The 71,197-nt window shown below is 45.6% G+C and overlaps 2 protein-coding genes across 3 annotated transcripts; one reads left to right on the forward strand and one right to left on the reverse strand.

The window, feature by feature from the left end:
* Window positions 1-4,010: 4,010 nt before the first annotated feature.
* On the forward strand, window positions 4,011-32,245 carry PHGDH (phosphoglycerate dehydrogenase). 2 transcript variants are annotated; one of them, XM_017650053.3, is made up of 12 exons: window positions 4,011-4,295; window positions 11,491-11,642; window positions 13,296-13,361; window positions 15,755-15,809; window positions 15,896-15,994; window positions 24,186-24,318; window positions 24,844-24,992; window positions 26,519-26,671; window positions 28,563-28,695; window positions 29,831-29,961; window positions 30,844-31,081; window positions 31,451-31,660. In XM_017650053.3, exons 1-12 carry the CDS (start codon window positions 4,158-4,160, stop codon window positions 31,507-31,509), a joined length of 1,506 nt encoding a protein of 501 aa, XP_017505542.1. In that variant the 5' UTR covers window positions 4,011-4,157; the 3' UTR covers window positions 31,510-31,660. The 2 variants fall into 2 exon arrangements, with proteins under 2 accessions (XP_017505542.1, XP_017505541.1); XM_017650052.3 differs by lacking the exon at window positions 31,451-31,660 and adding an exon at window positions 31,928-32,245 and having other exon boundaries at window positions 4,012-4,295.
* A 4,128-nt stretch (window positions 32,246-36,373) lies between these two features.
* On the reverse strand, window positions 36,374-59,212 carry HMGCS2 (3-hydroxy-3-methylglutaryl-CoA synthase 2). Its single transcript, XM_037021323.2, has 10 exons — window positions 59,039-59,212; window positions 54,907-55,361; window positions 45,153-45,278; window positions 44,438-44,602; window positions 42,805-42,970; window positions 41,176-41,346; window positions 39,975-40,081; window positions 39,241-39,366; window positions 38,217-38,325; window positions 36,374-36,451 (listed from the first exon to the last, which is right to left on the reverse strand). Exons 1-9 carry the CDS (start codon window positions 59,140-59,142, stop codon window positions 38,219-38,221), a joined length of 1,527 nt encoding a protein of 508 aa, XP_036877218.2. The 5' UTR covers window positions 59,143-59,212; the 3' UTR covers window positions 36,374-36,451; window positions 38,217-38,218.
* Window positions 59,213-71,197: the final 11,985 nt, after the last annotated feature.

The raw sequence follows: 71,197 nt of genomic DNA on the forward strand, positions 1-71,197 counted from the left end.
CTTTTCTTGTCTATCCCATCATTTGGTTTTATAGTTATTACATCACCTCATACTCATACTTACCACACCCCCAGACTATTTTGTTCAATTTTTTCATTTATTTATTTACTTTTCTCCCCAAACAGAACATAGGCTCTGTGAGAGCATAGATTATGTTTGTTTTGTTCAAAGCTTCAGTCCCAGCCCTCTCAGCAATGCCTGGCACATCACAGGCTCTCAGTAAATACGTGCTGACTGACTGACTAACCGAATGAATGAATAAAGCCCAGTACTACAAACTGCGTGCATGTGACTGCTTTGCCTTATTTAATTCTCACAACAACCTTATGAAGGAAGCACCATCCTACTGTTAGCTCAACATTATAGAGATGAGAACTAAGTCTTAGAGAGGCAGTGTAACATGGCCAAGGTCACTGGTGGGGAGGATGAATTTTTCTCTACCCTTTAAGGTTCTTCTAGCTGGTGTAAGAACCAAATTCAGGTAAGACAGATGAACAGGACAAAGAATCAAAGTCTAATTAAGTATATATGGGGAACCCACAGACATGAGATTCCAGAGACAGTTAGGGAAAATGAGGTATATACTGTGGGGAACCCACAGACATGAGATTCCAAAGACAGTTAGGGAAAATGAGGTATATACTGTCATCCTGAACTAAGGAAGGGGGCAGGGGTTCAAGATTTCAAAGGGAAAGGGGAACAATTTACAGGAATATGGAAGAGTAAATGGTAAACACGTTTGCTGGGCTACACAGAACAATGGCACATAAAGAGATTTAACAGACTCTGCTACAAGGCTCCCTGTCTAGAGCCTGTAGGTTACATTATGATGTGGTAATCTGTGGTGAAGGCTCTCTTCCTCTCTTTAAATTCTTTTTATTCACTGGGGCTAGGAGGAGAGCAAAGTTTCTTTCCAAGTCTTTTGGGCATTGATTGTCTACAGCTCTGGAATAATCGGCATGCTGAAGTGGCCCATTTTAGGGCTGTCTGCCCTTGGCTCTTACATCACAGTTTTAGTCACTTGAGAAGCTAGACTTCAAATCCAGATGTGCCTTTTTTGCAGATGAGCGTTCATTATCTACCTCTCAAAATATGTTCTATTACTCACATTGTGAGTTTGGAGATGGTGAATGGGCTCCCAAGTAGAAAATGGGATTCCTACCTCTCCTGTTTCCTGCTCCCCCATTAACCATATCCTCTACAAGCTGAGCAGTCGGAGGGCTGTGGCCACTGCACCCCGAGGTGCCTGGGGTGGGGCCTGCCCTGGGAGCTCACTACACACAAGGAAGCAGGCAAGTGCACATTGTCTGGGGGGCTTCCAGCTCTGAAAGAGAGAGCCAAGAAGGGGCTGGCCTGCCCTCATGCTAGGACCTTTCCCCCAGACTCACTAATCAGAAGATTCTGTCTTACAAGGTCCTGGGCCAGGGCAGGGGAGGGAGTGAGGGGTCTGGAGAGAAGAGTAGACCTGTTTTCCTGTTTCTATGAGAGTCCAATTTCCTTTCTTATGGATGAAGGTGATAACACAGGGGAAAGGAGAACATTTCCCTTTGCTCCTACCCTGGATTATAAAAGAAAAAAACCCAATTTGTAACAGGATGGTGGGTGAGCCTGGGGTGGCAGACAGATGTGGTATCTTCATTAGCAGCAGCAGGCTTATCAGCTGACTTAATCATGCCACTTCTAAAAAATTACCCAGCACCTCGGTACAACCTTTGAACTCCTTCCAGGGCAAGGCCTTTCATGAGCAGCCCCTTTCCCCTCTGTAGTTCCATCTCCTGCTCTCCTGGAAACTCCCACAAATTCTTCCCATCTCTGGGACTTTGTAAAGGTCGTGGCTTTTCCACCTGGCTACTTGGGCAATTGACCAAGAGAAGTTTGGAGGCAGATTATATTTTACTCTTCTCCATATCCTGTGCCCCTCATCATCCTGCTTGCTTCCATTAGCATCAAAGTGTCAACCCGAAGGCAACCTTGCTGGAAGCCTTCCGGGTGCTCTTAGGCTGGGCTGGGTGGCTCTGCTTCTCCCTCCCAAAGCACTTCAGCATAGTTCTATTTTCAGTTCTGCTGTACTTTAAGTATTGTTTTGCTTTCGTTCTGAGGTAAGAGGCGGTGTCTGGTGCATCACCACATCCCCCAGTGTTAAGCCATGGTAACTGGCACACTATAGGTGCTCAATATATTAATTTTTAAATGAAATCTCTTCAGAACCTCTACAATGTGGAAAGCACTCTGCTAGGCACTGTTGGAGGGGTATATAAAGCTGTGTCTGATCTCAATGGGAGGCAGTGAGGGGATATGAAGTATTCACACATATGCATGGCATACTTGAAGACAATGCTAGAGAAATTTAAAAGAGGAACATTTCTGATTTGCTTATGGTAAAAATTATTACACACCCTTCTTTCCACGTGGAAATTGGCTCTTACCTATTAACTGTATTCTTAATAGGTCTAGAAATGTCTTTTGCTGTGTGGCTTGGATCTGTTTTAGAAGCAGGTGGGGCATAAATAATAAAGAAAGAAAATAATGCCCAGGTGATGGGGTGTGGAAGGGCCTCTGGGTTGTGAGTTCAGACAGTATCTGAAAAGGCTGATTTGGTGTGAAGGGGTAAGGTTATCTTTTAGAGACAGCAGGGTTTAGGGTCTACACTAGTTGAAAGCAAAGGGTGAGCTCTGGGAGGGGTTGAAGAAAGTGGTAATAAAACTGGATGCTTCCAAGTCCCTTCATTAGCCTCCAGGGCTATGTCTACTGTCAGTTCCCAGGTGCCCTGGGCTGCCAGGCATCTCCTGAGAGGAAGAGAAATGGAGCAAATACTTGTGAGTTCTGGAATGAAGAAACATGAAATTACCCAAACAAGTAAATGAGGCAGACAAAAATTATCTTCTTCCCCACTGGGAGCATTTGGTCTAAAATCTGATTTGTGCTTAGCAATTATCAACTCCACATTTCCACTACTTTATAATATTGATGTTGCATAGTTTTAGAGTAAGGATCAAGCACTTGAGCTTCGTGAATGCTGCAGGACAACTACACATGGTGCTGACTGGGCTGGGGGTGTCCATAAAACCAAAGTCTAATTAATCCACGTGCATCCCTGCTTCTGCTTCTGATACTATGTGGCCCTAAATAATCCCAAACAGAATTTTCCAATATTTCTGGAAAAGGGGTCATGAAAGAAGAGTATGTTTGTTTAAGCATGAACTGGTTAAGTGTTGGGAAGTGCCTCCTTGGTCAATACATAAATTAGGCCAGACTGACATCTCATTTTGCTTTTCCTCTTTTTCATAATCTGAGAGGAAGTGAAAGTAGAGGACCTTGAACAAAAATTTTGGCTGATCTAAATGAACCAGGTCCTTGCTCTCTTTCAAACTCATAATTCTCATTGCATCATTCTTTGGAATTAAGCACCACTTGGTGAGGTCTTAGAAAGATCTCTTTGCTTTCTGTTATTTAACTTTTCGTGTCCCTGTCTTTGGTACCCTCTAGGCAGCCCACCAGAGGATGTTCGATCCCCCTTTAGCATCCCACACAGTCTTGCACATAATAGGTGCGTTAAAAACTGTTGAGGAATTATTGAGTGATTCTCTAAGAGTGATTCTTTAAGAACTGCAACAGACGCACTCTTTCATGCCCCCTGTCCCCCCGCCCTTTACAGAAATACTGGAAAATTTCATTTTGGATTATTTAAGGCCACCTAGTTACAGAAGCAGAATCAGGGATGTGCATAAATAAATTATAATTTGGTTTTATAGACATACCAAGCCGTTACCACATCTTTAAGTGAAGATGAAATATTTCTCTCAGTGTGAGAATGAGTATTTCCCAGTTTGTTTCAGATATGAATCAGCCAGTCAGCGCAAATTGTGCTTCTATATGCTTACCAGGTGCAGGGAAGGGCTCTGGTTGGGATTGGGAAATTCATCGCTGGTATAAAGTGGGCGGGGAATTGAAGCTAAAGGCTCGGAACTGCGAGGAGGAGGCGGAGTCACCGAGAGTTTGAGCGTTTCTGTCCAATCAAAAGGAGACGGAGCAGAAGTCGGGAGATAAAGGGGAAGAAGGAGATCGAGAATCTGTCCATTTCCTTGCGCCCGCCAGCCGGAACTGTAGCTTGTCTGCTCAGCTCTGCCCAGGGCTAGCGGCCGAGGCCGACTCCAGCTATGGCCTTCGCAAATCTACGGAGAGTGCTCATCAGTGACAGCCTGGACCCTTGCTGCCGGAAGATCCTGCAAGATGGAGGGCTGCAGGTGGTAGAGAAGCAGAACCTGAGCAAAGAGGAGTTGATAGCCGAGCTGCAGGTAAGGCTAGCGAGAGAAAGACGAGGGCTCAGGGGCATCCTCTGCCGAAATAGGCGTGCACTACTCCCACTCCTCGCCCCTGTTAACAGTCCTGGGGCCTCCTGAGGTTGGGGGCTGGGGGAGGGAAGGGAAGGGAGTAACAAACGGCCGCGAGCTGCAGGATGCAAACTTTCCATTCAGTTTGCAGCCGCGTGTTTCATGGTGGTTTGCCTCCCGCGAGCACGCAAAGTGCAGGCTGCCCGAACTGGTCCTGCAGGCTGCCAGCGGGATGCCAGCGCGGTTCCCCAGCCGTCCCGCGCAGGGGCCCTGGCAGCCCGGCGCCGCCCCTTCCTCCCGCACGGGCGCACCGGGGGAAGGGGCGCCAAAGTGGCCTCCCTGCGGGGTGCCGAGGGACCGGCGATCCTTCCCGGACCAAGTCCTGGCTCGCCTGGCGGAGTCCCGCTTTGCCCGGGGGGCACTGGCGAAGTCCCAGCCTGTCTCGTGGCAGCTGAGACGCCGCAGGGAAGGCGGCCTTGCTGGGACAGCAAACGCAGTACCCGCCGTTTTTCTGATGCAAGACTGCCGGCGAGTTGTCACCGCCCCTCGGCGTCCTGGGAGCCCTCGGAGGAGAGGGGGCGGGCGGGGGGCGGCCGAGATTCCCTGCAGCACACGCGGCCGTCGCCGCTGCGGCCCAGGCTTAGCCTCCGCCCGCGGCCGCCGTGGAGGGCCTCACCTTTGGCCTCATCGCGGTCAGGAATGACCAGACTGGACTAGAATCCGATCCCAAAGGCCCCCAGAATTTTACATTTCTTAGCAAATCTTTCTCTAGAACCTATCAGTATGTCGTGATACCTAATTAGCTAAACTTAATGAAGATTTTCTTTGCTTTGTCTGTAAGGGTCTTGCGAGGTTTGGTGGCCTCATCCAGTCTCATGACATTTATTTTGTGAACTCTTCTCCCCAGTTCCTGCACTTCTGTCTGGCACCCAGCACCACGGTGTCTCTACCCCACCCATCAACTCCCACGCGTGGCTGTGCTTCCTCCTGCCAACCCCAACAAGTCAATCGTGGGTCCACGCCTTCCACCCGTTTCAACAACCAGAGCCCCTTAAATCAAACCTCAGAGGCGGCTGCAGCTGCTTTAACTGGGCGGCAACCACCTGGCCCCTCCTCCGCCCCTTTAGTATCTGTGGCAGCTTCTCCTGGGCTCCCCTCCCCCAACCCTCCATGGTGGTCCACCCAGGTATCCAGCCCCTGTACTGTACTCAGAGAAGTTTCTGATAGGTCCCTGCCTTTAAGAAGCTTATAGACGAGTTAGAGAGCCTGACCAACACACGCTAGACAGTTAACGAGATGACACAGTACTTGAGTGACAAACGGGACCATCTAGGGGCCTAACCTCTGCGTACCCTGCTGCTGCCAAAGTGGAGAGGAGAGGGGTCAGCGAGGATGGGCTTGGGGGCAAGCACTCAATACCTAATCCTTGGAGTATGGTAGGGCTGGGTGGGAGGCAGGTGCCCTGCACTTGGGTCTTCCACCTCTGTATGGGGACTATGTATGAATGGGCTTGGCTTTGGGCAATAGTTGGAAGGCAGTGAAGTAGCCTTTAGACCAGCTTCAGACACTCACCTCCGCCAAAGCACCAGGTTGGAAGTGGAGGCCTTGCAGCTTTCTTACGGAAATTAGAAATCCTATATACTGGGGTGGGGTGGGAGTGCAGGACGTCAGGGCCTCAGGCAGCAGGGCAGCAGAGAGGGGAAAGTGCAGAATGAAGGAGAGGCCTCTGGGGTAGTGGGTGGGCTTCATCAACTTGGGAGTTAGCCGGGTGGGGGCTGGGAGTCTCCCGCTGAAACTTGGAGGATTTTATAAAGGCACTGAAAACTCCAGGCAGGAGTCGGGGGAGGGGTGCCTGTGGGGAGTGTTCAGCTCCAAGACTGCTCGGCACTGTTGGGCTGTTTGGGAACGCGCAGCCTTCACGTCTGTTTTTGTAAAACATTCTGCTTCAGCATGCCAGTTAGTCAACCTGGGCAGCCCTCTGGAGGGCCCTCACATCCAAACTATGCCTTTTTATTCTGTGTGGCTGGGTGGCAGGGTAGTGTCCCCTGCCTCCTCTATTGAAACCTTTTTGATAATGAGAAGCATGGGCACATTGCCTAACCAGGCCTGGCCTCCCTTCCCTTCTTGGTATTCCGGACAGGCACAGTTTTCTCTCACTCCATGGTCGGGAAGCACAATCATCCCCCTGAATGGTGCTTTACAGACTCGAAGCTCATTAGTGGGTAATGAGGTAGCTTTATTGGGTCATCATTAGTTTTTAAAAAACAAAATAAATATCAGAGAGCAATGCAGATAGGAAGGCTAACACTAGAAAGGGTAGTATGTGTCATAAAATTTGTTTCAATTATATATGTAGTGTGTGTGTGTGTGTGTGTGTGTGTGTGGTGGATGGTGTGAGTATAAAATCATTAACGTGTTTCTTATAGGTCTTAGAAAAATTTGGAGAACACTGGCTTGGCATAAGAAAGCATCTTGTTTGTAGCTCACAAAACTGTTACTTAGACTGTGTACCCCTCTTCTATTAGCAGGTGTCACATCTTAAATGAAACTCATATACAGGAACATTAAAATCTTACCACCTATCAGTGGCTTTTAAACTTTGACCACGACCCACAGAAAGAAATTCATTTTATGTCATAATTTAGTTACACATACATATGTGTACACCCACTAAATTTCATGAAATAATACCCTTAATATATGTGATAGAGATTTTTTTCTCCTGTTTCATTTTCTTCCATATTATTTATCAATGCTGGTCAGAATGCACTAAACTGCGAGTTGGTAATGCATTTGACTTACTAAAGTACATTTAGATCTTTATCTCAGAATTTGAAGAAAGATAAAGAAAGGAATAAATTTCTGTGCAAGAGTCCATCTTTTGAAAGGCTCTTTTAAAATAGCAAATTCCTAGCCTTTCCACCAGTATTTAGTTTGTAAAAGTTAAATAGCCATCTACTTAGATCAGGATCATCTGTATTGTGCCAAACAGTGCCTACCTGCATTCCTTACCTGGGAAACATGACTTGGAGAAGTTTCTGGACTTCCCCTATGATTCAAGTGAGAGGTGGGAGCAGTGCCACAATCACCCCCAGGCTAAGCCTGTCCTACTTGCGAAAGGAAATGTGTGAACTTGAGGAATGTGAATGAATGTGTTTCCACTGCTGAGTTAGCATAGTTCTAACAGCTTTAAATCCAGCAGAATGTTGGCCTTTTATTTTCCAGCTCTAAGGCAGCTGAGGGACAGGGAGCGGGATAGTCCACGAAGTTTGGGTATTCAAGGAAGTGCTCCAGCTGCAGCGCTCCTGCACACACACCACAGCGCACAGACAGCAAGTAGATGGTGTAGTAGGTTGCAGTTTTGGGAGAGGGGCATTCTCCCTTAGAGTGCCAAAGAGGAGCTCATGATGCTGAGGAAAGTTATAATCACAGCAAACTGCACTGAGGATGTGGCCAGATTTGTAAAGCGCTGTAGTTTGCATAAGTAGAGGAGAGGAGCTGGCAGTTTAGAGCCAAATTTGGAGGGATGACACGTGGCCTGAGGAGGACAGTGCCTGAGAGTGTGAGGGTTTGAGGAATCAGTGCGAAGTAGGTTGATGCGTAGGCTCAGTATATGCTGATTAGAGGAGTCAATTAATGATGCAATTGAAAGAAGAATTGAGTGAGGAAGGGGTAGTTGAGGGTGTAAGAGACCTTGAAAACTAGTAAACTCTGGCCACATGGGGTATCTGGTTCACAGTGGGACCAGGGAGGATCTGCTGATTGGGAGTCTCCAAAGGCAGATTCCCCATTTGGGACAGGCAAGCTGTATGCACATCTATCTATATGCTCTGCCTGGAGACTCTTCAGACTCCCTAGATTCAAAGAAAGCTGATTTGAGGGACATCACCCTTGGGGAAAAGTGTAGAGACTACAGGGTAACTCTGCAAGGGAGATCCATCCATAGAGAGAAGCCTTGCTGATTAAAAACCATGTTGTTTCTGAGCATATTCTGAGGGTCTGCAGGCATCCTCCCTTACAGCCAGGCCATTCCGGGCGAAGCAGATTCCCCAGGTTTGGGGAAGATAGGGGCAGCTTTAGAGACCACATTCAAGGAAGCCAAACCCTAAAATCATGATGCTTTGGGCGGTCCCTGCTCCAGGCCTGTTTCTTGTCAATTGAACCCTTGGTCCTGGGCTGACCACTTCTGGTTTTATATGCTCAGTGGTTACCAGTTACCTGAAGGTGCCAGGTGCCATTGCTGGTGGTAAAGGAATGTACACAAGAAACGTGCTTACACACTGCCTGCCACATTACCCTCTAAAAATCTACACTCTCACCAAAACTGAATAGTATCAATTTTTGTTTTGCCAGTATGATGCCTGATAATACCACATGTAAAACTTTACATTTTTGCATTGCCAGTATGATTCCTGAAAATACCACATTTAAAAATAAACATGTCTCATGTTTAAGTTATCTAATGTTATAAGTCTTTTTATAAGACTGGCCATTTTATAGTTCTGTGAATTGCCTGCTTGTATCTGCCTACTTTTTTTTACTGGGTTCTTTATCATTAAAAAATGGATTTATGGGAAGTTTTCATCATTTTTAGTGATGGTTCTTTATCTGTTATATATTTTGCAAGGTGTTTCTTACTATATCAAGCCTATCACTTGCCTTTAACTTCATTTATGGGGTCTTTTCCATACAGAAATTTAACTTACAAAAGAAATCCAATTTGTTACTATTTTCTTCTGTAGTTTTTGGGATTTGTGTCTTGCTTATGAAACTTCCCCACCCTAAGATCATAAAAATATCCCCCCTTATATTTTCTTCTAATGCTTATATTTAAAAAGTTCTGTAATTCATCTGGATTTTAAAAATCTGTGGCAAGATAGGAATTAAGTCTTTTTTTCCTAATGCCATCTATTGCATGTATTTTCCTTTCCCCATCAGTTTGAATTTAACTTTTATTTTTATGAATTCCCACACATACCTGGGTCTGTTGGTCTAGTGCCTACTTGGTTCTGTTGATTAATTTGTCGCTTCTCAGCCTTTTTCTTCCAGCTCCCTCTCAACCTGCTCTCCCTTTGCAGAAAACTCTTGAGTGCTGGTATGTGGCTCCTGTGGCTCCTGTGCCTCCTTATCACACCGTCAACAGGAGGGATTTCTGATGGAGGATTTTTAGTCATGTGACATGTTTGAATTATTTGGGGAAGGAATGTGGGGGCAGGGAGAATGATTTCTAAGGGCCTCTCAAATCACTGGATTCATTGTATTCAGTGGAGTGTATTAGTCAGCATCAGCTATTACAATAATACTTGGTTTAGAAACATAAAATACAGATGAGGAGACCAAAGTGAAGGTAGGAGTGAGAACAGCTCGATGATGCAAAAACACGGCAGGAATGGTCACTGAGTCCAGGATTGTTGGCAAAGCTTTCCTGGAAGAGAACTTTATTGTGCTTTGAAGACTTAGTAGTGTGTAGCCAGACCGGGATGCTTTTTTTCAGAGCCAAGTGCAGTGGACTTGAGTGTGGAACAGACAGCAGAGTCGCCTTTCTGCCAAGGCATTAGCTGGTGGTCAACAAAGATGCTGTAAAGGGAGGAATTTAGAGCATCCTCAAGATTCCACCTGGTGCTGACAGTCAGCCCAGACAGGGCCGCTCCTGTTTGGTTCCTCCAGCTTTTCCACTGTGTGCTTTCTACACACTGAGGTCACAGCGCTCACGTGTGATGGCGAGTTTTGGTGTGTCTGTCACCTCAAGCTCCTTGAGGGGTGGGCCATGACTTACTCATCCTGTCTAAGCATAGTGCCAGATGCATACGTACCACGCACCCCTTAGATGGAAGAAGACGTGAGACGGGGGGAAGGAGGGGAAATGGTCATCCTTAATTCTGCTGGGCTTCAGTTTCTCATCTGTGAAATAGAATTGGACCAGATGTTTATAAGTGTTTCTTTAAATCTCACATTTTGAGGTTCTGTTTCAGAACCACAGACATAAAAGGGTTTGAAGTGCCTGTGAGGGGTCCTGCATCTAGTCCCTGAAGGCCTAGTCCCCAACCAGTGAAGCATAAACACGAGAGAATCAGTTCTACAACCTCTCTTAAACAATCATTCCAGTGTTTAGAAGCCCTCCAGATGGAAATACTGTATTCTGCAGCATAAGCTTCATTTTTCTCCTCCTCTCCAGAGAAAACCAGCTCTCTGCTCTTCCACATGTAACTTGTCTGAACCTGTTCATAGTCTCTGGGCATGTGTGCAACATGTTGTGGGCTCTCATCCAGGAGCCAGATGTCCACGGCCCATCTCTGTCTGTACAGCCGGTGCTGGGGAGGGGAGAGGGAAGGTCCTCCTGGGTCCAGCTGGGCACTCTAGTGGGAAAAATGCAGACTTACACTCATGTGTCAGATCAGATGTGGGAAGGGACCTGAGGTGCCATGGGTTCCAACCCCTTTCTTTTACAGAGGAAGACCAAGGTGCTGGTGACATGACTTAGCATCGTGGTCCAGCTTCTCATTGGCAGACCTAGGACTAGAACCCTAGCCTCCTGACCCCAGCTTCCTCACCAGCCTGGGACAGCCAGTTTGGGGCAGAGTGTGCACTTGTTCACCCGCCCCACTTCCTAGGGACTAATACTGAGTGTTTGAGCAACAATATCCCTATTCTGGCAAGATAGCCCAGGATACTGAATGAACCTAAGAAAGACTGTCTTGGGGTCTAGCTTAGCCCAAGTACAGTGACTGTGATGAATCCGGAAAGCCCTTTTTCACATATGGGTATTTTTAGTCTAAAGTTGCCTGGCTTCTGAGCAACTATAGGCAAGTTTGATTGTTCTTCCTTCCCCTTATTTTGGTCTCTATTTTAGGAAATGTTTTCCTTTCAACAGTTTTGTCTTTTCTTCACTTGGTCATTCAGCCAACCAACATTTATCGAGTGCCTTCGCTGTGCCAGTCATAGGGGCTTACAAAGCAGAATTTGATGCCCTCTCCCCTTCAGTAGCTCAGTGTCCAACGGAGAAGGTGACATCCATTGAGCAGGGCCAGATATTGTGCCAGGTGCTGTACCTGTCCTGTTGCATGGCCTCCTCACACATGTAGGAACTCCCACTTTGGGCAAAGAGGATCTGGCAGGTCTTGAAGACTGATTTGGGACCCAGATATTTCTTCTGCCTCAGGACTGTGAAGGCCTTATTGTCCGCTCAGCCACCAAGGTGACCGCCGATGTCATCAATGCAGCAGAGAAGCTCCAGGTGGTGGGCAGGGCTGGCACAGGCGTGGACAACGTGGATCTGGAGGCAGCAACAAGGAAAGGTGTCCTGGTCATGAAGTAAGTCATGGAGGCCAGGGATGGGTGTGGAGAACACAGGAGGGAGGAAAAATCTTGGGTTAGAGAAAGCCAGGTCAGAGTTGGAAGGGCCTCCAGGAGATTGCCTGCTCCCAGCCAGATGCAGACAGGTGGCCAGTGCTCATAGCCTAGTGGTTCCTGGGTTTTTGACATTGAGGCTCTCTTTGCAATCTCAAAATGCTTTATACACCTACCCCACATATGTTTGGGGTGTGGCCTTGTTTGGGGATCAAAAGAATGTTAGTGAATTTACCTGCATCCCCTGATCCTGCTGTATCCTCCCCTGCCGCCTTCATTGTGCTGTGTGGGGCCAGGTTTTTGTTAGCTCTGCTCTTCTCTGTCACCCTTGTGCAAATGCACAACCTTTGCTAGTAAAGTGACTACATTCTTTCTCTTCCTAATTTCCCTGCACCCTCTGGAGCCAGGACCCCAGTTTTTCTTTCACACTCCGGGGCCAAGAGGAAAAGGTCCCCATTAGAGCTGTTTTTACACATCCAGAAGAAAGGTCATGTCCGCATGCCAGCCCCAGAAGACACTCATTTCTGGCTCCTGTCCGGCACTTGGGTGGTACGACAGGGTCAGCCCCAGCCCACCCTCTGTTCTCGAGTCTCTTCTCTTCTCTCAGGAACCCCAGGGTCCTCAGTGCTTCCCTTTCCCCTCCCTCCCCTATAAGGTAGGGGTTAAATGACCAGTCATCTGACTGAGGTCAATATCCAATGGGAGAAATGTTAAACGGTAACCCATCTTACATTCTTGCCCTAGACCCAGAGGCAGTAGCCCCCCACCCCTGCAACCCCTTCTTGTGCTCCCCATTCAGCCTGTCCACAGGGGGTGACAGGAAGCCAGGTGGTCTTGTGAGAAGACAGACTCTGAGGAGCCTTTTATCTTGACTTTTTAAAAAATAGGATCTCTTGACGTTTTTTCTCTCTGTAATCTTCATTTCCAGAGATGAAAAAATCCAGTAGGAGGAGAGTGAACATGTGTGTTAATAAGTTATTCCAAAAAAAAAAAGCCTTTGGAAAAGGAAAAATTATTTCACAGGTGTCATCTTTATTCTCTTTTCTGAAAAATGGGCAGAGTTAGCATTAACCTGTGTATTTAGGTATGAGTAAGCTTTCTCAGTTCAGAATATGTTAAGAAGAAAAGTCAAACAAATGGAGAAAAAAATCAGCTTTGTCACTAATAAAAGTCAGGTTGGGTGACTTGATGGAGGCCTGTGGGCAGTGCACTGACTCTGAATTTGATAGGCTTGCTGAGCCACGAGGGGCACAACCTCAGTAAGATTGGTGGCATGGAGCTGCGTGGACTTGGCTGAGCCACCCACATACCTCCCAACTGAGAGAGACTCTTCTGTACGATGGGAGAAGTGAGTTCAGGCAGAGAGGCCGGTGTCTTTCTCCACCGGAGCTCCCTCCATGTGAAAACGTCAAGCCAGGGCAGCGGGTTTCCTTCCAGCCCTGGGATTAGGGTAGGAGTGCATCAGAGGCCCGGCATGGTGGCCCGGGGCTGGGGGCTGGTATCAAGCGCCGGTGAGCTCAGGGAGCAGGAGACTGGCACTCGAGGCTTTGTGTTGGGGCAGGAGTGGGAATATAGGGTCTGGGCCCACTGATGTCCCCTCTCCTTTTTGATCTTTAGCACCCCTAATGGGAACAGCCTCAGTGCTGCTGAACTCACCTGTGGGATGATCATGTGCCTGGCCAGGTAAGTCTCTGACTTCTCAGCAAAGCTGATCTCTGGTATGTCCATAATTAGGACCCTCCAAGCAAAGAGACCCAGAGAAACTTAGAAACCCTTAGGCTTGGCGACGTGCAGACTGAGAGAACCCTCAAGGCCCTCAGTCCTCTCCTGACGTCCCTCACCCTGGTGCCGGCACACAAAGGTCTGGTTGCCTCTTGGGGTCCGAGTGCTGGCAAATGGATGGATGTTACAGCGCTGCTCCTCCTCAGCTAGGGAGGCTCACTGAGAAAATAACCATGTGTGCGTCTTCCTCTTCTCCTTAGTCTCTTTGCACTCGCCACATGCATCCTTTGTGCCTGTCGTAGTGGTGGGCTTCCCTTCACGCAATGCCTTTTCTAACCTCTTAGCCTTGCAAATGTTGTTTCTGCTGCCTGGAACATTCTTCCCCATCATCTTTATCTGGGTTACTCTTCTTCAAGACGAAGCTTGAGTGTTAATTCATCCAAGAAGTTTTCTCTGGATCCCCCAGCTGGGATGTGCCCCTCCCTGCCCCCCTGTCCCCGGGGCCTTGTTTTGTCACTGTCCTTACAGATCTACGTTGTGATAGAATGAGATAACAAGCTGCTGTGGGATCTCTACCTTCCTGCGGATTCATGACACAGGGGGATTCAAATGGTTAAATCTCTTGCTCTTCCAGGAGGAATTCTGGGGGTGTGGACCTCTTCAGTAGAGGGGACAACCTAGGAAACAGTGGACCTGCCGCAGAATGTGCATGAGTCTTAGCATGTGGGGTGGTAAGGTGACTATTGAGGACTGCTGTTGAACAGGCAATTCAAGCATTTCTGTGGGCAGTGGGCAGGGCAAGGAGCCAGTGGGCAGGGTACGGAGCTGCTCTGGGTCCCTTTGCAGATCCGCCAATCCTTGGGTCAGGCAGCCAGGGCTCCTTGCTCAGGCCTACAGCCTCTGGGGCTGAGAAATTGCTCTTTTCCCCTCTCAAACACCTCCTGCCCCTCCTGCAGGGTGGATCTGGGGGAGTTATCCTTTGTTCTACCCTTCCCAAGACTTCTTCCTGAGCTTTAGGTATTCAATGATGCCCACTGGCCATGAGGAAGAGAGGAGGCTGGAGAAAGCGAGGAACAGCAGAGCCTGCACAGGGGAAGCGCCCCAGCCGGGAAGGGCCCCAAGCATGGCTGTCTGGGTATCCCAGAACATGGGGGCTGCATGTGCGCCCCTGGAGATGTGTAGAGGCCTGCTGCCCTGGGTTCACTTGCTCTATTCAATTCAGTGGTGATTTTTTGTTTTGTTTTTGTTTTGAGTTGAGGGAGGGATCTCAGTGTAGCTTTCTGTCCAATTAATTCCCTCACTCTTCATTCTGGAGGTGGAAGGAAAGGCCAGGGAGCCATGAATGATTTTTCTCTTGTTCCAGGCCATCTTTACTTAAAGGAGTAGGTAGAGTGGAATGATTCAAAGAAGGCGCCCCATTCCCAGCCTGTCCTCATTCATCAAAGACTCATCCAAACTAAAAAGGAATTCTGTATGGGGGATGTCTTCCTTGGCTTTGAATTGGTTTGGCCAGTTCCAACTGGGTGATGCTGGGTGAAGTGTTTACCTCCAGTGCCTCTGTGCAGCTCCATGCAGCTGTGAACATCGAATGAGCTAATGTATCTCTAAACACTTCTTATAAGGTGTCTAACATCAAGAAGGTGCTCCTTGAACATTTTAAGCATTGTTTCTTGTCTCTTCCCATGTGGCTTCCAGAGAAGCCTGGATGACAGCGTCTCACACGATGTGACCTTACGCTATGACCTCTGACCCCTCCAGAAAACACACAGAGACTCAGACATCCATGTTAACCAATAGGAGATAGGTTGTGGTGTGTGTGTGTGTGTGTGTGTGGTGTTGGGAGAGGAGGTGATGTGAATGTGAGACATGTCTGCACTGTGGCACCCACCCTTCAGCTTAAGAGAGCTTAAGAAATGCACAAGGGAGAATATGTAATGAGCTGTCCCCTGATACAGTAGAAGATGTCATAGGAGTGGCTCAGCCCTGGATGGAATAGGGAAATAATGATTCTTGAACTTCAGAAAGTTTCGTGTCATCAAAGTCCCTCAGGACCCATTTTGTTATCTCCGCAAACCCTGGAGGATTGGGTATTGCTTTTTATGCCCCAGAGTCATGCAGAGTGATACGTCAGCTGCTGGGGGTCAGTCAGGACTCATAGCTGGAGACAGAAGCCCCAGGACCCCCACGTCCTGCCGAGGGCCTCCGTCTGCTCCACTGCCTCCACCTTCCTTGGTGCCTCAGAACCAGACCCAGACTGAGCTTGGTTTCCCGGGGGAATGACCGTCACAGGTGCTGGCCCTGCAGGCCTTTCGCCGCCTCCTGCATGTCTGCTGAACCCATGTGTGTCCTTGCAGGCAGATTCCCCAGGCGACGGCTTCAATGAAGGACGGCAAGTGGGAGCGGAAGAAGGTGAGCGGCCGCCCCGCTTCACCCTGCCCGGAGCCCAGCCTTGGCGCTGACTTCAGCTCCCTTGTCTTTTGCATGTTTGGTTGCAGTTCATGGGAACAGAGCTAAAAGGAAAGGTCCTTGGAATTCTTGGCCTGGGCAGAATTGGGAGAGAGGTGGCCACGCGGATGCAGTCCTTTGGGATGAAGGTAAGACGCCGATGGACCCCTTTGACTCTGTAGCGGTTTTGGAAGAAGCACCTTTGCCTGAGAAAAGCTTTGTTCAAGGAGGGTCTGACCCGCCTTTACAGCTCCTGACTAAATAGGTGGTAAAGCCAGGGAGAGAGGGAACACTGGCCTGCTGATCTGGGCACTTGAACTCAAAATCTGGGAATGCAGGGTGGAGGTCCTGCAGCTCTGGGGTGAGTAGTTCCCTGAGGCCCAGTGGAGCAGAGGGGGTCTTATATCATGCCCAGCCTTTCCTCCCCTGCAACGAGGGCCTCCTTGTTTTGCTGTGTCTGTTGCCTGTAATAAATCAGAAAACAGGAGCATATTTATAGCCTACAAGCCAGCAATTATCCGTCCCTCTCGTAGCTCCCCTCCACAGTCCAGAAGAGATGGAAAGCTGCTTGCCTATATACCGTGATACGATGGTAAAACCCAGGGTGGCTGGGAGACCTCATGTATTTCTGAAATCATCCCAAACCCCTGCCTCCTCCGGGACCCTGCCTTATCCTCTCCTGGAGCTCAGAAGTTCGGGTTGAGAGAGGGTTGTCGTAAGAAGCAGGACATATTCCCTCTCGGGGGCCAGTCCTGGAGACTTTGCAAAGGGGAGGCCACTCGGCCAAGAGAGGGGACCTGCAGAGGAGCCTAGATAGGCCAGGGTGATGGAGCAGCCAGGAGTGCTAGTGGACTCTCTGTTTCTGTGGCTGTTGAGGGGACTATGAGTTCAAACTGCAGCCAGAGCCTTTGGTTAAACATTAAGGGAAATAGGTTTGAGAATCAGATCATTCTAGAAAAATTTACATAGAGCTGCTATGGGATTTTCCCATTCTCCCTTCTCCCTTTCTTTTTGCCCCTTCCACTTTCATAGAGATGGAAGGGACCTTACAGGTTAACTGTTAATTTTATATTGATGTCTAGAGTTTACAAATTTTTGCTAAGGCCTCCAGGAAGTGGATGGCAGACAAGAACCCGGGTGGGTATCCTGTTACACCACAGTGAACCTCCTCCCCTCCCTCCTGCCTGTTCCCCAATGCATTTGTTTGAAGTCAGCCAGACATCTTTCCTAGGCTATTTATCACTGACTGGGAAGGGCAGGCACATCTTTCTAGGTCCCTAAGGGAGATGGATGTGGCCCAGCAGGATTCATGGAAACAAACCAAAGCTGTGCCCTTCTGTGCAGGGGCAGTGAGGCACAAAGCCACCATCAGTGCCTTCTCCTCCATCTGGTGATGGTGAGGGATCAGGGTAAAGATTTAGCTCGTGGAGAACTCTGAAAGCAGGGGTCAGGGGTTAAGTAAAACTCAGAGTGCACGTAGCCAAACAGAAGTATTGCATTGATGGTACAGTGATCTTGGGACAGGTCACCAGTCCTAGTGGCTGTTCTGCTCTTTTCGCTTCTCTTCCCCACTGCGCCACAGCACATTGACTCTGCTAGCTCAGCAACATTCCAGGATTTGAGACTTGGACGGTGACCTAACGCAGACAATAGCCCCACCTCATTTCCTGGGTAACTGAAGCTGCTAAGCGGTCCTGTTCATCGGCACCCCTCAGCTTATCAGCTGGTGCCTGGCTGCTTCTCAGAGGCACAGACGGATGTTGGACCTTGAACATCAGCAGCAGGAGTGACTGACACCCTGCAGATGTGTGTTTGATTCAGAGATGGCTAGAGGCTGCTCATGAATATTCATCTGTATCTCCAGACAAAGCACGCACACCAAGCCCAAGCGTTTTATTCCCAGCCCGGCTTTGAGGGTATGGGTGCTTTTTGGCATTTAACAGATGTCTCTGAAGGGTCATGCTAAGGCTGGCTTTCTTCTGGACCATGTTCTTTGTAAACCCCTGAAACGTGCCTTGGAGTGTCCTGCCCTCCCCCAACCCCCCATCAGCCCAGGCGCTGCCTGGCCCTGCGCATTCCAGAGTGGCCCCAGAGCCTCTCATTCTCAGCCATTCACTTTGACTGAGCTTCCTATCAAATTTCTGGGCCCAGGTAAATGTTTCAGGGCAGAGAGACAACCTGCATCATCCAAACTTTGGTTGGTGCTTGAGCAGCTGATGAGAGAGCAAGGTTTTTTCCTAAAGGGCAAGGAAGGAAGGTTCCTGAACAAATTGTGAAAGAGATGGTTTATCAGCATCCAGGCAAGAAACCGATGATTGCTGTTTACCAACACAAGTTGTTTTGAACTGGCCTTGTTCTGTCTTTGGAAACTGATATTAAGCTAGTAGATCATGGAAATCCCTAGATGTCATATACCTGGACTATTTGAAATTTCATTTTAATCATATAATAAGTGCATTCTCATAAAAATTGAAATATAGGTGAGGGTGTCTTTGATTACTATCCCAATCCTAGCCTCCTCACAGGTAGTATCAATTTGGTGTGTATCATCTCAGACTTTTTTCTTTGCATTTACTTGGAATATATACAGTTCTTTTCCTATAGGGGGTTCTGTGTCTATAGAGAATAGAATATTGTACATTTCATTAAGATAAAAGTATGTCTTAGAATAAATAAAATTATGGTATTTTTAAACTGCTGCATGGGATTCTATTGTGTGGATAAACTGTTTTTTATTTGGCCATTCCCTCAATGATGGACATTTAGATTGTTTGCAAATGTGGACTTCAGCAAGACAGGAGTGAGGCCTTTTATGGTACCCTTGGGGTTAAGATGGAAACTGTGAGCTTGGTGCTAAGGGTTTAGTAACTGACTGAAGGACGTATCTGTCTCAGTCTGGAGGGTGGTTGTATAGGAAGGTGCAGGGCTCTGCCTTACCCACCCTTCTCAGCAGTCTGGCACAGACGTGCCATTTGTGGACCATGGAAGCAGGGGAGATGGTTAATATGTAAGTGCACAGACTCAGGTCTTAAAACATGTGGGAAGGCTCAAATGGTTAGGTATTCTACCAGGAAACTTAGCTAGAATACATATCAACATCCCACATATGGGCCCCCAAAGTAACTAGACAAGTATTGATGTAGAAGTGTTTATGAAAAACTTTCCTAGGGGAAGAGGCCTTTGGCTGACAAAAGTGCAGTGTGGTTAACAGTGGCATGGCTGTTAGAAAAGATACGGTGACTTCTGGCTGCATTGAAGGAAGTAGGGCTTCCAGAGCAAGGGGGGTGATGGTCCTCATGCTCTGCAGGCCCTGTGTGAGTACTGTGAGCCTCTAAGGCCCTGCACTCTGAGAGACTGAAAGCTCTGAAACAGAAGGTGACGGTGAGGGGTTCATGTCTCTGCTTCCCGAGGAAGGGACAAAGGCACTGGGCTCACTGAGCCCAGTCATGACTTAGAAATCATACTGGGGGACTTTGAACAGCTGAAGGGCTGTCCCATAAGAGAATCATGCTCTCATGGAGTGGATCCCAGAAGGGCCAAAAGGTGCAAGCCAGAGGGGACAGCTGGAGACAAGCTGGCCCTAAATGGAATGGGTGGTTACAAGAGTGAGTCTCCCATCACTGCAGATACACTGGGGGGACAGGTCAACCACTTTACCAGCATGCAAGGAGGCGGAATGAACACTGGCAGAAGGTAGAAGCAGGTGCCCTTTAAAGTCCCTACATCTTTGAGCTCCCATCATGCCATGCGCTCCCAGTTTGTTTATCTGGGAGATGACCCTTAGCAGTGAGTCCACTGTGCAGTCGTAGGAATTGGAGTAAAATTGTTAATTAAGGCCTGTGGTTTGTTACAGTAACTTGGGAGAACACTGGATTTCAAGCAGAGAGGCCCAGGAGGCCCAGGGAACACTGAGAGGGGCTCTGGTCGGGCTGGCTCAGCAGCAGTGCCAAGCCTGTGAAGGTTGTTTCTGCGGTCCCTTCCCTCCCTGATACCTCAGGTCTTCTCCTGTGCCCTGTTCTGTGAGCCAGGCTGTTAATCCCTAATTAGGCAGGTAATGGGTGACTAACATCTGACCCATTCTGGAGTATCACCGTCTAAGGGCGGACCCCTTCACATCACAGGAGTTGTAGGGAGAGACTATATCTTGTGCTCAGATGTTGGGGATAGACTGCCCCCTTTCCTGTCCTAACTTGTCACTATCTGGTTGCTCAGGGTAGGGGGGATATCTTTAGCTCTGCTAGGGAGCTTAGTTATCCAGGTGGTTCCCAGTACCACCTGGTATGTGTGTGTTTTGGGACTGGTTGGGGAGCCCACCTGTGCTATCTTTCCAACCAGCACAGGCCTGGAAGGAGCCTTGACGTGTGGCCTTAAAGCGGCTACTGACTTACTCTGAGCCAAATGACACTGATGTGAGTTTCAGGATAATTCTGGCATCTGAGACCCCCCAGTCTTAAGCTCTTTTATTCTTTCTGCTTGAAACTTTCTCTCAATAGTACTGCTGAATAACAGGTTGTAACTTTGGAAACACGAGTCATTCATGCCGGCATGTCCCCTAGAATGTGTTACAGGCCCAAGCCAGCCAGGAACTGGGACCTTGCACTTTCTTATCAAGGTTTTCTGAGGAGTGGACCAGCATCTCTTAACAGTTTCTTTGTGCCCAGTGTTGTGATGAATCTGACAGTAGCTCAGACGGATGGACATTGAACCCAAGGCACCAGGTGTCACCAGTTCTTTCAGGTCCAGCTGATGTTTGCTGAGCTCTGCTGTGTCAGATACTGTGCTCACAGTGACCCTCTGGGGTCAATATTATTATCCTAGTTTTACAGATAAGCAAACTGAGGCCCAGGAAGAGTATGATATGCTCAAGATAAGGGGACTAGGAAGCGGTGGAGTCCAGCCTAGACTCTGGGTCTCCTGACTTCCAGTCTGGTGCCCTTTGATCTGTACCACCACCAGCATCTTCATTCCTGACCTGTGTTATTTAAACAGTTGCTGTGCCTTGTCACTGTGCTCAGCCTCTCTCGGGACAAAACCTTCCCGGATCAGGAAGCTCCTGTCTCAGTTTGGTGACTGGAATACCTGGTGCCCTAGAGCATTGATTTTCAAGATCTTCCCAGAACCTCAAGTTCTAACAAGGTGCCGTAGGGCCACGGGAGCGGGGTGCAGGGAGACAGCAGGTGACTGGGGTCTGGGCTTGCCTCTCTGCAGCTTTGATCTGTCCTTTATACTGGGCTTCTGTTTAATGCTTCATTGCATGGAGAGGGAGGGTTCCAGTGCCAAGCTGAAATATTTGCCATGGGGTAGAGGAAGGATGTGACCATCAGGATCCTTTGCTGGACCTCCTCTACCTTGAAGGCTTCCTTGCTCTCCCAGCAGCTGACAAGCCAGAGGGCCTGGAGCAGGCACGATACGCCTCCCAAGGCCCTTCTATGAGACCAGCTAGGAGGTCACCTTGGAACACCTCTTGAAAAGCTAGGGTTCCCCTGCTGCCTCAGCATTGGGAGTCTGTCCTGGGGCTGGGATTAGAGGTGGGGAGCCCCTTTGTGAGTCTCCTTAAGGTTCCTCTCTAGGAACAGTCTTTGGGTGATGTGAACCTGGAATTGCTCTCACTTCTGCATGTTAGGACATCTGACACCTTCCAGGACACATCAGGACCCCATGCAGGCTTTGGTCTCTCAGTGGAAGAACCCCAGCTCCCAGCTGAGCTCAGCTCCTGTCTGCTCTGGGTCTCTTGAGGGAAAAATGGGGACAGGGGTTTCCCCATATTCTTTCCCTGCCGTTGTCTGCAGATGGGTGAGATACTGTGTCTGTGAAGGAAGCTGAGTCGGAGGGCGCTGACCTCTGGGGAAGACGCTCCCCTTTAGCTCCTGGCACTCACAGAAGGGGCGGGTCTCTGCCTGTGGATCCCTTCCTCCTGGCGGCCCCACACCGTTTCTTTGCCCCTGAGAGTGTACAGAGGTGACAGGTTGCTGTGAACTCACTCGGTCAGGCTCAGCTTTGTGACCGCCATGGGCGCTCCTGTCCTCCCCGTCTCCACACGGATTAGAGATGAATAGGTCCATTGTTCCGGCCAGCCTCTGAGCCAGCAGACAAAGACAGCTTGTGAAGGGGGCAGGGATCCTCTCTCCTCGCCTGGACACCGATTCTCCCCATGGGAAACAAGCAGGTTCTCTCTGAGGGGAAGGGCCGCGTGGGCCTGTGGTGGTCATGAGCTCATGATCCTGTAGGGCACAGGGGAGACGGCCTCTTTCCCCCAGACCCTCTGTTAATGGCTGGGGGTGGGGTGGAGCAGCCCTTGGCTTTCCTTGTTCCACGAGGCTGACAATGAAAAATGTGATCCAAAAGTTATACCTCATTCATAACTCTTCTCATTTTTTCTCTGGAAGGGCTGAATTTGATATAGAAACCCTCTTTGTCATTATTTTCTAAAATGACTTTTATATTTCCCCCTAAGAAATTCATGGTCAATGGGGAAAAATTAAAAAGCATAGGAAAACATAACGGAGAGGACAAAATTTCTGCCATCCAGAGAGAACCACTATTTAAGTGTTAGGTTTTATGCTGTTTCTGTTTTGGTTTCATCCTGGGTCAACTCTGAACATTCTCCTCTCAGGGAACTTTCTTCTCAAGGAATATTGACTTGCCGGATACTGGAGCAGAGGATGACTTTGAAATCATCCGCACGCATCCTTCACTCAGGGCTGAGAACCGAGGTCCAGAGGGCAGTGCCTCACTGTGAGTCACGGTTGACAGCAAGGAAGCAGGGCACAGGCCCAGGTCCCCTGGGTCAGCACCCATGCCTCAGGCCTGCAGGCCCTCCTGGGCCAGCCGGCCGCCCTGCCGTCATGAGGACGCTGATGGCTTTGAGTCCTCTCGGATCCGGTACCTCTCTCCCCACCGGTCAGTGCCGCTCCCATCTGAGCACATGGACACAGCTCCGGGAAGGCCTCCTGGGCAGAGCAGGCAGCAAGAGGCTGGGCCTGTGCTGTGCTGCCAGAGGCTGCAGATGCTTCCCCCATGCCTCTGCTGGTGTCATGACCTTTATAGCACTGCCTTTGCTAAGATGTGTGTGACTGGCCCCCAAGATGTGTCTCATGCCGGAACGATCTTTTTCCTTTACTCCATCCCTGTTTTCTCAGAGGGTCCTGTAGGCCTTCCCACTCCTCCTGATTAGAGAGTAGGCAGTAGGACTGCAGGCTCTGGAGTCAAAGTACTGATGTGTGTCCCGCTCTACCGTTTGTTAGCTGTGTGACCTTGGACAAGTCATTGAACCTTTGTCTCCTCATCTGTAAAATGGGGAAATAATGGTACCTAACCTAGCAGGTATGAGTAGGATGAAAGCACCTGACATGGTAAATGCTGAATACATGTGTCCCATTATTAACTATGACAACATCCTTTCTTCCTTCTGAGCACTGTCTTCTCCAACTTTCCTTCTTCCCATCACCAAAATCCATCTGATGACCCTTGGCCAACTTTATGCAGTTGCTGTAGTTCACACCCTCAGGGTTTCTGCCTGCCCCCACTCCCCAGGAGTCAGCCTTCCCTCTCAGCAGCCTCAGAGATCCCTGTGTTTTGGGGCTAGCCCAGACCAAGGTTCTTTCTGGGTTCATCCCATCCACGGGGCCTTCAGGTCTCACTTTCCTGCTCGTGATGTTGCCATCCCCTCACCTCGGCCCCAGTCAACCCCACCTTGTTGGAAGGATCTGCCGCGGGTGATTCATGCTGCTGTGTGATCAGTCACCCCCAAGTTATGCTTCCAGGATGAGCTGCATTTTAAGCCTTATGAACAGAAACTTCAAGAGGGGACCACACTGTCCCCAGTCGTGTGGCAGCACTGGCCTCTGTCCCTCTCCCTGGTGACCAGTCGTGGCCTCATTCCTAGTCCTGTGCTGAAAGAGTCGTGCATCTGTCTGCCCTCTTGCCCCGGGCCTGCCGGCTGCAGCCCGCCTCTCAGCGCCCTCTGCTGGGTGTGCCCTGGTACCACAGCCCTGCTTCCCACTGGCCTGTCCTTCCTCACACTGGCTCCCTGCTGCCTGAGGGTTTCAGAGCTCCACGGAGGCCAGCCTCACAAGCTGCTCTTGCATCTATTCGTGATTAAGAGCTAGAGGTTGACAAAGCTCCCTTTGAGCTCTGGCCCCGCCTCCTCCTGGTATTTAAGCCCTACTTCCTTTAGAGCTGAAGGTACCAACTCCACTGTATTGTGGTGAGAAGTAAACTGGTGCTTGGAAAGGCTTAGCAGCAGTGCTTGGTATATGGTAAATGCTCAGTTAATGGTGGCCATTTAATACTAACCATTCACAATGACCCCCACTCCCTCTCATTCTCACTCCTGACCAGACTATAGGGTATGACCCCATCATTTCGCCAGAAGTCTCCGCCTCCTTCGGTGTTCAGCAGCTGCCCCTGGAGGAGATCTGGCCTCTCTGTGACTTCATCACTGTGCACACCCCCCTCCTGCCCTCCACCACAGGTGGGTCTGTTTCTGCCTTGTGGGTGGGCCACAGAAGCCACAGGCTGCGTAACGGTGGGCTTTGCATCTGGGCCTTCCAGTGACTAGCTGTAGGGAGGGTCCCACTCAGGTTCCACGAGCATGGAGCCTGGTGCTGCTTTGTTAGGCGGCTCTGCATCGGACGGAGAAGGGGGAGCCAGCTGGAAGTGCACAGGTGTCTGCGTGGGCCGGTCCGCATGCAGGCGCAGTGACTCTGCGGCCAGTTCCTGGTGCCCCTGCCTGCCTTTCTGGTCTGGGACCACTCAAAGCACTAATGGCTCAGGGACTTCTAGGATGTTTCCAAACTGAGTCCGGTCCAAACCCAGAGCAGGCACTCCTGCCCCAGAGAATCAAGAGGGGACAGGGGAGATCAGAGACGCTGCTGTGCGTGGGTAGGAGGCCTGTCAGGAGAGCTGGTGTTGGGGAAGGGAGGGCCTCAGGCTCTGTTCCTGCCCAGCAAACGAGTACCGGGCACCATCACTGTAGGGAAGCCCTTCTCCCTTCTAGGCTTGCTGAACGACAGCACCTTCGCTCAGTGCAAGAAGGGGGTGCGGGTGGTGAACTGCGCTCGTGGAGGGATCGTGGACGAAGGCGCACTGCTACGGGCCCTGCAGTCCGGTCAGTGTGCCGGAGCTGCGCTGGATGTGTTCACAGAGGTAAGGCCTGGGCTGCGTGCTGGGGAGGAGGGGACAGGCGGGGCTGGGGCTGGGACTGGGGGGTCGAGGAAGCCCAGTGTGCACGGTGAATGGGAGAAATTGTGCTGCCAAAAATGACACTCTTGTGGCTTGAGGAGCCCCTGCAGAGATTGTGCAGAGGCAGCCATGTTATCTTCTGCAAATCTCAGATTCTAAGTAGGACCCAATTTCTCTGCTTGGGCTCCTGGACTGCTGCCATGTTGACAACCTAAGGGAAGCCCAGAGCAGCACATCAGTTCTGAGGACGAAGAGAGGTCTAACGTATTCACATAGGCCTCTGACAAAATGCATCTTACTGCCAAGACATCCCACCTCCAATGTCCACTGACTTTCCCTTCCTTTCCTTCCTGTCCTCCCAGGGAGGGCAGGAAGCCCAAGGATAAGGATCAGAAGCATTCCCCTGAACCGGGCCAGGCTGCTCTCCTGAGGTTTCTCTGCAGGAGCAAGAGACTGCATCTCTGCTCCCCTACGCCCTCCAACCTGCCCTCCCCACAGATGGAAGGATGAAGAGTGCATTACCACTTGGGCCCTGTAGGCGTCTCTTAGAAATCCTGCCCCCAGCACCAGAGTCCTGGGACCAGGAGCTTGGCTCTTGGGGTAGGCAGTATGGATGCTGTTTACCAGCTGTGCGGCCTTGGCCAACCCCAGCCTTCTCTGGGGCCCTGCAGCACCGTGTCTCCTCCCTGCCCAGGCACACGGTGCATAGGGTTTGTGCCCGTGGTCATCTTTCTTGGTTAGATTGTAAGCTCCTTGCAGGCAGGGGCATGCCCAGCCCTTTGTGTCAGTGTCTCCGTAACACAGCACTCCCCTTGCTCTCTTTGGCCTCCTCAAGCACCTACTACTGTGTGGCCAGCACTCAGAGGCCTAACAGCCAGACGCCAGTGGGAGCAACAGAGCCCTGGGGAGAACGGCTGGAAGAGAAGCGGCCTAAGTGACATTCCTGAGGGCGGCACACTGTGCTCAGTGAGCAGAAGGGGTGCAGAGGACCCTGGAGGGTGGGGTATAGACGCCAAGGTGTGGTCAGGGCCCAGATGGGACACCTGTGCTGAGTGCCTACAAACAGCCTGACACTGGGCTAAGAGGCAACAGTAGGTGCTGCAAGGTTTACAGGTGGTTTGGAAAAACCAGTAGCAGCAGTTTACACTGGTTGAGCACCTCCTTACTGATCTTACTGGTGCATAACCCCCACGATAGTGTTGGGAGGTAGCTGTATTCACCCATTTTATAGATAGGAAAACCAAGGCACAGAGAGATGGAGGTTTGCTCAAAGGCACATGGGTAGCAAGTGGTAGAGCTGAGGTTCAAATGCAGTCTATAGCTCTGTCCCCTTTGCTGCAGTGGAACATTCATGAAGAAGCCAGGCATTGAGTCCAGGGGCCATCTTGACAAAACAGACTTGGAAGGCAGTGTCCCTCCTGCCTTCTTCTCCTCCATCTGCCCCAGGGCAGCACACAGCAGCCGACCAAGAGCTGTCTTTTTCTGGGCAGGAGCCGCCACGGGACCGAGCCTTGGTGGCCCACGAGAATGTCATCAGCTGCCCCCACTTGGGCGCCAGCACCAAGGAGGCCCAGAGCCGCTGTGGGGAGGAGATCGCCGTCCAGTTCGTGGACATGGTGAAGGGGAAATCTCTAGCAGGGGTTGTAAGTATCGCTAAGTGGGGCTGGGGCCCAGGGATCAGAGGGCATGGGAGAAGGGCTTCTTGTTGGGAATGGTGGCAGCAGGGGTGAGCCGTGGTGTGGTGACCAGATTCTGCCCTGGGAGCAGAAGATACGTGGCTCCACTTGAGCCAGCCCCCTGGGTGGGGTGGCGGGGCTGCCATAGCCCCAGCCCTGGGAGCTGAGGCCTGGCAGCAGGGGCTAGCTAGCTTCACCCCACTCTCCTCTGCACTGCTTCGGAGACTGCAGCGCCTCCAGGGCCTGCACAGAGGCCGCATTGTTCTCTGCATGCCTTGGAAATGGAGGAGTGTGGCTTGGGTGACAGCCGGATGCCTTGGAGTGGGGAACCAGCCTGTGGAGAAAGCCCATTGGGGCGCTTTTCACCTCATAGTCCTGAGCCCTCCTTTCACTGTGTCCATGTGAGAGCCCTGGGCAGGCAAGCCCCCTCCCCTAACCGGAGCCTTCCATGCCAGCTGGCCCCTCCAAGTTACAGCCTAATGCCCTCACTGCTTATCTTTGCTCACACTGGGCCCTTCCTGGCATGGTCTCCTCCAAGCTTAACCTTACTTATACTTCAAGTCCTGTCTCATCCGTTCCATCTTTGGATGTTCCTTAAGCTCCAGTGGGCCCCAGATACTGTCAAAGCCCTTTGGGAACACAGAGATGAATACAGAAGGCATAGCTCTCCTTCGGGTCCCACCACCCCTTCTTGAAGATTTGCTTGCCTTCCCAGCTCAATCTCAATCCTTTTGCAACAAATTACATTCTCTCTCGTTACTAAGGTTTCATGAGTTTGTATCTTTCTCCTTAACTAAATTCCAAGTTCTTGGAGGACAAAAATCTAGGATGCAGGCGTCCCGCAGCTTGCCTGGCTCTGCCCAGAGCACTGAATCAGTACTCTGTGAGACTTGGTGAAGGACATGGGGGCACCTTCCTGGCTGACCCTCAGCGTAGGAATTTCACTCCTGAGAACAGAACTGTGGCAGGAGACACAGGCTGCTTTGTTCAGCCCTGCCAGGCCTGCTTTGGTAGCCCGTCTCTTAGAGCCACCCTGTCATCTGCGTCCTGCTGCTCCCCTGCAGAGGAGTCCTCAGGGCCAGCCTGGAGAGCATGGCAGTGGCCACAGGAGGTAGTCAGCATCAGACCCTTGGTCTGTCCATGCCACCTGCTGCTTCCTGTCTATGCTGTTGGCCTCTTGGGCCAGGGCACACTTTCTCGCTGCTCCGTTTGAGTGTCACAGGCTGCTGAGCAGGGTCATTCCCCCGGTTGATGCTGGTCAGGTCCGCTGGCTGAGGTTTGCGCCAGGACCGTTGCCAGCCAGTCTGGGCTTGGCTTTTCCCTGTCCAGCCCTTTAGCAAGACAGGTTTCTCCCACCACCCCTGCAGCCCTTGGGAGTCATTTATGTTGTCGTTAGGTAGTGGTGGCATTCCATGCCTCTTCCTGCAGGGAACTCCTTAACCCTAGCCCCATCAAATGTAGCCACCAAATGTCCCCATCTTACTCAAGAGGTAAGAGTCCTCATGATCTGTGCTCCCCACACAACTACATCAAAGACTCACCTCCCTGTTGTGCTGCCCAGACCCCCCCGAGCAGTCCAGATGGGCATGCGTTTCCCTGCTTCTGCGTGTTAGGGGTGCTTTTCTTAGCCTTCTGTGCCTTTTCCTGGCTCAACAGCTCTCCTGAGCTATGGGCACAAGTTGTCATCTCGTTGGTGGCTGCTGGAAGTTGTCACCACCCACCCCTTCCAGGCACTCAGGCAAAGCAAGATGGCCCTGCATCTCCTCCATGTGGAGCCGAGGCCCTGCCTGGGACCGGGTCTGACTGCTGTGCCCTGCTGCCGCTTGCTGACCCAGCTCTGCTCCCCGTGTGTCTGCAGGTGAACGCCCAGGCCCTTACCAGTGCTTTCTCTCCGCACACCAAGCCTTGGATTGGTCTGGCAGAAGCTCTGGGGACGCTGATGAGAGCCTGGGCTGGGTGCCCCAAAGGGACCATCCAGGTGGTAACACAGGGTGAGCTGGGGACTCCGCAGAGGGAGGAGGAAGAGGACGTGTGCTCGGCACCCACTGGTGTGTCTGCTGCCGGTCACAGGCAGTGAGGCACTCGGAGGCGACTTGCCCTGGTGCCAACTGACTATGGCTCATGTCCCGTGTTCTGTCTGAATGTGGCTCACTTGCTATGGAGCTGGGAGAGGGGAGGACTGTAAAAAGTCACTGGTTCATACAGCATTTTTAAGGTGTACATGTTTTGGGTGCCAGAGAGACCTCCACAAGGGATGGAGTTTCACATGAGAGGCATTAAGGTCGGTGGAGGGTCGCTAGATTAAGCAACGGGACCTTTGGTCCCAGTTTTGACCCTATCACTTAGCTGCTGCGTGACTCCCTTCTCTGAGCCGTGGGTTCTTCACATGTGAGCGGGTCAGGGGTCGGTGCACCAGACAACACAGTGGGAGCATTTTGTGCTCTGTAGGCCCTTGGATAAGCTGAAGGTCCTTGGGGAGTGGGAGTGAGGGTGGTATCCCGTCACCCCTTGGTGACTGCACAGACGCTGGCCACCTATGCAGCGGGCCCAGCTCAAGCAGATGCGGTTGAGAGACCAGGGAGGGCTGCAGCCCCCCTAAGTTGCAGTGGCTTGTCCTTCCCACTAACTGTTGGGCAGGTTCTCACCTGGGGAGAGAGTGAGGCTGGAGCCACGTAGACCCTGAGCACTGCCAGGACCGGGCAATGTCTCCATGGCCTGTGCACCATGTCAGGAAATGAGGCACTGCTTTGGCTGCCTGTTGCCTGAGGATGTAAGGGCATGCATGAATGCCAGGGCCAGAGTGCGAGTGGGAAAAGTTTCAAGTGTTCCCTTGGGGTACGACTGGCAGGCCAAGGCAGCCGGGCCAGGGGCAGGGGCAGTGGAGTGGGGCTGAGTTTTAAAGAGGAGTTCCTTAGGTTGGTGTAGAGTGTCCTGGGTCTCCTGGCCTGCACCCCCAGTGTCGCCCTGGCTGCTCCTCACCCTCCAGTGATCTGCCCGGCCCACTAGGGTCAGAGAACCCAGGAAAACGGGGAGCTTGTGATGCCAAGCTTGGTGCCGGTGGTCTCCTGCCCCTTCCTGTGTTGCTCAGCAAACAGCAACCTTATGGTGACTTTTTTTGGTCCCCAGGCACATCCCTGAAGAATGCGGGGAACTGCCTAAGCCCTGCAGTCATAGTCGGCCTCCTGAAGGACGCTTCCAATCTGGCGGACGTGAACTTGGTGAACGCCAAGTTGCTGGTGAAAGAGGCTGGCCTCAATGTGCGTCCCCCAAACTTTACCTTCCCAAGCCCTGTCAGCACCACCCTTCCCACCCCTTCCCTCTGGAGCTCCGGCCCTGCCCCCTGGCAGGGAGCCCTCATGCCCTGCTGCACTTGAACTACTCCCCAGAGAGGTAGCCATGATTTCTTCATCTGTAAAGCGAAGAGCCGCCTGCCTGTGAGCGTTGCTATGGGCGAACTAGTACTCGAGAGGGTGCTTTGTGCACAGCTGCTCTGTGAACAGGAGCTGGTGGCAGCATCCCGATGTTACACCCAGGAAAGAGGAGCAGGGCTGCATTGAACTGGAAGCTGAGAGAGAGCCCAGAGCACCTGGCCTCTGACTCTCTATCCAGTGCTCTTACCACAGCTCCTGGTTGCTTAATTAACTTGGAAATTCTGGCAGCTACTAACACAGTCTCAGACTCTATTGTCCTCCCGTCTTTCCTTTGGCATCCTCCCCTCTTGTTCCCTTTTTAGATCAAAGTCTGTCTCAGCAGTGGGAGCTGACAGGAGCAGCAGGCTGTCCAGCCTCATGTTCCCCCTCCTCTGCCCTCTGGGGGGAAAGCGGTGAGCAGGAGGGGCTGGCCTGCAGCAGCCTCGGGCCTGGCCTCCTTCCTCCCTCCCTCCCTCCTTAGCTCCCGCCTCCCCTCCAAGCTTTTCCTCTACTTGGTCGAGCTGCACTTGCCCTCCCTTTGGAGAGGCCATTGACTGTCCCAGGATGCTAATGCTCAGGGCATAAGGCTGAGCTCATTTGCTCTCTCTTCCGTGCCTGAGTTGCATATTGTCTGAGTTGAAGTCCTACAAATCTGTGATGAGGCCAAGGAAGAAGATCGACGCTCTGCAGCCAGGAGGCATAACTGTGCCTCCTACCTTCTCTTTGCAGGTAACCACCTCCCACAACCCTGCTGTGCCAGGGGAGCAGGCCTATGGGGAATGCCTCCTGACCGTGGCCCTGACAGGTGTCCCCTACCAGGCGGTGGGCTTGGTCCAGGGCACCACCCCTGTGCTGCAGGCACTCAACGGAGCTGTCTTCAGACCGGAAGTGCCCCTCCGCAGAGGCCTGCCCCTGCTCATTTTCCGGGCTCAGCCCTCCAACCCTGCAATGCTGCCCACCATGATTGGTGAGGAGGGGCTGTAGGGCTCGTGTACCCTGGAGGCAGGGGCAGGCATGTTGAGGGGAGAGAGTCTGTCCTGGGAGTGGGCTTCATGGCTCTTGGGCTTCTTCAGCCTCTTTCCGTGCTGCAAGGTGTCTCTGGATCATCAGCACACAGAGGGGTTCTCATGCCAGTTTCTAGAACATTTGGGGAGTGGATACGGACTTGAGAGGGATAGTGCCTATGTAAGGTGGCAGAGCAGTATGGCAGAGTGAGGACCCCAAAGTCCCTGTTAACTGGCTTGCTCACCATATGAAGCCCAGTGTGCACCTGCCCACAGGGCTGGATCCCAGGAGCTCAGAACCACGGTGTATAGCTATCCTTTCTTGACCACAGGCGCTCATGGTCAGCCTGACTGCAGCAAAGCATGTCAGGGCATCCCCTCAGCATCCTGAACCTGCTCCAGTCCCCTAGTGCCCAGTGCCCAGCTGCCAGGAATCTTGGAGGCACCTCCAAGTTTGACAGAGAGCATGTCCGCAGACTTCACCATCACTGCCAGCTGCCCAGAGGAACTTTCTCATGCTTTTCTCCCTTGCTGTTGGTCTGGATAAAACTGGCAACCAGCAAATCAGGAGACTGCTATGGTTCTTCATGGTTGGCTCATCCCTTCCCTGCCTTGTCTGAGGGTCAGGGTGTTCCCAAAGAGACTCCGGAATAGCAGGGGAGCTGGGCAGGGGCTCCATTGATTCTGAGACCATAACCTCTCCTCTCCCCAACACACATACTGCAACTTTGATGACAGGAATCCAAGACATCTGACCCTGCTCCTTCCCCCATGCTCCGTGCCAACCCAGGGTTTCTTCTACTCCCCAGGACTCCTGGCAGAGGCAGGCGTGCAGCTGCTGTCCTACCAGACCTCCGTGGTGTCAGATGGGGAGACCTGGCATGTCATGGGCCTCTCCTCCGTGCTGCCCAGCCTGGAGGCTTGGAAGCAACACGTGACCGAGGCTTTCCAATTCCACTTTTAACATTGGGGTTCACTGGTCCCAGCCTCAGGACCTTTTCTGAAGAAACCTTCCCACTGTGATCTACAGAGAGAGATCCACACTCCTGGGGCTGACACCTCTTAGCTGCAGCCGTCATTAGACCCCTGTACACAGCAATAACTCCCTACTAAAGAGCCTATCCCAAGTCTTGAATCTTTGTGTTGTCATTACCCTGAAGAGCCACCAGAGGGCATGTGCGGGCTGCCGTGGGGCTTGGTTTTTTCTGCGGGGAGGGTAAAGTGGAGGGAGTGTGAGGTGGGTGAACCGCATGCCTGGGGGTGGGTGCTCTGAAGAGCCCTCCCCTGTTTCTCAGGTCATTCAGGGGTATTTTTACAGGAGCAAAGTTTCTTATTTCAAATCTCTTTCATCTGGGAATATACACACACATTAGTAAGTGTAGTTCAGTAATGTTCAGCATTACATGCCAGGCACTGGGCTGATTTGCTGTGAATGAGGATTAAAACCCAGACTGCTTCCTGAGAAGCCCCCATCTGCTGGGGGGGCCAGAGCACACGGAGGTCACTGGAAGCGGTGTGGAAAGTGCTGCCACAGGCGGTTATGAATTCCGCTGAGTCTGAAGAAGGAAGAAATTTGAGCCGAAGATGGTGTCTCCGAGGAGATGTTTGGAAGGAGTTCATAAAGGGGAAACTGTGAGTAAAAGCATGGGGCATGAGGATATTTGGTGAGTTCACAAAGCCAGCTCCCTATGGGTTGGACAGTATAATACTTTGTTTTTTTAGATGATTTTCATGACACATGAGAGACTGGCGCTCCTTGACCGTAAGGGTTTCACCTTGTGAGGGATTTTTTCCCCCATTATTATGGGATGATCCAGTGTGTGTACCCATAGTGTTTGTTTTTGAGACTCCTACCCGGATTAAGAAGCCCCCCCCCCCCCCAGCACAGGGCAGCTGATTGGCACTGAGCGGGAGCGAGTCACCACTTTGGCCTCCTTAGCACTGTGGCTGCGCTGAAGGTCGGGGGGGATCTCTACCACTAATCGGTTGCTGTGCTCGCACCTGCAGTGAGCTCGGGAACATGTTAGGGCCTTGCTGGAACAGACCTGGGAGGCATGGGTGTGGGTATGAGCAGCAAAGTTGGATTTGGGCAGCTCCGCCCTTCAACAAATGTTGAATACCCTAAGTTGTGTTCCTTCATCAGTACGAGGGATAATGATACCTTTCAGAGTCTCAGTGAGGATGAAATGGATTGAAAAGTGGTTTATGAAAAGTGCTCCAGTCACTTCATCAGCACTTGCTTCTTCACCCTTGTGCCCTTCTTTGAGAGCAGGTCTCACTCAGTCTCTTGCAAAGACAAGAGGCCTCCCTTGACCTCACTGTGGTAGGATGTGGGGCATCTGACACTGGACAACCCACCCTCTCCTACTGGAAAGAGATCTGTGCATCTCATGGCATCTGATTAGAGTCATTTGAGCTCATGGGTAGCTAGAAAACCAGGCTGAGACTGATGGAATTAAAAATTCAGTGAAAATTTGAGCTCAGTTTTCAGCCCTTCTGCTTCTTTCCTCAAAACTTCCTCAACAAACCATATTCTGTTCTTTAAAGTGGTCAGAACGGTTCTAGAAACTCAACGTGACCATCTCAAAGCATATTTCTAGGCATGGGTGCCCAAGAAGGCACGGGACAATTTCATTGCATCACCCTGTCCCATGGCTTTCCACATAAAAACCCACATTTAAAATGGTAAGATTTCAAAATGCAGCTAGTGCTGCCCGGAGGGGGCTGTTCACTCCTTTTTGTCACTGGTTTGTGGCCTCCCTGCATACACCTTGCTTAAGAGTTGAATTTCATTCTTGTGTGTCTTGGCTGGGAAGCAGAAGGTTGCTATAAAGTCAGTGATGGAGGCAGAGCAAATGCTGGAAGCAGAGGTAACTGGCCTCAATGCTGACTCTTGGAACCCTGGGATTAAGAAACATGTGTCCATGTCTGTGCATGCATGGGTCCGTGTGCATGCACGTGTGTGCGTGTTTGGTGTGCACCCAAGAAGCCCGCAGCTGCCTATGGCCATGGGGCTGGACCGTTCTTCGCATCTGTTCTAATATAACCTGTTCAGCATTTTTTCTTGAGATAAGTATAACAGGGCCTGTGCCCTGCCTGGTAATCACTCCCTCTTTCCTGCTCTGGGTCACCCTGGGTGATTTCTTGCCCACACCGGAAAATTCTTTATCTGGATGAGAATAGCAAACCTGAGGTTGAATGTGGGGACAGAGCAATCGGAAATCATTCCTTCCTATGCTGACCTTAATCAGCATATGAGAAGGCTTTGCTCAGAGCCAGCAGTCTGTTCAATGAAATGGATCCTGGAGCTACCAGCGGAAGGCCGAGGCCTCAGCATCAAAGCCAGGAGCTGGAGGAGGCCAGGCGGCCCTGTGCAGTGGTGGCAAGGCCAAAGCCACATTGAGTGCCCTGAGCCGGCCCAGGGCTGACACTCGGCTGGCGTGCAGGGGTGTGGGCAGCAGCCATTCCTCTGGTCAGCACCCTGTATCCTTGTCATTATGTACTTTTAATATCACCCCCAGACTGTGTCCAAATGACGCCCAAGTGGAGGAAGGTCTGGCCCAGCCTTGCGTGATATGGAAGGTCCTAGTTGCTAAGGCCCCTGGCAGTTTCCACACCAAGAGCCCCGAGTGAGCTCCAGCATGGGTAGGAGGCAAGGCCAGAGTCTCGTATCGCAAAAACTCAGGTGCTACGGGTTCTTCTCCCATGACTGCAGACATTCCTCTGGAGATCTTGGGAAAGGCATATGTTGTCCTGCCAGGGAGGCCTGCAGGCCTGAGAGCCCCAGGCAGCTGGCTGAGGAGGAGCAGGCTGCAGGGGGCAGCAGAGAGGCCGCTATGGTGGTGGGATAAATGGGAGGTCAGCGAGCACCTGGAGAGAGGGCTGGGGGAGTCAGCCGACGCTGGATTGGCGGCTCCAAGTGGGGTTTATCTGGGGTTTTCTGCTGGCTGTTGAGACATGAACACCCTTGGACAAACAGTGAGACAAGTGGGCCCAGCATCTCATTCCCCTGTGCCCAGTGCCCCGTTATCCCTTGGGCGCCCCAGCCAACCATGCTCCCAGCCACAGAAGCAATCTTCTCTCCTGCAAAGTGCCCCTTTCTTGGCAGGGGGGCTGAAGAAGCTTTCTCAAAGGACATGAATGACATCTCAGTTTCTGCCTCCTGCTGGCTCTCATCAGTATGGACAGTAGGGGGTCTTCAGACCAGGGCGGGAAGCTGGTTTCATTGCCTTTGTTTCCCTGTACTTCTCAGAGAATGAAATTGGAAGGGGAGAGAGAGGCAGTGAAGTGAGTGCCCAGTAATTTTACTGCCTGGGGGTGGTGGGAGGACAAGGAGCAGGCCAGGAGGGCTCATAGTCTTCTCTGTGTGGCACCTGGTGCATTTCTTGTGTTCTCCTTTCCAAGAAAACCAAGAGTCAGTTCCTCCTCTGTCTTTTTAATTGTGCTTATAGCTTAGTACCAGGTATAGAACTTAGAAATTCACAGAAACCCTTACAAAACAAATATGCAGGTATTTTCTTTTATCTGTTTGCATTTTATTGGTCTTCACTTTATTGTGCTTCACAGATACTGTGTTTTTACAAACTGAAGGTTTGTGGAAACCCCAAGCCAAGCAAGTCCGTTTGGTTTGCTCCTTTTTCCAATAACATCTGCTCACTTTGTGTCTCTGTAACATTCTGGTAATTCTCATGATATTTCAACCTTTTTCATTATTATTATTATATTTGTTATGATGACCTGCGATCAGTGATTACAACTCATTCAAAGCTCAGATGATCGTTACCATTTTTTGGCAATAAAGTACTTTTAAATTAAGGTACATACTTTTTTTATTTTTTAAGACATAATGCTATGCCATACGCTTACTAGACTACAGTATAGTGTGAACATAACTTTCATATGCACTGGGAAACCAAAAATTCATTTGACTCACTTCATTGTGATATTTGCTCTATTGTAGTGGTTTGGAACCAAGCCTGTGGTGTTTCCAAAGTATGCCTGTACCAGCACAGAAATTTAATAAAAATAATAATAACAAGATATAAGAAATGATAGGCCTGTCATCTGGATCTTTTCACGTAGCTGGAGGTGACTGACAGCCAGGCCTCCCCTCCGCCGCCTGTTTCGCAATCCCATGGCGGGGACTGCAGCAGGGAAGGGCACCGAGGACCCACTTGAGAAGGTGCCTCGCTCTACAAGGCCATTGCCAGTGGGGTTGCTGTTTCCAATCCCATCTATTTACTTGCTAAGGGCACTTTTTTTTTCGTTTTGTTTTTAATATGATTGGTGGGCAGCTCTGCTAGAGTACTTTTCGCAGGAACCACTCTGCGGATCTGTAGAATTTAAAGAAACAAAAGAAGGACATTCAGTTGTGGGTCTCATCCTGAACATCTTCCATCCCTGGGACCGGCTTATTGCTTGAGGCAAAGCTGTGCTGAGGGGCTCTCTTAAGTGCATCCTGAAGTCCGGGGTGCTCCACTGCCTGCCCAGCTCCAAGCCTGGACACCTGTGCAGCCTGTGCCCAATGCCATGGGAGCCGCAGCCAGGAGGCGGGCAGGGTCCCCATGACGTGCTCTGCCTGATAGGAGAGCAGGCTGGCAGGCCGGACAGGCAGAGACAGAACCCCATAGAGTGAGATAAAAATCTGCATTTCAGCTAAAATCTCAATGTAAGTTCATTGCTCACAGGAGTCACCAGCAGGGAACAACCCAGCTGCCCTCCTCACAGGGTCAGTGTGAGAAGCACCATGCAAAGCGAGCCGTGGGAGCGAGGGAGCCAGGTTCTGTGACTCCTGTGAAAATCCCAAGTTCCTCCCTTTCTCTCTCTCTCCTCTTTCCCCCCAACTTTCTCCCTCCCCTGCCTCTCTTTCTCTCTGCTTCTGATGACTGAAATGGCTTGACATATTTAGTAGCCTTCTGACTTGTCCTTAAGACCATTTTTCCAACACACAAGCAAACAAGTGACTCCTGGCAGTGTCAGTCTGGTGAACCTGCTTACGGAGCTTACCACTCTCAGCCGCACCCTGCAGGGGCAGCTTGGCAAACCCCGTGCCTGCCTCGCTGGGCACCTAGTATCGCTGCGGCAGCTCTGGGCAGCCTGGCAAAGGAGGCGGGTGGCTGGGAGCAGGGGCCGTGGGCAGGAGTAAAGCGAAGGCACTGCTCATGCTGTCGTCTCCTGCTTTGTCTGGGTGTCTCCCTGATCGTGGACGTGCTACACCTGGTGCCCCGCTCCGCCAAGCCCTCGCCAAGCTTTTCTGTCCTCCCCTCTTCATCCACCAAAGGAAGGAAACCATCAACAAACAGAAAAATATGGAGGACTTATTTGGGTATGGGGACTGAATTTATTAAGATTTAAAGGTTGTAAAAAGAATTGCTTCTCACTCTTCCATTCTGCTTATATTACCAACTTGGAAGATAAACTGAAGGCAGATTATCTGTGTCCATGAAATACGAGACTCCATATATGAATACTTGATTATCCTTTTAAAGTACATAAATATTTCTCCCATTTCTCCTCTGGCCCCAATCCTCTTCCAGTAAACTCTTCTCTCCCTCCTTCCTCTTGTCCCTATTTATTTCCCAGAGCTCACTGCTTCTCCCCAGAATGAACTGGTGACATCAAGACCGCTATACGGCCCCTTAGCCCAAGGTTCCCTCCAGCCCAGGCTTCTGGCTCAACAGGACCTCCACACCCTGTTTCCTTAGGAGTCTGTCCCCACATCCCAGTGTGTGCCTTCTCTCAAGCTGTCACCTGTGTCACTGACACGATACCTCTGCAGGAATGAGTTCCGTAGGTTCAGGCTCACATCCTGCTTCCCTTGTGGGTGCTAACTGTTTTCATCAAGCTTCTAGGGGGGCTTCCTATCCTGAGCGGATCAGGTAAAGAAAGTGACTTTTATTCACACTCACGATTTGAGAACACACTCCCCCCAAGCCTTTGCCTTTCCAGGGAAAGAACCCCAAGAGTTTCTTCGGTCTTCAAGCTCAGGCTCCCCACATCTGATCTTTTCGGGAGCTGCAGGTGCTCTCTGGGCTGCTCACACTATGGGAACTGCATCTGTCACCCAAAGGAAAACTTCCTACCACCAGCCCTGCCCACCTTTAGATTGGATGCCGGGCATACTTGCGGCGATATAACTCATCCACTCGCTCCAGGTACCAAGTACCTGGAAAAAGGTTGTTTGTGTCTCCAGGTGGTGAGAAATTCACTGTGGAACAAGAAGAGGCAAGACTCACCAAAAGCTATGTGGGTCTGGGGAAGAGAAAATACTAATAGCGACGCTATAGCTTCCCAGTGAAGCTCTCCTGGCTGTGCTGCAAGGGGCTACAAGGTCATCTCCACGTCCCATGGAGCACTAGACCAGCAGAAAAACCAGATCCAGTACATATGGCTTAGGTATTAAAATTTTATTAGAGGAGTATGACATTTTCCTACACTAAGCATGCCTTTCCTCCACTGAAGTCTTTATCATGTCCTTTTGCCAATGATTCCTAGCTTGAACTTCCTGTTTCCTACCAGATATTCCTTCCTACGCCAAGTTCTCTGGCTCTGATTCATTGCAGTATTTCAGTGCTTTGTCCATTAATGTTCATCTTGGAGATCCTGTTTTTACTTCAATTGCTTTTCTTGCTTGCTCTAACATTTCCTGTTCCAGATAAGATCAATAACTACAAGGTCTAGGTTTTATGGAAATATGTTCTGTCTCCTTTTCACACCACACTGCAAACCAGGTACGCTACATTTTGCTTCATAGGTCAGTTTAGATTTGGATATCTACCTCCAAAGTCTAGGTTCTTTCAACAGTTGCATAGATAACTTTTCCAAAGACATCTGACTCCAGGGGACTCCATTTTCCAGTACCTCATTTGAGGTGGTTGGCTACAGTCTACACTGGGAAGCCACATGCTGCCTCCTGCCTCTTCTCAACTCTTCCTTCCGCTCCCCCCCACCCCCCGCCAGCTCTGGCCCATTTGGACCACACAGATCTCACAGTCATGTCCCGTAGACACCTTCCCTCTGGCCCGCTGGAGTCTGGACTTCTGATAGATTCCTGGCTCTCAGCTGCTGGCATGGAGTCTGAGGAAGGCTGCCCTCTTCTCCTCCCTTCTGCTCCTTTTCTTACCCTTGTGGTAGAATTCTTCTCTTTGGCCCATGATTTCTGTGAACTCCTCAGGAGAAACACACTTCCGGGAGGCCAGGCGTCTCGGCAGATCCGACATGCTGGACACCAGCCTCTCCAGGGGGGAGCCTGCGGAGCAAAAGAAAGGTTGTTAAGCCCGCCTCACTGTCATTATCACTGCTCCAAGTCAAGGGTGCAACAGAGAGCAGGTCCTGCAGGAGCCAGAGCCCTGGAGGAAAGCACTCTGTGTGTGGCTTAGGATGTCCAGAAATGATACTCTAAGGACAACAAACTAACGTTAGGAAAACATAGAGGCAGACACACTCCTTTGCCAAAGCATATCGCACAGTTCGTAGGTGCGCATCTGTGATGGCATCTGTCATAAAAGAATCAGTGTTTACCGGATATCTCCAGCCCATCCCTGTCTCTGTACTGGTGGCAACCAAACCACCGTTACCTCTTTCCTGGACTCTTTGCTGTAACAACCTGCCTGGTTTCCCCATATCCACCTTTGTTTCTCTTCCATCTTTTCTCTGCGTAGTAGTCAGGAAACTGCTTCAAATACATAAATTAGATAAACTTACTCCATTGGTTATACCCTTTCAGGAATTTCCTTTGCTCTTAATCACAATATAATTCTGTCAAAATGGGAGTCTCAGAGGAGTGGTGAGGCAGAATATGGTCTCTTTTATGAGATGAGTCTTGTCAGAAGTTCCTGACAGAAAGACAGGACTCACCTGGAGAAGCATCCTGGGACACTCGAAATGAAAAAAAACTTGCTGCCAAGCCCGAGCCGTAAGAGAATGCACCCACCCTGGAGCCAGCCAAGTCCTGGGCAGAGTGCCTGCAGGGCAAGAAATCAAAACCCAATAAACACATGGGCATTATACTCTGCTCTTCAAATAAACCGTTAACACATCAGCCCAATCAAGTCAACCTCTTGCAAGTAGAAATGGGTTTCGGGCACTCTACACAAAGAGGGACTTTTGGAAGATCCTAGGGATTGATTGGCCTAGGAGGACAAAAAATTGCCAACAGGAAAGAAGCTAAAAATCCAAGATACAGAAGGCACAGCAAACAAACAGAATTTGGGGGTATAAGAGGAACTTCTTCCCACCCATCAGGACAAGATTAATTCAGTGAACCCTGAAGGCATCTCCAGGTGAAGGTCAGACCACTTGACTCACCTTCACGGCTTCAGTGTTGACTGCTAATGCTTCAGCAGTTGTAATTTTTTATCATTCCCTTATCAGTAATAATTTGATCAAGTTTATATATGTGTGTGTGTGTATAATGTATATCTTATGTTATATGCATGTACTATAGTACAAGTATTTCCTCATAAAACCCACAAGGAATATCAATAGAAATAACAACTAACATTTGAGCACCTGCTGAACATTACTGTTTTAGTTGCTTCAGACATTAAAAACTCATCAAAACCCATTAGGCAGGAATTGTTGTGCATATTTTAGATGAGGAAAGTGAGGCACAAAGAAACTAAGTGTTTTTCCAAGGTCAAGGCTAATAAGTGGTAAAGAGATTTGAACCTAGGTTGTAGGCTGTGAAACTAGACTCTCTTAAACATCATACTTTCTAAGTATAGAGATGTTAAATCGATGAGATAAAATATGTATAAAAGTTCTGTTTTCTTGTGCATTCAAGTAGCTCTTGCAAATACCCTGATGTCATACATGCACTTCACTTTGGAGACCATTGTTTAATACTGATAATAAATCTGCCTATACATACAGCTTTGAAACAAGTTTCTTTCATTTTCTTCCCTCCTGCTCCCCCTTCCTTCCTTCCTTCCTTCCTTTCTTCCTTCCTTCCTTCCTTCCTTCCTTCCTTCCTTCCTTCCTTCCTTCTTTAAAAACTTGGTTGAGTCCTCAGACCATGGGGTCGGGGGTCTGGGGTGGGGACAGACACAGTACTCACTGGGACAGAAGTGAGGCCAAGCACCCGTACAGGGATGAGGTATACATATTCCCGTTGTGTGTGGAGAGGTAAAGGGAGGCCTTGGTTTTCTTGTTGAACGTGTCCAGAGAGACCTTTTGAAGTGCTTTATCCACGTCCTTGTTGGTGTAGGTGTCTTCCGGCCTTAGCCCCCTGGGAGGCAGCCAGAGAAACAGGCCAGGTGAGAGGCCACAGGAGGGGCAGAAGGCAGCAAGGGGACAAGCAACAGCTTCTGGACAGAGGACTTTGGGACACATGTTTTCTATTGTAGAATATTTGAAAATACAGAAAAGTGCAAAGAAAAAATGTCACTGATAGTCTTACCATTCATCCTCTATAATGTTATTTTTAAAGGCTGCAGTATGGGCCATGACAGGATATACCTTACTTTAACCAATCTCCCCATTCCCATCCTGACCAGTTAAAATGCTGCAGTGAACAGCTACATGATTTTTAAACATGCAGTATTGCTCAGCCAAAAGGTAGTCACATCTTTGAGACCTTTGCTTCATCTTTTCCTCTTACTCCCCCAAATCCTTGTATCAGTTTACACATCTACTATTGCCTGTTTCCATGGCCTCATCAATCTTGGGTACTTGAATTTTAAAAAGACTATGTAAAAAAAATGGTAACTTGTTTAAATTTGTTACTAATGGGCATACATATTTAAAAATATGATTATGTGCATTTCTTCTTTGAGGAAACTTCTTGTCCATATCCTTTGCTCAAGTTTCTACTATGGTGCTTATCTTATTATTGATGAGACTTTCACATATTAAACATATTAAGCCATTGTTCTTGGTATATGTTAGAATTTTTTCCTCATGGGGCAAGTCTTACATGCAATGTTTATGCTAATTTTGAAGTTTTAGTTAGCGGCTGAGTTACTATCATTAGGAATATGGGCAGATGTTGGCAGAAAACGTGAATAGGTACCAAGAAGAAAAGGAAGGATTCCCTTCCAAGTGTGAACTCTTTGTATTGAAGATTCTTCTTTTTTAAATGTCTTGGAGTAATGCAGCAATAAATGGCATTCTTCCTGCTTTTTTGACATGTGAAGAGGCTAGCTGGACTATCTCCATTTCATTGCTGGGGAGAACTGAAGCAACAAGCAAGGCAATAATTAAGCTAATGGCAAGTGAGAAGGATGACATTCCCTGTGCTGCCATCCTGTGCTGTGATTATCTGCCTCTGGCATTTCTTTCCATACAGACTGCAAGATCCTGTGGGCAAGATCACACAGCCATGTTCATTTCTGTATTGCTAGAGTTTAGTGTGATGCCTGTCACATGCTGCTGTTCATGAAATGTGTATTGGCTAAATAATTTCGCCACACCTCTTTCCCCTTTTTCTTACTCTCTTAATCATTTCTTAGTCACTTGATCTAGATATTCAGGCAAACTCTGTGCCTTCAAGATAAAAGGGGAGGGTCCTATGTGGTCTTATTATTATCCGATAATCCACGTAGGGACTTGGTATTGTTTCTGTTGTGTTGGAGGACTGTCCTTTTTTCCCCACAGGAATGGCTCGTGGTCCAGGCTCAAGGTGTGAAGAAACCTCCTCTTCTCACACCTTTCATGGGCCTAAAGGTTCCCCATGAAGAAGTCTGACCTGAAGGCCTCTAGTCCCTTATAGAGGCTGGTCTGTGTGTCACTGCTGACCGACAAGAAGTCATTGAACATCAGGCGAGCCAGGGATTTCTGGGCCATCTTGCAGAAGGGAGTGTGAAAGATCATAAACTGTAAATCATCCAGAGTGAAAGGCCGATGGATGCCAGCTGGAAGAGAAAGTGTGAAACCAAGGATGCGGCATGACAGATGAGCCTTTACAACCACTCTCCAAGGTCTAACTGCCGAGGGACCCTAAGCCTCCTGGAAAACTAGCTCCTACCCACAGCAGAGACACACAGGTTTGTTCATTCACTGTATAAGCATTTTAGTAAGCACCTTACTTATATAAGTATACCTATAAATAAACTTTCTGTGGGAATGCTTATAAAGACCATACTTACAGAAAGAAGGGAAAGAAACAAATATTTTCTTCCTGTCTACTGTTGCTAACCTGTATGACAGATAATTCCTCCAAATTAACCTTGTGTTGTATTATTTTCTCTATTTCCAGAGGAGGAAACAGAACTTTCAAAATATGAAGCTAAGTCGTATGTCTAAGGTCACCCAGTTTGAAAATGGCCGGCTTTGTATTTAGGTTCCAACATCTGTGACTCTACACTACGGAATGTCTCTCACATGCTGAAGAGGAGGGCCTTCCTCTCTCTGCCCTTAGGAAAGATTGCAATTTGGTACTGAGATTCAAAGCAGCAGTGACCAAATTCCCTATTAGAAAAAAGAGTAAAATTAGAATGCCATGAGAATTTAGAGGTGAGAGCAATTAGCCACTAGGAGTTTTGTAATGGATGGGCAGAGGTGAAGAATTCCAAGTTGCCTCCTTGTCCATGAGCATGGTGGCAGCTGTGGCAGCCAGCGTCCCACCCAACGCAGTGAAAAGGGACAAGAAATGCCCCCTGTGCCTCTCCTCAAGCATCCATGCTCTGACACTTGAACATTTCCACACTGATACCTGTCTTTTGCTGATACCCATGTAGGCATAGCTAATTACATAAGAACACTTTTTATTTTTCTAAAGTAGATTTCTATGTATTTTTAAACATAAGATTGTTTCTTTTCCAATTATGAAAGCAGTACATATTTTTTATCAGGAAAACTCAGAAACTAAAGGTGAAATTAAAATCAATTTATAGTACTACCATCCAGAGAGAAATTACTTTGGCATAATGGCAACACTTTATTATATCAAATATATACCTAAATGTACCTAAATATAGTTAAGATTTTCAGTATCAACCAGACGTTAAAAGGTGGCAAACTACACTAAGAGTCAAATCAACCCTGACTTTGAAGGAACAATCCTTGCCCGGGTAGCATGTGGTCACACTGACTCGCCACAGCACCTCCCCAGCTGGCTACACACACTGTTTTCATACTGGTAGCTTTGACCCTGGATTGTTTACTTTCTTTGACTTAGCTCAAGTTAGAGGCAATTTCATACTTGAATTTGGAGGAATTCCAAGTGGACTTTAGCATAGACCCAGGGAAGGGTGTCAGAAGAAGGGGGCATAAAACAATTCATTTGAAATCAGAGTAGAGAAGAGACCTTGACTCTTTTAAGACAAACTCTTGGCCGCATGTAAATGGAGACCCCACTTTCTGCTCTCTGAGCCTCATACCTTGTTTCCACTGTTTCTGGATTTTTTCACGGTATAACGTGTAACATCGGTCCAAGGCTCTTAAGTAGCACTGCATGGAGAGCTTCCCGTCCACTATTGGGTACTCTGAAGCCACATCTGGTTTGTAGAAGTCGTATACATTCTCCATGTGGGTTCCCCTGAGCCCTGGAAAGGCACACAGAGGGATTCAGGGACTGTGCACTGCAGTCCACAATGAGTAGAGAGGATGGGAGAACCATGTATAAGCAGACTCCTGGTCTTTACTTGTCTCATGCCCAAGCCTGAGCCCACTCAACATCCCTCATGTATTCAAGAAGAGTTAAATAGATTATTGCTTTTATATAAATAAGATCTATATTTCCCTTTCCACATCCATATGGGTTTAACAGAATCTGGAATCAAAGCCAAAAGTTTCAAAGCAAAGCCTTTCACTTTATACACAATTATCTTTCATCTTCAACTGCCAGCTTAGCTCCATAAGGGTCCTCACCAGCAGCAATCGCCGCATCATTATCCCAATGTATGATGGTGCCAAAGAGAATGCCTCACTGATCCCTCCCTTCCCTCTGCTCCCTAGGCCAGCCTTTGGATGGTAAGCAATATCCCCAAATCCATACTTCAGTCCTTGGGTTTGCCAACTTGGGATTAGGAGCCATGCATTTGGCTATGCCATTCACAGGTCTTTTGGTACCATGTATCCACAGTTACTACAAACCTCTCTCGAGGGCCAGAGGGGCCTTGGGCCCAACCAGCATGGCCACAGCTCCAGCCCCACCTGTGGGCCGAGCATTACCACTAGCATAGACTGCAATGTCTCCACAGACCACCATCGCATAGCGACCTGTAATGAGAGAAAGAAATAATTATTATCTCTACCAAATCTCTAGAAAACTAAGTGCATAGTTTTTGTTTTTGTTTTTTTTTTTTGCATTGCCAGGCATAGTTTTAGGTATTGGGCATAGACCAGTGAACAAACATGAAAATTCCTGTCCCATGAAGCTGATGCTCTAGTGAAACTCATCATGGCACATTTGAATGCAAAGTCAAATGCACTGTCCTGTTGCCCTTTCTGTAAAAGGCTCATTCATACAGAATTCTGTTTCTGAATTCAATAAAGAATTTTATTAATTGGCCCTTTTGGAGATAATGTAGATTTGTACCAATCACCTCATATATAGCATTCCATCATCCTGAAATTCCTTCCAAATCATAGAAAGTAAAGGGACAGGAAGAGAAACTAACATTTAAAATAATGGCTAAACACTAGTTATCCTCAATCTGTAAAACAATACAATGAGGTAGGTAATACCCACTTTTATAGAGGAAAGCACTCCCTTCCAGAGAGATTAAATAATTTGTCAAATAGTGAATATGGAATGTGATATTCAAACCCAGTCTGACTGGATCCTAAACCATGTGCTTTGAATGACTTGGTACTACTTTCATTGTGAAAAGAGCTTATGTTGAGAAACCACATTTAATGTAGATGATCCATAATAACTACCTCTAACAGTCAGACTAGTATTCAATAAATGATTGTTGTCTTCACTCCTATTTGTTCCACTTTAATCTGTTAGTACTGCCACCCATAAAACTTGAATCTGCGGGAGAGACATGGTAGTAATTTTAGTATTCTACCTAACCTGTGAGGAAGCTTCCAACATTTACCCCAGCACTATTTTAGGAGTACATCCTGCAATTCCATTCCTAGGAATCTATTCTTACAACACATTATCACAGCATGCAAAACTATTAAACAATGTTCTTAAAATATCTTTTATAATTTCAAAAAAAAAATACAACAATCTAACTATCAGTGTAGGACAATTAAATAAAGTTTGACATATCCATCAATAGATGTTTTTTAAAGACTTTTAAAAGATGTGGTGGAGGGGGGCTCTGAAAAGATAACAGAGTAGAGAGAGCCCGAATCCACCTTGCATACACTGAATCTACACTTACACACAGAGCTTTTCACCCTGAAGAATATTGGAGACCGAAGTGAGCACCTTTTATACAACTAAGGACAAAAGATCACCCAAAAAATCCCCCAAACAGCAGGGAAGGCAGAGACATAATAACTTTGGGAACCACATCTCTACCGGCAGGGGGTGGGGGGTGGTATTTCTGAGAGAGCCGGGTGCAGGGGCAGACTCACTGCCCCAAGGCACAGGAAAAGAGCCTGGCAGTGTAAAGTGCAACTAGACCATACATGAACGGACCAGAGTTTCAGAACTAAACATCCACTGCTTGGCAAGGAAACCCCTGGAAACAATCTGGGATCAAACAAGCCAGCCAGCACCATTGTTTGCCTCCTTCTGCACATATTAGTGTGGCAGAGAGCAGGATCTGTGCATACACACAAACCTCAGACTTGGTCTAGGCAGCCCTCTGGCACCCACCCATATCCAGACACACCTACAGGAGATCCAGTAGCCTCCTACTGCTGCCTGCTTTAACCACTGACCCAGCCCCCATCAGGCTGGATGCACAAATCTGTGGACTAGTGCTGTCAAGGCAGCTCCCCAGAGCACTGCAGAGGTATGCATGTGGGGGGCTAACCCCTGACCACCAGCAAGCTGGTGAGTGTGACACAGCATGGAGCATGCAGGGATGGACAGAGGAGGAGGGGAGAGACATGAACAGTGCCTGATTCTACGATGACAGCAGGACCCAGCAGGCACCCAATGCAGAAATTCTCCAGAGTGGTCCTGAATGGCCCAGATAATGCAAAGGTGTGCAGGTAAGGAAGCACAGGGAACTTAGCTGGTACCAGTCCAGGAATTAACTGCAGTGTACCCCCAACCCACTGCTGGCCCAGCACCCTCCCCCTGCCAGTGCAGAACCCACAGTGTCCACCCAGGATGTTCTCCAAAAGGCCCCTAAGGCCACACCCCTGGGACCATGCCCTGGGAGCTTCAGCACCAGGAAAAGCCAATCTCACACTTACTGTCCCTCCAGCTTGGCAAAACCATGAGGAACATGCAGTTTACACAGGGACTCTCCCACACAAGGCCAATCTTTCAGGACTTCAAGAGTGAGCCCTTTCAGCTAATTCATAGAACCAAGTACCGAAAGTCATACAAAATAAGGAGGCAGAGGAATACACTCCAAACAACAGAATAAGAAAAAAAAACTGAATAAAAACTAAATGAAACAAAGTTAACCAATGTACCTGATAAAGAGTTTAAAGCAATGGATGTAAAGATAAAGATACTCACTGGACTTGAGAAAACAAGATGGACCTCAAAAAAGAGATAGAAAGCCTATAAAAGAACCAATCAGAGGTGAAGAATTCAAAAATGAAATAAAAAATATACTGGAGGGAATGAACAGCAGACTAGAGGAGGCAGAAGAATGGGTCAGTGACTTGGAAGACTGAGTAATAGGAAGCACTCAAGCTGAACATCAGAAGGAAGAAAGAGTCAAAAGAAATAAGAATAGGGTAAGAGAGCTCTGGACAACATCAAACATCCTAACTTCCACATTATAAGAGTCCCAGAATGAGAAGAAAAAGAGGAAGGAATGGAAAATTTATGTGAAGAGGTAATAGCTGAAAAACTTCCCTAACCTAGGGAAGGGAACAGTCTGCCACATCTAGGAAGCACAGAGAGGTCAAACAAGATTAACCCAAAAAGGTCCACAGCAAGGCAAACCATAATTAAAATGTCAAATATCAAAGATAAAGAGAAAATCTTAAAAGCAGTAAGAGAAGAGCAATGAATTACATGAAGAGAAACCCCATAAGGTTATCTGCTGATTTTTCTGCAGAAATTCTACAGGCCAGAGGGAATGGCACAATATATTCTAAGCACTGAACAGAAAAAAAAAAACAAAAAACCTCCAACCAAGAATATTCCATCCAGCAAGGTTATCATTCAGAATGAGGGAGAGATAAAGAACTTCACAGATAAACATAAGTTAAAAGAGTTCACCAATACTAAACCAGCCTTTCAAGAAATGTTAAAGAGACTTCTTTAAGAAGAAAAGAAAAGACCCAAAATAGAAGCAAGAAATTTAAGAAAAGGAAAAATTTCTACTGGTAAAGCAAACATATAGCACAGGTAGTAGATCAGTTACTTAAAAGCTAGTTTGAAGGTGTAAAAGCTAGTATGAAAGTGAAAAAGACAAATGTAGCAAAAGCATTTGCATCTAAAAATTAGTTAAGAGAACCATTTAATGAAAAAATGTAAAAGAAGATATTAAATACTGTATTAAAAACATGTAGGTGGAGTAAGAAATATAGTGCTGTTTGAATGCATTCAAACTTAAGTGACCATCAGCTTATGACAGATTATAACAATTCATTGCATATCACATAAGAATCCCATAGTAACCACAAACCAAAACATATAATAGATACACAAAAAAGAAAGAGAAGTGAACCCAGCCATTACACTAAAGAAAGTCATAAAACACAAGAGAAGAGGGCAAGAAAGGATCAAAGAACAAAAAGAACAAGGAATCATTTAACAAAATGAAAATAAGTGTGTATATATATATACACACACACACATATATATATATGGATAAGCATACAATTATTTTAAATGTAAATGGCCTAAAGGCTCCAATCAAAAGACATAGGGTGACTGAATGGATAAAAAAACAAGACCTGTCTATTTGCTGCCTACAAGAGACTCACTTCAGAACAAAGGACACATAGAGACTGAAACTGAAGGGATGGAAAAAGATATACCATGCAAATAGGATGGAAAAAAAGCTGGAGTTGCAATACTTATATCAGATGAAATAGCCTTCAAAAGAAAGAACATAACAAGAGACAAAGAAGGATATTATATAATGATAAAGGGATCAGTCCAACAAGAGGATATAACAATAGTAAGTATCTATGCATGCAACATAGGAGCACCTAAATATATAAACCAAATTATAATAGATAAGCCACTTTGATAAGCCACTTACATTAATGGATAGATCATTTATTTCTAAACAGAAAATAAAAAAGGAAATAGAGGCATTAGACCAGATGGACTCAAGTTTACATGGAATGTTCTCCAAAATAGGTCACTTATTAGGACACAAAGCGAGTCTGAACAAATTTAAGACTGAAATTGTATCAAGTATCTTCTCAGACCACAATGGTATGAAACTAGATATCAGTTACAAAAAAAAACCCTGGAAGAACACAAACACATGGAGCCTAAACAATACACTTCTGAATACTCAATGGATCAAGGAACAGATCAAAGAGGAAATCAAATAATACATGGAAATGAAAACAAAAACACAGCAGTTCAAAATATGTGGGATTCAGCAAAAGTGGTTCTAAGAGGGAAATACATAACAACACAGGCCTGCCTCAATAAACGAGAACAAGCTCAGAAAAACAGTCTAACTTTACAACTAAAGGAACTACAAAAAGGAGAACAAACAAAGCCCCAAATTACTAGAAGGAGGGACAAATTAAAGATCTGACTGGAAATCAATACAATAGAGACTAAGAAAACAATAGAAATAAATCAATGAAACAAGAGCTAGTTATTTAAAAAAATAAACAAAATTGACAACCCTTAGCCAGACTTATCAAGAAAAAAAGAGAGGACACAAACAAAATCAGAAGTGAAAAAGGAAAAGTTACAACTGATTCAAAGAATTATTAGAGAATTCTATGAAAAATTATAATGAGTTGGACAACCTAGAAGAAATGGATAAATACCTAGAAATATACAATCTTCCAACAATGACCCAGGAAGAAACAGAACATCTGAACAGACTGATTACTAGTAATGAAATTGAACTGTTAACCAAAAAACTCCCAACGAACAAAATCCAGGACCAGATAGCTTCACAGCAGAATACTGCCCAATATTTAAGGATCAGTTAATACCTATCCTTAAAGCATTCCAAAAATTAGAAGGGGAGGGAATATTTTCAGACTAATTCGATGAGGCTAATTTACTCTAATATCAAAACCAGACAAAGACACTAGCAAAAAAGAAAACTACAGACCAATATCCCTGATGTAGGTAGACATAAAAATCCTCAACAAAATATTAGCAAACCAAATTTAAAGATGGATTAAAAGAATCATTCAGTATGAACAAGTGGGATTTATTCCAGGGATGCAAGGATGGTATAATATTTGCAAATCAATCAATGATACACCACATCAACAAAAGAAAGAATAAAAACCATATTATCATCTTAATAGATGCTAAAAAATACTTAACAAAATTCAATATCTATTCATGTTAAAAACTTTCAACAAAGTGGGTATAGAGGGAACATAACATGATAAAGGCTATATATGACAAATCCACAGTCAACATCATATTCAAAGGCGAAAAGCTGAAAGCTTTTCCTCTAAGATCAGAAGTAAGACAAGGATGCCCATTCTCACCAGTTTTACTCAACATAGTACTGGAAGCCCTAGCCATGACAATCAGACAAGAAAAGGAGATCAAAGGCATCCAAATTGGTGAGGAAGAAGTAAAACTGTTACTGTTTACAGATGACATGATAGCATATATAGAAAACCCTTAAGGTTCCATCAAAAATCTATTGGAAGTAATAACTTGATTCAGCAAAGTTGCAGGATACAAAATCAACATACAGAAATCTGTTGCATTCCTACATACTGAATGAACCAACAGAAAGAGAAATTAAGAAAAAATGCTCCTTACAATTGCATCAAAAAGAACAAAATACCTAGGAATAAACCTAACCAAGGAGGTGAAAGCCTTGTACTTGGAAAACTATAAGAAGACACTGATGAAAGAAATTGAACAAGACACAAATAAATGGAAAGCTATCCCCTTGTGGATAGGAAGAATTAATATTGTCAAAATGACCATCCTGCCCAAAGTAATTTACAGATTCAGTGCAACCCCCATCAAAATACCAATGTCTTTTTCTAAATGAGCAAGAGCAAATAACACTAAAATTTATATGGAACCACAAAAAAAACCCAAAGCAATCTTAAGTAGAAGAACAAAGCTGGAGATATCACACTCCCTAATTTCAAGCTCTACTACAAAGCTACAATGATTAAAGTGGTATGGTGCTGGCACAAGAATGGTCATATAGATCAATAGATCTGAATAGAGAGCCAAGAAATAAATCCATCCATATATAGTCAATTAATATATGCAAAAGAAAGCAAGAACATGCAATAAGGAAAAGACAATCTCTTCAATAAATAGTGTTGGTAAAACTGGGCAGCTACATGTAAGGGAATGAAACTAGATGGCTGTCTTACACCATACACAAAAGTAAACTCAAAATGGATTAAATACTTAAATGTAAGACATGAAAGCATAAAACTCTTAGAAGAAAACATAGGCAAGAATCTCATGAACATCAGCATGAGAAATTCCTTTCTGGATACATCTCTCCAGGCAAGGGAAATGAAAGCAAAAATAAACAAGTGGGACTGCATCAAGCTAAAAAATCTTCTGCACAGTAAAGGAAACCCTCAACAAAACAAAAAGGCAACCTACCATATGGGAGAATGTATTTGTAAATGCTATATCTGATAAAGGGGCTAATAGCTACAATATATAAAAAACTCACTCAACTCAACACCAAAAAACAAACAATCCAATTAAAAAATGGGCAGAGGACCTAAGCAGACATATTTCTAAAGAAATATACAGCTAGCTAACACACACTCGAAAAGATGTCCCACCTCACTAATCATCAGGGAGATACAAATAAAAACTACAGTGAGACATCACCTCACACCAGTCAGAAAGCCTAGTATCCAAAAGACAGGAAATAACAAGTTTTGGGGAGGATGTGGAGAAAAGGAAACCCTCCTACACTATTGGTGGGAATGCAAATTGGTGCAGCCACTCTGGAAAGCAGTATGGTGGCTCCTCAAAAAAATTAAAAATAGAAATACCATATGACCTAGCAATTCCACTGAGAATTTACCCAAAGAAAGCAAAACCACTGATTTGAAAGGATAAATGCCCTCCTATGTTTATTGCTGCATTATTTACTATAGCCAAGACATGGAAGCAACCAGTGTCCATTGATAGATGAACAGATAAAGAAGACATGGTACATATATACAATGGAATATTATTCAGACATAAAAAAGAAAGAAATCTTGCCATTTGCAACAACATGGATGGACCTAGAGGGTATTATGCTCACTGAAATAAGCCTGGAAGAGAAAGACAAATACCATATGATCTCACTGATATGTGGAATATAAAAAACAAAACAAACAAAAAAAGAAAGACATCCATAAATATGGACAACAATTTGTTGGTTTCCAAAACAGGGGTGGTGGAGAGATGGGTGAAATAGGTGAAGGGAATAAAAAGGTACAAATTGCAAATTGTACAATAAGTGAGTCATAAGACTAGAAGTATAACATATAAAATATAACCAATAATATTGTAATATCTTGGCATGGTAATTGGGGGAGCTAACTCACCATGGCAAGCATATAGTAATATATATATATTTATGAAGTCATTATATTGTACATCTGAAACCGATTAATTTTGTATGTTAACTTTATTCCAATTAAAAAAAAACATTTCCCACATCATTAAAACAGCTTTTGTAAAAAAAAGTAAAATACAAGATGAGGTGGGCCTTATCTATATTGATAGGGAATGGCCTGTAAGACATCACAGAAATGAAGAATAATATGTATAATGTTAAAACTAAAACAGAATAGTTATGTGTATGCTTGCAGATTATAGAAAAATCCTAGAAGAAAACATAGAAACTGTTAATGTTAAATTCTCAGAAGTGGTAATGTGGTACAAAAGGGAACTTTTTCTTCACATTAAACCCTTTTCTATTTGTTTTTTTTTTAAAACTATGAGTTTCAATTATTTCATTTTAAAAAGACAAGAAAAAATGAGTTCTCCCAGGCAATCTGAGCCAATATCTCTTTCCTTCCCTCACACCCTGCACCTGTCTTACACCATGCACAACTTCCTGGAGTAGTTCAGAACTTCCTGATGAGTTCCAGAACCACCTATCTGAGGGTCCCCAGGTAGATGGTTGGCCAGGAGTTTCATCTGCATTGGTCTTGTCTACTCTTGGTGGTTGCCATTAGGTTCAAGCTTACATATGTTCTTTGTTTTAATACAAACTAATAATTTACATATCAATAGTTTATTTTTAAATATTTTCCCCACCAAGACAGCATGCCAAAGATACATTTGCAGCCCTTTCCTGTGGAATACCTAGCCACTGAGCAGAATCTACTCATTTGAAATGACGTGCTTGAAGCTGGTGTTACTCCCAAATACAGGCTTTGATTTTTGGTTAAAGGCTGGTGAGTACCCTTACCCTTCATTTCTAATCTCCAACTAAATGCTTAGTTAGACATACTAATGGTGATGGTAGTAGGGGTTGCTGGAAAAGTAATATACATGCCAGGCAGGAGAAGCCCTGTAAGAACAGATTTGATCATGTGAAGACTAGAACATCCCAAATCAATGGAACCATTGATGGTGAACCTATGCAGAGCAGTTGAAAAAACACTGTGTATGGGTGTATGACATTGCACTTGCTTGCTGTGTGAACAGAGTTAACTGTTAAACAATTTTTGGCCCATTTTTAAAATAAAAAATATTGGATTAGATCATCTCTAAAGTCTCTGCCAACAGTAAGACTTAATAATTCATTTTATAATTAATGTTCATTATGGTTTCTAAGATTTTAAATTCTCATTTCCAACCTCATAAATACAGAGCCTTGACTACCTAGGTACTGTTTTTTCCCACCCCCTGAATATCTTATTCAATCCTTTTACCAGCCGTGCAAGGCAAATAAGAATTCTGAGGCTCAAAGAGGTTATGGGACTTGTCAACAATTATTGACGAAGCTAAGTTTCTAACTCTCAACTTGTACTCTTTCCCTTGGACATTTTCTTGCTATCACAATAGGGGTTCTTCCTCCAATATAGCATTGAAGGAAGGAAGATATAAGTAAGATACAGGGTAATGTTAATATGTTAAGCAAAAAGCAATTTCCCAGGAGCCAGACCAGGGAGAAAGAGTAAAAATATTCTGTATAATAGTGTATCCTGTGATTCTTTGGGTCTATTTCTACCAGGGTGTTTTTTCCTTAACACACACACTTGTTTAAACCTTTTATCATCACCAGACCCTCAGAGACTTAGGAATAGCTTAAGAGAAGCAGGAATGATGAAGTTGGAAATATTTTGGGTTTGGTTTGGTGTCTCACCCATACCACACATTATGTGTAAGATACCAGATACTCCATATTCTCATCTATAAATCAGGTGAAATACCCACTTCCTAGGCTGTTGTAAGGACTAAATGAATGGCTGTATGAATACACTACCTAATTAACTGCATAAAGCTGTACAAGTCTAAGTAGTTATTATCACTGTGGTTGTTGGAAGTTGGGCTTCCCTCTCCATAAAAACATCTGGTGAATAGAGATGCAAAACCGAGGATTCAGCCTCCAAGCCCAATCTCTTCTTCTATAAGGCTTCATGGAGCACATACCATCCCAGGAGCTGGACTCCACCCAGTTGGCAGCATTGAAGAGGGAGGCAGTGCCTCCATAGCAGGCATTGGTGGTATCTATGCCCTCAATGTCAGTGTTGCCTGAATCCTGGAAAAGCTCCATGAGCACTGTTTTGACAGCCTTGGACTTGTCAATGATGGTCTCAGTGCCCACCTCCAGCCGGCCCACAGAGTCCCACGGGAGCTGTGTGCGCTCCATCAGCTGCTGCACCACCGTCAGGCACAGGGAGTTGATGTCTTCCCGGACTGAGCAGAAGCCCATCTGTGTTTGGCCCAAGCCCACTGTGTACCTCCCTGCTTCCACATTGTCATACTTCTCCAGGTCTGATTGGTCCACATATTGGGCTGGGAAATAGACCTCCAGGGCAAGAATGCCCACATCCTTTGGCCAAGTATCTGTTTTGGCCAAAGGGACAGCAGGGACTGTAGAAAACCTGTAGTGAAGATAACAATAAAAATTCCACTAATTTTATTAGTTTCTACACAGTTTCCTCAAAAGACAATGCAGCAATCATTTCTTTCATTTATTATATATTTTGAAACTATGTTATCAGATGGATACAAATGTAAGATTGTTATATCTCTTTGTTGAATTAAACCTAGTATCCTTATAATGTCCCTATTTATGTTTGTGATGTTCTAGCCATAAACTCTACCTTTTCTGATGTTAATAAAGCTTTTATAGTTTTTTTATTATTTTTTACATGGTATATCTTTTTTTTCCTTATATACATACTTTTAACCTCTTTGAATCCTTATATTTAACATGCATCTCTTCTAAACTGCATAAAATTAGGTCATTAAAAAATTTGTAACAAGTCTTATTATATTGGTGTTTTAATTGGAGTAATTAGTTCAATTATAGTTATTATAATTACTGACATAGTTAGGATTACATATACCATCTCACTATTTCTATTTATTTCACGTCCTTTATTTCTTTATATCTCCTTTCCTGTACTTTTGTATTAAGCAAGCACTTATGACTTGATTTATCTCTTCTTTTTTGTTTAGTAATGACCTGAGATTACAATGTGCATAAGTGACTTACAGTAATTTAACTTAAATTAATATTTCTACTACTTTCTGAATAGCACAAAAAGCTTACTGTAGTTTGACTTCATTTATCTTCTCCATACCTTTAAGCTACTATTGTTATAGTTTACTACTACATATATTAAACCACATTGGACATAATTTTTAAATTTTCCACTCATTTTTAAGGTATCCTCATTATCCCTTCTTTCTTTTTTCTACACCTATAAATACCTACTGTTCTTCTATTTTTAAAGGAAGTTTTCTGCTTGATTCTGTCCTCTCCGTTTTCTCTGATTGGACCTCTCAATTTTTATTGAGCACAGCTACAGTGCTGGGTTCCTGATGCATAGTAATGAATAAGACATCCTTTGTGCCCACAAAGAGTGCCTAGTCTAATGGAGGAGACAGACATTTTTACTGCTAAATACATAGTGGAACAAGCAAAGGTGTGAGAACATAAAGGGCAGAGAGAGCAATTCTAAATTGAGCAGAGAGAAAATGGGGAAAGGTTCAGTAGAAGAGGGATGAGATAATTTGTTCCTTTCCTGTACCCACCCCATTCTCTTCAACCCTGACTCCTAATACCCCTAGTGAAAATACACAATTTCTCCTTCCAGCTACAATGCAGAGCTCACCAAGTTCACCTCCCATCTGCTCCCGTGTGAAAGTACCTGAAATCTGGTTACTTAAGTATATTTCAGTGGTGAAATCAAGGCACACACTGGTGAAGTGGTATGTTCAGAGCAACTCCATAGTTATCATGTGTTAGAAATATTCTGTCCTTTCATGATCTTGGGTACCAGTCCAATATGTGTGCTATACTCATGAGTACAACCAGGTTCCTTTGACTTGTATCTAGTTACAGAATTCTTGACCATGAAAGGGTGACAGGCTGGTTCCACAAGCTATAAATTTGGCTCTGTACCAGTAGAACTGTAGCTCAAACTGTCTGTCAATCATCCTGAAGATAACCACAGTTCTTCCATCAGGAAGCTCACTTTGAAGGACTACTGTGAGGCAAAAGCACATCATACAATCACAAGATAGTGAGGCAAAGTGATAAATGTCCACCCATGTCTGACAAGAGAAGCTTGGAGTCTGGTGATCGCCCTGTATTTGGTGTCCCCCAAGTAACTGGACTCTGTACTTAAATATTTGTAGAGGAGCTCCCTAGTACCTAGGAGCTAATGGTTAGCCAGGGCTTGGCTCTGGGCCTTGGCCAGCTTTTCCCTCAGCTTCATTCTCACTCTGTCTTCTCTGATCTCACTCACTCTCTCTCTTCTCAGTTAAAGTCTAAGGTTGCAAGAAGAAGTTCTGAGAATCAGTCACCTGGTAATTTTTTTAACTGTCTTGGTAGGGGGCTATTTCTGGAAATGGATTCCAAAACTTGAAGAGAAGTTAACATGTAGAGGCTTCCAGAAACATCAGACCACTGGTGTTAAGAGACATCAGACTCCTTGTAATCTTATACTCTCTCCCAAAATAATCACTTCTGTGAATTTAAAATAGGTTTTGTTATAGTGTCAGTTGGTTCAAGAACACACATCAAGCTTTTATTTGTTTACTTCATCTCACCTCCTTCACTTGTGTTTCAAAATTAGGTGTGGTTGATCAGGCACTGTGCTAGGAAGGGACTCCTGGGGAGATTTCCTGTGGATGGAGACTCAGGAAAGACTTCATGGAAGAGGCTACATTTGAGATTAACCTTGATGGATGAGTGTAGCTTCTTTCTACTGATGAAGAATTGGAGGGGAGTTTACGGAACTGTGGCCACAGTGGCAGGGTGGGGGGTGAGCAGAGAGTGTGATGGGAGTAGGGAGACAACACAAAGGAAAGCAGGTGGGGAGCACAAAGTAGAGGCATGATTCTTCCGAATTTTAAAGGCAGTGAAGCACATGCTAAGATGGGGGCAGTTCTTTGTTTAGACTTCGAGTTGATGCAAGTTGGATAAAAGGGGATAGACAGAGAAAAAGAGATCCACAATGAAGATTCTTAGTACTTGTTCAGGCCATGGAATATGGGATTAGCTGTGAATACACTAAAAAGGGAAATATGAATGATAATTCCAAATGTTTGAACCAAGGATGTCAGAAGGAGGGCAGATTGGTGAGGACAGGTTTGTCTCTTGGTGGGCAGCCAACTGTTGTTTATTGAAACAGGCAAGCCCATGTCAATTCTTTCCTCAGAAATACAAAACCAGGTTAAATTTTGATCTGAGTAATTTGACCTGTATGCAGAGGATGGGGCAGAGTGTGGACAATGGTGGAGAGTCATGAGGAAAGGGGGAAGCCTCACCTCCTACCCCGGGCATGCACTCCACCAGGTTCCTGGGATACCAGGCAAGGGAAGCCAAAGTCATTTCTCTAAGTATTGATGAAATGTGGTGTAGAAATGGGAGGAAAGGAAGAGCTAGTCCCTAAAGCAAAGTGGATGATATAAGGATCCAAGGTGCTAACTGTAGCTGTGTCACCATCAACCCCAAGAGACCACAGGTACTTAAGCCCCACTGGGGGATTGTCCACAAAGAAAAGAAGTGCATGTGTGCCTCTCTCCACAAGCATCTTGCATATCCATGCACTGCCTCCCACACACATACACACTTATCTTTACATCTCATCTCCCTCACTCATGAAATCAGAAGGCAGACAGACATGCTTCTTATCCTCAGTCCATTTCAAATATTACTGCAGTGATTTGAAGCAACTGGTTTTACTAAGACTACAGTTGGCACAGGATCCTGAGGGTCTTGGCAGGGGCCGTGGGTAAAGGTGGAGAGGACATCGCCTGGCCCTGGGAATGCTATTTCCACTGCTTCATGCAGCTGGTGGAATGAAAGATGTTGTCATTTACAAACAGCAGGTGTCAAAGGTTTGGGATTCTGGAACTCTGTAGCTAAGAGGGGCTGTCTGTTTAGAGATGAGGTAACTTGTTTATCTAAGGTTGTGCACAAGTCTTGTCAACTTTCAACTAGAATTCTAGTGAGCTTTCTTTATGGCAGGCCCTCTGCCTTTCTTGTACCAGTTCCATGGTTCTTCTCAGAGTGACCTGTACAGCCATAAACAATGTGACTTACCTTTGGTGGGCTGCTGGGAGAAGGCAAGCAGTTGAGAAGGAAGCTTCTTGTATCACTCTCTTCACTTGCAAGACCCGCTTCACTGGAGTCAACAGCCGCTGCATTTCCGGGGGATCAAGCAGAAAAGCAACAGTTCACAGCCCTTGGGAGAATGCCCAACAGTGTCCAGTTGGGCTTTATAGAGGCCTGAGATTCCTGCCTCCCAAAGCCCCACCCCTGCTTATTGAGGCTCAGTCAGCTTCTCAAACTGGGCTAAAGGTCTCACTCAGAGCATGGGCAAGTCAAAGAAAAGCATTCTCTCTCCAACATGTACATAGCTGCCCTGCATCTGGGCATGTGTGGAAGTGGATGGCTCTGATTCCTCCTTTCTTGGGCTCTTACGGCAACGTTATTTAGGCCCAGCCACATAAGAAGGCTATTATATTTGTTGTAACACATCCTGAGCTAGCCCCACTCCCCACAGGTATCTGCTGGAAACTGGATCCTCAGTTGAGCTACTCTCCCTTGGCGGTCTGGAATGCTCTCTGTGGAGTTAGCTGTTACTGTTTTAACATATTATGTGTAATGAGAAAATTTTTCACAATTGAAAGGAATGATACATAAGTCATGGGGCTGTAATGTATAGCATAAGAAATATAGTCAGTAATATTGTAATAAATTTGTATGGTGACAGATGGTAACTAGAGTTACTGTGGGGATTACTTCATAATGTATAAAAATACTGAACCACTATGATATACACCTGAAACTAACAGGATATTGTATGTCAATTTTACTTAAAAAAAAACCCAAAGGAAATAAATCTTATAATAGTAATAGCCTTCTTATGTGGCTGGGCCTTTAAGTAGTTGAGAGTGGGCACTGGCACATAGACAAAGGACTGGTAATAGAGAGGATATAGAGCCTGCTCTAGTTCTCTTATATTTATTCTTATGTTTATATAGCTCTACACAGCTTCCAGGAATGCAGTAGAAGTACAGGAGCCCTAAAGAGGTGACTGTCATTTGAAGCTTAAGCTGTCCTAGGATGAAAGGTCTACTTTACAGATGGGCCCAGTGATAGGTGGAAAGGGGTGGTGACTTCTCCCAATACCTGTAAGTGTCAGGCTGGGGACTAAACCATGTCTTTCGATTTCAGATTCTGCTCTCTCTACTTTGCTCTTCTACTTCTCAATAAAAAGGTTCCTGTTATTTGATCTTCCAAGAAATCTCTCCCTCTATCTCTCTCTCATGGCACTGATCTTCCTCTATCTTTTACAAGGGTGATGCATTTATTTATTAGTTTATTCAGTTAACCTCCCTGTCTAACATGACTCTGTGGAAGGCATGGAGAAGAGCCAGAGTGGTTCCTACTTTAGAGAAGACAGAGGTGACTTCATTTTCCTGAAGACAGAGAATGTCTAGGTATCCCAGAAGTCCAAATCTTCCAGATCTTCCACCATCTTTGATTCTTGCCACCATACATCTTGGTGCATTGTCACTCAAACCCAGTCTTCCATGTCACCCTTGCCCTTCCACTGAGCCTTTTGCAGTGTTCTGTCATGAATCTAAAATTCTTCATTTACCATCTCTTCTCCGAAAATGCGCTTTGCTTCTTGCTCTATCTCAAAATGCAGCTCTCAAATAATGGTTTGCTCTTTACCTACCCTGAAATATCCACACCCTCGCCACCAGAACTCAATGTACCACAGTGCTCAGAATAAAGCATATGTCCTCTTTGCACTTCATTGATACTTCCAGAGTATTTTTCCTCTCTCTCCTCTCAAAAGCCTTGCTCTTTTCAAGTGCATGCCTTCCATCTGGACCACACAGTTGCCCTTTGTTCTTGGAGTCAACTAACAATCTTGCTCCACCCCTCTCATTCATGAAGACTGAAGCTGATGGATCACTGCCTTCCTCTCCACCATCAATCCTCTCAATATTCTTGGAGATGTCAATCTCCACATAGGTAATTGATCTGCTCAGGCCTCTCACTTAAGTTCTCACTTCCAAGATCTTGTCCTCCACATGACTTCAGCCTCCCATTTCACATTCACACTCCTGACCTTGTCAATACCATATCTATACACCTCCAAAATTTAAATTTCATGCAACTTAATTGCTAATAATCTCTATCTTCACAGCTCACTTTTAAAGTACCTCCAACTTTTTCTTCCACTGGGACCACTTTTTTTTTTTTCTCTTCAAGATAATGATTTTATTTCCTTTGGATACAAACCCAGAAGTGGGGTTGCTGGGTCATGTAATAGTTCTATTTTTAACATTTTGAGGAAGCTTCATGCTGTTTTCCATAGTGGCTGGACAAATTTACATTCTACCCGTGTATTCGTGTATTCTTCTCCACATCCTCACCAACACTTACCTCTTGTTTTTTTTTTTTCTTTTTGAGAGGGCATCTCTCATATTTATTGATCAAATGGTTGTTAACAACAATAAAATTCTGTATAGGGGACTCAATGCACAATCATTAATCAACCCCACACCTAATTTTCAACAGTCTCCAATCTTCTGAAGCATAACGAACAAGTTCTTACATGATGTACAAGTTCTTACATAGTGAATAAGTTCTTACATGGTGAAAAGTGCAAGGGCAGTCATATCACAGAAACTTTTGGTTTTGATCACGCATCATGAACTATAAACAATCAAGTCAGATATGATTATTCATTTGGTTTTTATACTTGATTTATATGTGAATCCCACATTTCTCCCTTATTTATTTATTTATTTATTTAATAAAATGCTGAAGTGGTAGGTAGATGACTCCTCCACTTTTTCTCCATGTATCATATCCTCATGACCTCTTTTCACTCGCTACTTAGCTCATATGACCCAGAATCCTTGCACACACCTTGCCATGTACTCTCTCTGTCATACTGGCCAGGAAATCTTTGGTTAAAGTTACTCTTAGTCTGTACTGTGCCTGCATTTGAGCAGCTAACCATGGTTGAAGAAAAACACAGCATTGTACTCACTGGTTACCTTTACATTTACAACACATCTCAGGTGGACCCTCAGCATGGCCTGGCAGTTCTAAACTTCCCAGTCCATTCACTCTCCTAGCTCCAAGAGAGTTAGAAGTCATATTTTTTTTGTCTGTCTTCAGCCTTCCTCCTCTGCTCATTCTCAACTGGTTGTTTTGATTCATTTCACTGAGAAAATAGAAACAATCAGAAGAGGACTACTCCATCTTCAATTAACAAATTCTGCCTTTATATCCTACATTGTCTTCCCACTATTCCTATCTAGAGGAATGGTCCCAACTCTGGGTTAAGCCCAAATGTCACTACTTGCACACTGATTGTACCATCTCTGCTGTACATGAAGGCTGTGGTCCTGCAGTTTCTCCCTCTCTGCCTACTGATAAATTTCCCTTCCTACTAGGTTTCTTTTATCAGTGTACAATCCCATCTTTAAAAACCCCCTTTTGACATTATGTGTCTTAATATGTGTGCCACCAAATCTATGCTCCCCTCTCTAGCAAAAGCCATTAAAAATATTGTCTGTTCTTGGATTTCACATCCTTACCTCTTATTCTGTCTTTAACATTTAGGCTTTTGTCCTCAGCATTCCATTGAAATTCCTTTTGTTAAGATCATCAGTGACTTCCTTATTGACAAAACCAATGGTTGATCCTGACCCTTTAGCATACTAGACTTCTCAGAGCACACGGCAAGGGTTTTTACTCCCTCCTTGAAATCCCTTTTTTCATTTGGTTTATAGACCTGACAGTTCCAATTTCCTCCAAATCACCTACCACTCCTCACAGCTGCTTCTCCTCTTTATGACCTCTAAATTTTGCATTTCTCCCAGAAGGAAGCATCTTCCTTCTGGGCTTTTCAGAAGGAACTGAATAGGAACATTAGGCTCCTAGATCAAAATACACAATTATTCACACAGAATTATAGACACATAATAGCTCATTTTGATAAAATTGAAGACCAAAATTAGTCAATCTCATATCAACTTTCTTTAGTATATAACAAATTAGGCACTGTGCTAAGCACTGGGTATGTAGATTGATAGATCAACTTTTTTCCTTTCTCTCTTTAAACCAGCATATACTGAGAAATATTACTGTGTATCAGGTACTGTGCTAAGCACTTTCTGTGCATTATCTCATTTAATTTTCACAACTATCTAAGGTTGGTATTATCATTATATCTATTTTATAGATGAGAAAACTAAGGTTTAGATTAATTATATAACCATTTATTGTGTCAGACCTTGTGAGTGGCTGACATGGGCTTTGAAATGAAAATTAGTAAAGAGAAACCTCACTGACATGCATCAGGAGGCTTTCAGGGGGAGCTTTCACACCTACCACTCCATAAATCTCAGACCCACTGAAAGAGACCAACACCATAGTGTTTTGGCTGCTTTACTACCCAACAAAGAAGAAGGTTTCACCTTCCACCTCCCTGTAACAGGCCCATTCAGTGAGGCTGTCATAAATCAGCCACTGAGAAGCCACCATATGTGGGACTCCCAGTTTTCTTCAATGGACTTTTTGCTTAGAATAGCCCTCCTAACTTGGCCTTTTCCTCTATAAAAGAGAGTTTCTCTAATTTGTTCTGAAGATATGCCTATGGTTTTGCTATAGCTTGCTTATCCTGGATTGCAATTCTTTGCTATTCCCAAATAAACCTGATTTTGCTAATAAACTGACTGCTTTATTATTATTATTATTATTTTTAAATTTGTTATCATTAATCTACAATTACATGAAGAACATTATGTTTACTAGGCTCTCCCCTTCACCAAGCCCCTCCCACAAACCCCATTACAGTCACTGTCCATCAGCGTAGTAAGATGTTGTAGAATCACTACTTGTCTTCTCTGTGTTGCACAGCCCTTCCCTTTCCCCTACCCCCCACATTATACATGCTAATATGACTGCTTTATTTTTAAGATGAACAGAATTTAGGCTGTCTGGCTCTACACATAATCTGAGCCAATTTTCAACCACTTTTGACCTGAAGAAATGGTAAACCTTATATTAAGTTGTTCCCTTGGAATAAGGGAAACTTGTAGGATGAGGATGTACCAGAGATGTACTATGTAAAGTATAAGTTGGGTAAATAATAGCAAAACACCATCAGGTGGTAGCTTTTCATAGTGAATGAAACTGTACTCAAGTACAATCAGGTAGTTTTTCTATTAATTGCTCAAAGTGTTGAAGGAAATAAGATTCTAACACCTGGCTGTTGTGTTCAAAGAAGACACTTTCCAAATACTTAAATGAACTCACATTTTGATACTTTTTAAAATGAAAACAAACATTTTTCTTTTGAGGTTTTGGAGTCCTTCAACTCCTGAGCTGCAGCTTTTTAGCAGCACTGATCAGTCAAAATTAGATAAACATTAGGTGCTGGATAAACATTCAAAATCAGAAAAATTGATTTTTAGGGATTAAAAAGTTTAGACATCTAGGGTGAAGTCTTGCAAAAACAATGTTTGTTTTTTAAGCAATTCTACAAAGAGAGCTGGTTTATGAACAAGGTTCCCAGGCATCTAGATTTACCCTTTTGAGCCACATCTGCCTCTCTTCTGTCTCAGAAATTCTCAGTCTTTGTTTCAATGAATTATTCTGGAAATGCATTTGCCCAATATTCCCATGATTGATACATTGAAATGGAACCCCTCCCATGCAGATTTATGCTTTATATTTCAACCTAAAAGGAAAGAAGCTCTCAGAACTTGTGGTATAAGACAGTGGGTAGGGAAGTTATTTCTTTGAAGGGTCTACACCTAGGGACAAGTCTTAATGTTTGGGAAATTAATCCTATTTATTTCATAATAATACTAATACAATGCAAGCATATCTGGTGCTTTATGAGTTTCAAAGTGCTTTCACAAATAACCTGTACTCAAAACAGCTCTGATTTGGACATTGAGGCTTCCAGAGATTAAGTGACCTGGCTTGTGGGTATGTGATTAGTTTGTAGCAATGGCTGGGAGTAGAGATCACAGTGGCATTTCCAAATCTAGGGCTCTTAACATTGCATCTACACATGGAATCTGCTGTGGAAGGGGAACAGACAAAGTTGCTCAAGATTTTGATAATAGGCAGCTAATCCCTTATTTGCCATTTCTTGCCTTTTATGATTCCTTACGAAGGGAAGAAAGATTTCATGCAGTAAGCCACTAATAAGAAACTGTAATAGAAGAAATATCATTTTCCCTTTATTCCTTTATCTTGACTGAGACTCCTCCCACCCCATAATGATAGACAGATTAACAAACGAAAAACAAGTTTAATGACATATATACCTCCTGTATGCAGGGGAGATACCAGGAAAACTGGATAAAACTCCCCCAAATGGCCCACACTACCACCTTAAACATCTTTAGCTAAAGACAAATGAAAGGTCTTTTTGTAGGAAAAACATCTGACAAAATTCACCTCCTATCTTTGATGAAAAGTCAGCAAAGTCAGACAACTAGAAAAGAACTTTTGAAAACTTTAAAAATGCTATATTCTAAAAAACCTATGTATACTTAAGGGAAAAACATTTATTTAAGATCACAAATAAACAAGGATGGCCACTACTGTGTATTACACTGTACATAGATTCTGGCTAATGCTATTAAAAAAGAAAAGGAAATAATAGTTGAAAGGATCAAAGAAAAGATATAAAACTATTATTTGCAGACAATACACTTAGTTTCTTAAAAATAGTTAAAATTAATGAAATATTTGAACTAAAGAAAGGATTCAACCAAATAGTCAGAGATAACATCAGTTTGAAAAATTAGTAGGGTTTTGCTACATTAGCATTAACCAACCAGGAACTGTGATGAAAAAAATTGTAACAGGAAAACTGAATTAAATCTCTGGGTTTGAAATTTAACACTAACATTAACTTGAAGATGAACTCAAGTAGCCCCCAAAACTTTGTAAACACTAACAGGTGGCAGTTTCTCTTTGTTCTCCCTATTTTCTAAGACTCAGGGTCAGAGATAAAGCAGAAAACCAATTTTGCAGAACCCAAGATATCCTGTCCCAGAGTACTGAGGAGGACCAGCTAAGAAAAGGAACAAGCAATTGAATCAGTGCAAGACTGTCTGCTTAGATCCTTGCAAGTTGCTACGTTAAGTATCTGTGAAGACCACAACTTCTCTCCCACAATTTCCTTTTAAAAACCCTACTGCTTATGCTTTAGGAGGACAGTGATTCTTTAAGGTAGGAGCCTACCATTCCCTCATTTACTGGCAAATTAATAAACTATTCTTTTCCTTTCCTTGAAACCCTGTCATTGTGTTTTGTGATTTGACCTAGGTGACAAGGACCAGTCTTTGGTAACAAAATGTATCCAACTAACAACAGCCAACAAAACGCATATAGTGTCTAGACATTAATTTAACCAAGTTTATACAAGACCTCTATGGAAAAAACTTTGAACTCTACAAAGTAACATAGAAGATGATTTGAAAAAATAGAGAAACATTCTGCTCTTGGATGGCACCATTTACTATTAAAAAGGTATTTATTCTTCACAAATCCCTAAATTTAGTGCAACCCAATAAAAATTCCAGTTGGATTTTTTGAGGAACTTGATGTATTTTTTTGAAATATGAAAAGAAAAATAAAGATCCAGAAATAAATTAAACTTGAGAAATAGGAATAATGAGGGAGGTTTTTACCAGTTATGTAAATTCCTAGTAATAAAAACAGTGTGGTTTTGGTGCAAGAATAGGCTACCCATGTAAAGCAGAATGCTCAGCAGCAGACTCATGCATACATGGTCATCTTCATGATACATATCACATTGCAAATCAATCGGAAGAGAATAGGTTATTTAATCGATGAAGTACTTACAGAAAAACACTGAACTCAGATGGGGAGTTAGAGATAATTTTGGTGTCCATACTTTGAGAGAGAATGGATAAAATGTGTTTGGAAGAACCACATAGAGCCCTGTGAAATGGTTAGCAAATTAGATGTACACGCACAGCAACATGGATGCATCTTAAAGGCAATGCTGAAGTAATGCAAAGTAACATAAATGAAATGCTCACTAAACATCGATACATATTAGGTGGGGTGAAGGAGGGAGCGGGGAGTGGAAGAATAAATAATGATAAAAACACAAATTTCATATCAATGGCTACACAATCTCACAGTATAGTAGTATTAACATAGACTTTGGAGTCAGGCAGACCTGAATTTGAATCCTAACTTTGCCACATCCTACCTGGATGAACTAGAATAATCATTTGAAATTTCTTACAATCAGTTTCTTCAGTTGCTAGGTGTGGAGAATAATAGTTCCTGCATCATTGCATTGTGGCGATACCTAAGTGGGATAATGCATGTAAAGCACTGAAAACAGTGCCCTACACATAGTAAGTGTTCAGTAAGTGAACGCTATTGGGAAGGGGATGAAAAAAAGAACCAATACCTACAGATTGAAGAGGACCAATCTCGTAGAATGCTGTGGACGTCCGCTGAAGCTTCTGCTCATTGCGCACTCCACATCTCCCCCGACCAGAGAAGCTGTGCCTCTCACCATGCGTGCAGGATGGACCTTAGGAAATGAGAGGAGGGCCTGCTATGTGAGTGTTGCCAGCCTTTCATGAGATCAGAAGTAGAATCATTTGGCTGTTAAGGAAAGAATTTCACAACCTACAATGTTGTTGTCTCAAGATCTAGGACATAAAACCACAATAATACCTGTGGGTCGTCCTTGATTGTAACTTGATGACATGAAGGATTTTCTCTGTTTGGTGCATTGGGTTAACCTGGCTTTTGGCTGTGCTGCAAGCCCAGGATAAGAGGCAGAATAATTTCTTCTTGTGCCTATTGGAAAGTTTTTTAATTCCTCTTAAAAGCTATTTGTTTGGTTATGGGGAGGCAGAATGTGGAAAAGTCAGGATTTAAGGACTTCAACACAGTAAACAGGAGTAGAAAAATGAAATGCTTTGCTTAAGTGATAGTGCCAATGATTTTAGACTCCTACTCCTGTAGAATTTCTGGTCTCTTCAGTTTATTGTTAAATACAGGCACACCTCTTTTATTGCACTTCACTGTATTTTGCTTGGCACATTTGGTGTTTTTTACAAATTGAATGCATGTGGCAGCTGTGTGTCAAGTCAGTCTGTATCATTTCTCCAGCAGTATTTGCTCACTTTGTGTCCTCTGTGTCACAAATTCTCTCAATATTTCAAATCTTTCCATTATTACTATTTTTGTTATGGTGATCTGTGACCAGTGATATTGGATGTTACTACTGTAATTGTTTTGGGGCACCATGAACAATGCCTACATGAGACAGTCGACTTAACCGATAAATGTTGTGTGTGTTCTGACTGTTCCACCATTTTCCAGCCCATGGATCAAGGAGTAAATTCATCTTTCAAGTCTTATTATTTAAGAAATACATTTAGTAAGTCTATAGCTACCATAAATAGCCATTCTTCTGATCAATCTGGGTAAAGAACATTGAAAACTCTCTGGAAAAGATTCACCAATTCTAGATGTCATTAAGGACATTTGTGATTCATGGAAAGAGGTCAAAATATCAACATTCACAAGAGTTTGGAAGAAACTGATTCAGTGGAGTAAGTAACTGCAGTTGTGGTGGAAATAACAAGAGAACCAGAATTAAACGTGTGAAGCCTGATAATGTGACTGAATTGCCACACTCTCATGATCAAACTTTCATGGATGAGGAGTTGCTTCTTATGGATGAGTAAAGAAAGAGGGTTCTCGAGATGGAAACTACTCCTGGTTAAGATTCTGTGAAACCTGTTAATGAGACAAGAAGAATTTCATGTATAACATAAACTTAGCTGATAAAGCAGTGGTATGGTTTAAGGAAGTTGACTCCAATTTTGAAAGAAGTTCTACTGTGGGTGCAATGCTACCAAACAGCATTACAAACTACAGAGAACTCACTCATGGAAGAAGGAGTCAATCAGTGTGGCAAACTTCATTGTTCTCTTATTTTAAGAAATTGCCGCCACCACCCCAACCTTCAGGGATCACCACCTGATTAGTCAGCAGCCATTAACATCGAGGCAAAAGATGACTACTCACTGAAAGTTCAGAGAGCATTTTTAGCAATGAAGTATTTGTAAGCTAAGGTATGTACACTTTCTTGACATAATGCTATTGCACACTTAATAAACTACAGAATACTGAAAACATAACTTTCATATGCACTGAATAACCAAAAAAATTCATTTGACTAGCTTTATCGTGGTGGTCTGTAACTGAACCTGATATACTCCGAGGTACACCTGTACCTGGAATTCTTAGCAAAAACACCTGGACAGCAAATATAGATTTGCTTATAAGTAAACTTGTAAATAAAATGTAAATAAACTTGTCAGCCCCTGTAATTACATGAGCCAATTCCTTAATATTCTTAATAAATATTCCTTAATAAATATCCCCTTCCCCCTCTTTCTATATATATGTATATATATAATGTACAAATTTATATAAAGATTATATATACATGTGTGTATATACATATTTTATATATATGTATGTGTGTGTGTGTGTGTGTGTGTGTGTGTGTGTGTATACAGAGAGACAGAGAGAGAGAAACTCAAATGGGGGATCTACAGGACCCCAGAGGGCTGGCAGCTGAGAGGAAGGATCTTCTCTAAAAGCTTTAGTTGAGACCTGTGAGCAGGACTCCAGGCCTCACACCCAAGAGACCTTTGGGGATCTCATGGGAGGTCAGAAACAGCTCTCGGTACAACTGATTGTTTCACAAAATAGTTTTCTATTATTTGAACCCAGTCAATTTCAAAACTAGAATGAACCTGAGAAGTCATCCAACTTGTAGATTCTGGAAAGATAGTAGAGGCATAGTTTTTGAATCTCTGAATCTCCACATAAACACAGAAAGAGGGAAGCCAATATCTCGTGAACATTTGCAATAGGATTAAGTGATAATGTGTCCATATGACCCCAAAATACATGTGGATGAGGATAAACCAACAGTCATAAAACTTGCGGTAGTATCTGTGAGGAAGAAAGCAGAGGTCAACAAAGGCTTGTTTGAGGATGCTGAGGACAAAAGAATCCCAAAGCAGACAGAGAGAAACCACTGGGAAACAGGCAGACAAGTTATGGAGCAATAACTTAAAGTGGGAGTAGTTTTGCCCATAACTGCAAGCTCCAATTCCCAACTTCAGAGTTAGATTTCAGGAGCTGGAGCAGTGTATCCAGTGATGTGTTGGTAAGTGTTTAAAAATACAACTTGTAGGGTTTTCTGATTTTCTGATTCTCAAAGTACTCCCATCATGGCCAACTGTAAGCTGCGGACACGAATATGAAGTTGGGAAGAAATGCGCTCAATCACCTCTTGCGAGGTGGCAGCCTGCTGTGAATCCTAGAAAGAACCAGGGCTCTTTCCCAGGACTGGTGGCACACTGAGTACAAACTACTGGGAGTGGATTCAAGACTGAGTAGGACAAAGACAACAGTCATGAATGAAGGAGGAAGTGACGATTAAGATTGGGGAGTGGAACAGAGCCAGGAAATTTCAGAGCACAAGCTGCCATATTCCTGAATACCACACGAAAACAAAAGAAGGAGCTCTGTGCAGGGAAAGCTCCCCCAAACCACACTAGTTTCTGAAAATTCAAGACAATTAATGTCAGATAAAAATGAGCAACAGACATTTTCAGCATAAAATCTAATATAAAGTTATTGTAAGAAGTTATTTAACTCCATGGTTTTCAATCTGCTGCACATGTGAATCATTGGAGGAAACAAAACAAAACAAAATCAGGAAACACTCTTCCTGTACCATTTGTCCTGGATAGGACACCGCACTCCTGACTACCTGCAGTGAGTTAAACTGACCTACAGTGATGCTGACAACAGTCGGATTCAACAGCCTTCTACCATTCAGACTACTTCCTCCGCCTTTGTACCCGTATCCCAGCTGCCCAGATTTTCACCTGGAGGCGCGTCATGTGCCCAACTGCCTCATTCTAATGAAAAATTATTCATTCTCTGCTCTCTTCCTTTATGGCTCTACCTAAGAGCTGACAAATCCATGATAACTAATGTTTCAGTAATTAATTTTAGCTTAGTAGAGATTGTCTCCTTTCATACAACAGCCGTGGCATTGCATCTTGTTTTCACAATAGGATGCTCAAGGTATCGCTAGTATGGGGATTTCAAAAAATTTTA

Source organism: Manis javanica, chromosome 4 (assembly GCF_040802235.1).
Source record: "Manis javanica isolate MJ-LG chromosome 4, MJ_LKY, whole genome shotgun sequence".
Lineage (NCBI taxonomy): Eukaryota > Metazoa > Chordata > Mammalia > Pholidota > Manidae > Manis > Manis javanica.

Excerpts from the sequence above, each read along its gene's own strand:
- PHGDH (XM_017650052.3), top strand. The coding sequence starts at position 4,158 with ATGGCCTTCGCAAATCTACGGAGAGTGCTCATCAGTGACAGCCTGGAC. Across the intron at positions 13,362-15,754 it reads ATGATCATGTGCCTGGCCAG|GCAGATTCCCCAGGCGACGG; the intron begins GTAAGTCTCTGA and ends GTGTCCTTGCAG. Across the intron at positions 29,962-30,843 it reads TGAAAGAGGCTGGCCTCAAT|GTAACCACCTCCCACAACCC; the intron begins GTGCGTCCCCCA and ends TTCTCTTTGCAG.
- HMGCS2 (XM_037021323.2), bottom strand. The coding sequence starts at position 59,142 with ATGCAGCGGCTGTTGACTCCAGTGAAGCGGGTCTTGCAAGTGAAGAGA. Across the intron at positions 45,279-54,906 it reads GGAGTCCAGCTCCTGGGATG|GTCGCTATGCGATGGTGGTC; the intron begins GTATGTGCTCCA and ends CTCTCATTACAG. Across the intron at positions 40,082-41,175 it reads TTGGCCTCACTTCTGTCCCA|GCACTCTGCCCAGGACTTGG; the intron begins GTGAGTACTGTG and ends CTTGCCCTGCAG.